Raw genomic sequence first — 70,278 nt, 5'->3', positions numbered from 1 at the left:
CGCCGTGGAGGATGGGGAGGGGCCGCCGGAAGGGAACAATCCGAGCTAATCAGAGGCCCCCTGCTGAACTCGAGCCCCGGCGCGGTCCGAACCGGAAGAGGGGGAGGGCCGAAAAGGACGGGGTGTTACACATCGATAGCTTGCCAGCGCGTCGTGTTTTCTTCGACGGGGTGTGCGTAGGCAGGTCACCGCCTTGTTCTGTGGAGCAAGTCACACAATGATCATACCAGGCGGCTAATACGATCAAACATTTGCTGCCTAGTTCCAATGGGATAGCAGGCCATGCGCTGCTGCTGTCAAGTTGAGATCTTTATGACAGTGAGCAGACTAACTCATCTGCACCATCGACGGTGAACACACGTAACCAATGGTCATATTTTGTTATGCTATCTTTCATGTTTTGAGTGACACCAGTATTTTCGTTGCCAGTGACCATAGGGTGCGCTTCGTGCGGGCACTGCGACCTTATTGATAATGCTATATTGGTCCTCGACCCTGAACAGAGTCTTTGGTTCGAGCATGGTCACTGGGTCTCTGATTAAAGGCACACCTCATGTACACAATACTTGCTCTTCTGGCCACTTTGCAGCCCCTCTCCCGCTGGTTACGCACCGATTACGACGGGAAAAGCCCCCCCCCCTCCCACCTTGTTACGCTATTTTGAGGGTAGTGTCCCGAAAAGATAATATCCGTTTGGCACATACTTGAGTCAAAAATGCAAAAGAGAACGGGCGTGCCACACGTCAGAAGAAGCCATGAGCATTCCAGAAGGGAAAAAGCCAGAAGCAAGTGAGAAGCCAAAGCACAGAAGCCAAGAAGCATTCGGTTAAAGGAGCTGACAGGCTTGTTAGAGATTTTATCATGTTTGGAAACCACACCTCAGCATAACTGTTCAAGCCCCACACATGCTCCCTTCAACGATTTGTTTACGCGCATCACTCTGGCCCTCTATTTCGCGTAATTTATGGGCGGTTTCTATGCATGACGAAAGTACATGTATTAATCGTCATCACCTGGCTCTGCTGACAGATTTGCCTCTTACGTGCTAGATTGTTCCGGGTTATCAATAAAGTAGTTATGTACTGGCGGTTCGTTTTTGGGTAGACCTGCAGGGAGCTTAAGGTACGATCTTGTGCACTTTAAGCTGTCATAATTTTGCGATAGATGACATCATTTTCCCCGATTTTGCAAATGCCTCGCTCCGAAGCCTCTGTTTCGTTCCATAGGCCGTCTGTACCTGCTTCACTACGCCCCATGTGGCCAAACACTGGTCCATTGGTCCAAACACTGGCCCCACCGCGATGCAAGTCGGTGTACGCAACACGCAGCAGTTGTCAAAGGGAGCCCCATGCGAGGTCAAACCGGTTCACAATCGTGACGCTGGATTCCTGTTATTAACATGTTTTTGGTGAGCCTATGCTCTGTAGAAAAAAAAAAAAACGCCACTGCGGCTCCTTCTGCTGCAGACAGAGAAACGAGGCCTGAGCTGGAAAACACGAGCCGGCGGTCACACTTGCGAGCGAACGTGTCTCCGCGGTCTGCACGCAGCTGGTGGCCTCGGCGGCTCAGCTGCTGCAGCGGCCCGTCGGCATTTCCGCCTGGCCGTTCGGCAGGCTCGGCCCCATGTCTGCATGCGGTGCTCCTGAAGTCAGAGGATGTCATGCCGTCAGGGCTGAGCGTATCTGACCTTCGGCGAGGTCATGCCCCACATTTGAGAGGCGATCTGACGAGCTGTGCGTCTTCAGATGTCGATGGGCGGCCAGAGGTGTTCCTGGGCGTCCGATCAGCAGGCTAGAAAGTTTGTAGTCCGGTACTTGACAAGTGAACGAAGAGCGTTTGGCAAAGGTCTGACCGCTAATGCGATGTACATCTGTTTCCGGTCCACCAGCGGCCCGTTTTCCATCGACAAAATCTTCATTCTGTCAGCGAAACGCCACGTCACAGAAGCTATGTCACGCCTCAACGACCGTGAGTCCTACGCGCAGAACCTGCTGTGATGTAGATACCGGTGCCATCAGAAGCGATGCACTCAAGAGGGCATCGTGGAGAGCTGGTCTCAGACGCAGTACGCTTCGGAGAATGCCGCCCCATCGGACGTCGCGGAGCGTGTGGTCCGCGTGGCGAGTCCTGTGATAGAGGATCCTACCGGCTTGGTCGCTCCTGAGCTCTCACTTTGTGACGCACGACCGGTCTGCCTGTACAGGCGAGGGTCAAGGCAGCCTCCGCGTGCGGTACCGGCGATGATTGCTGCCGCTCCAATTACTGGTCACCAAATAATGGCGCCGGAATTAATGGAGGCGGGGCGCTGCGGGGCGCCACTGGCAATCCGTCACATTTTCCCGCTCCACAAGTTGCGGGAGCCCACAACAGGCTTGGAACAAAGCCTACCATTCTGTTCAGTGGTGCGCTCTCTCTCCCTTCCTTACTCTATCCCTCTCTCTCCCTTCCACCCTCTCTCTCTCTCTCTCTCTCTCTCCCTCTCTCTCTCCCTCTTTCCTCTCTCCCTCTCCCTCTCTTCTCTCTCTTTCTTTATTTATTTATCTCTCGCACTCTCTCTCTCTCTCACTCTCTCTTTCCCTCGTACATTTATTCCTTCTCTGTCAATGGCATCCTCCTCTTTCGGTTATTATCGCCTGCACCGCCTATCTACGACTCTGTAATGTCGTATCTGATGCGATTAGATTGCGTATTAGTACAACGAATAAGCACACAATTATTTTACTTTTTGTCAGCCTGTCGTCTCTCCAGTCCCAGCGCACATCGGCCAGAAGATGAATGGAATCGAAGACGGCTGAGCAAGTCAGCTCCCTTCATTCTTCGGCATTGTGTCGGCTCTTTCCAATGATCTGCTGTCGCAGACCGCAATCAAAGTTATTAGAATGCCGATCGCCCAGGGAGACATACATCAAAATATGACGGCAAGATTTCCACGCGCAGCGTTCCCACGCATACGAGTAACACTTGTGCACTGATGGTTGATATCTTTCTAATGTTTCGAGACCGTCGGGAACGCGTAATGCTAGGCTAGGGACCTTTGATGGCACCGACAGCAAATTACGCCCGACGGCGCTTGCGTCCGAGTTAATTGCACCCTGAGCTCCGGGCTTAATAGCCCAAGCATCCGGTGATCTGGGCAGGGATGACCTACGACCTTATGTCATTGTCTGGAGACCCGAGAGGTTACTATATGGCGGTGGATTGCCCATCTCTCAGCACCAAGACTGGGTCAATCTCGCTATCTTGGGCGCGCCGTCCTCAACACATCCGCTTCGATAGGCGGCTTCGATTTCCGAGCAGAATAATGATGGCCGTGAGCGGGTAATAGGGGTCCTTTAGGGAGGCTGCGAACATGAAGCAATGCAACAGCCCAGATACAGCATGAGAAAACACAACTGCAGTGTGAAGGACGGGAAGGCAGGTGCTGTGCGAGGACGTATGCCGACTGATGTACATGAGGGACACATGAAAGGCAAACTGTTGCTTAGAGACGGACAGGACAAAAGTCGTTGGGGTGCAGCCGGGACTGCTGTTGCTCCAACGGCAAAGGAGGCCCTGTGTAAGGGAGGGTAGTGGACCGTTGCCGCGCCGCCGCCGCCGCCGCCGCCGCCCGTCAAGTGGCCGGTCGGCCTGCCGGGGCCGTTGTCGCTCTCCGCAGCCGTGTAACCCGGCGGTGTCGCCGCTCCCCGGACCCTCCATGGCGGAGGGGCTGTTTTTGTTTGATGTAATCCCCTGTTTATTGACTGAGTCCGTTGGCTCTGGCGGGCCGGGCCCTCTCGGTTCGCCTAGTCAAACCGTGCACCGGTGCAGGCAGGCACCGTCCCGTCACAAAGGGAGGGCGCCCACACAGTGACCCTCTCCCAGCGCGTGTGGAGCCACGTGGTGCAGCAAAACCATCGACTGTTCTCCACTGGGTACATCAATTACTGCAGTATGGATGGTACACCAGTCACCGCAATGTGGTACATCACCACAGCATGGTACACAATTACCGCAATGTGGTGCCCGTTATCCCAATGTGACGCCCTGGGAGGGGCGTCAACATTCACTTGCGCATCTTTACGGTGAGGCATCTGAAAGACGGCAGCGTGGTGCGAAGCGCGGTAGGCCGGGGCACACCAGCTGGCACCGACTTCGCATTCACAGAAGCCTTTTGGAGCTCTTCCCCCATTACAACCGTCAACGCTCGGCAGCCTGCTCACTTTCTCACGTGAAACTGCGGCGGACAGACCGAGTCGCGGGTAGTGACTCTGAAACTGCGGCGGACAGACCGATGTCGCGGGTAGTGACTCTGAAACTGCGGCGGACAGACCGATGGCGCGGGTAGTGACTCTGAAACTTCGGCGGACAGACCGATGGCGCGGGTAGTGACTCTGAAGCTGCGGCGGACAGACCGATGGCGGGGGTAGTGACTCTGAAACTGCGGCGGACAGACCGATGGCGGGGTAGTGACTCTGAAGCTGCGGCGGACAGACCGATGGCGCGGTAGGGTAGTGACTCTGAAACAGCGGCGGACAGACCGATGGCGCGGGTAGTGACTCTGAAGCTGCGGCGGACAGACCGATGGCGGGGTAGTGACTCTGAAGCTGCGGCGGACAGACCGATGGCGCGGGGTAGTGACTCTGAAACTGCGGCGGACAAACCGATGGCGCGGGTAGTGACTCTGAAACTGCGGCGGACAAACCGATGGCGGGTAGTGACTCTGAAAAGCGGCGGACAGACCGATGGCGGGTAGTGACTCTGAAGCTGCGGCGGACAGACCGATGGCGCGGTAGTGACTCTGAAACTGCGGCGGACAGACCGATGGCGCGGGTAGTGACTCTGAAACTGCGGCGGACAGACCGATGGCGCGGGTAGTGACTCTGAAGCCAAGTCACGTGACTCCCTGCCTGGAGGCTGCAGTCCATCGGTAAACCAAATTGTGCGCAATGAATTTATGACGGAAAGGCCCGTGACGGGGTCAAAGGTCAAGCGCAGGTCATGCCAGCACGAGACAGATGACAGTCGCCCGAGCACCTGCCGGCCCAAACACGCCCGAACGACAGCCATGTATGCACGGCGCCATTAGCGTAATTAGACACGATTACCTGTACCAAACACTAAAAGTCAAACATTTTGGTGACGACAGTCTTGCGATTAGGGGAGGGGAGGAGAGGGGTCAAGGACGGTGTGCATGTGTGTCGCGTTGTAGGAAACCGAGCACAGGCTCCCAAGCCACCGACTGACGGTTTGAATTGGAATAGCTTGGTAGCTCATGCCAGAACTGATGGTTATATGGGAACGGTTAGCTAGGATTCACCATTTCCATCATGCTCCACTTACACCAGCAGGTTTAAGAATATATCAATATTAAGGCATTCGAATTGCATGCCTTTTGAATAGCATTGCCCCATGCGTCATTGACTACCTAAGGAGAGTGTTCGACATTTATATGGGTTTTTTAAGTGAAGTAATCAATTTGAAGACTTGCTATGCTGTTTAACAACCCTGCCCTCCTTAAGACCTAAGCACCTTTAGCTTCTGAGCTAACACCCGCGAAAATGGGGATGTGATTTCGAGAGAGTATTTCAAAGTCATCTTGGCGTGCATGACGTCATAATAATGTTATTCAAATCCTGCCATTCCATAAGTCATGCGTCAGTCAAGCCCAAAAAACTATAGTTGTCAAGGCGTTTATATCTGGCGTTCGTGAGCACGATTTCCAGCTAAAACGGATGTCAATTGGCTCTCGATCAACGTTGTGCAGCGTACCATGACGCAATCAAGCCATCACACATTGAGGAGCATATTTGCTAAACAGAGAATTGTGCTGTCTAAAGCAGTCTTTCCACGTACAAAGTGTAGCAGCAGTTAAAAGTGAGTTTGTTTCATCATATATAATGCTTACTCCGATATCCTCAAAAGTGCAAACATTCCATTTAACTGAACACAAACAAGTTTCAACCCATCATTACTCGGTCAAAATCCCCAACAACGGGCTTGAGCGGCGACTGTTGCCTGCGCGACCGAGCATTGCTGGCAGACCCTGCCGCGGGCGGGCTGGGGCTGCCAGCCAGGCGACAGTCCTCGCGGCAGCAGCAGGAGCGGCCTCTGTAAGCGGGCGGATTGATCACTGCCCAGACCTCGACCGTGTGCCGACGGCGGGCCAGACCCGCGGCAGCAGCAGGAGCGGCCTCTGTAAGCGGGCGGATTGATCACCAGACCTCGACCGGCCGTGCCGACGGCGGGCCAGACCCGCGGCAGCAGCAGGAGCGGCCTCTGTAAGCGGGCGGATTGATCACTGCCCAGACCTCGACCGTGTGCCGACGGCGGGCCAGACCCGCGGCAGCAGCGGGAGCGGCCTCTGTAAGCGGGCGGATTGATCACCGCCCAGACCTCAACCGTCCTGCCGACGGCGGGCCAGACTCGCGGCAGCAGCGGGAGCGGCCTCTGTAAGCGGGCGGATTGATCACCGCCCAGACCTCGACCGTCTCGTGCCGACGGCGGGCCAGACTCGCGGCAGCAGCGGGCGGCCTCTGTAAGCGGGCGGATTGATCACCGCCCAGACCTCGACCGTCTCGTGCCGACGGCGGGCCAGACTCGCGGCAGCAGCGGGAGCGGCCTCTGTAAGCGGGCGGATTGATCACCGCCCAGACCTCGACCGTCTCGTGCCGATGGCGGGCCAGACTCGCGGCAGCAGCGGGAGCGGCCTCTGTAAGGGGCGGATTGACTGCCCCCCAGACCGACCGTCTCGTGCCGATGGCGGCCAGACTCGCTCAGCAGCGGGAGCGGCCTCTGTAAGTGGGCGGATTGATCACCGCCCAGACCTCAACCGTCTCGTGCCGATGGCGGGGCCTTAGCAGGGCTGAGCTCCTGACGGACGCCGCCGCTGTCCGGATGATCATCCGTGGCTGAGGAGGAGCTGTGGAGGTGCGGGAGCGCGTCCTGCCCGTCCGCAGCGGGTGCGACGTCTGCGCTCCGCGACGGCGCGCCGAGGCGTGCTAATGCCGTCCGCTGGGAGGGAGGGGCGCCGAGGCTTGCTCATGCCGTTCGCGGGGGGGGGGGGGCGCCGAAGTGTGCTCATGCCGTTCGCTGGGAGGGGGACGGGCGCCGAGGCGTGCCATGCCGCCTGCTGAGAGGGGGAGAGGCGCCGAGGCGTGCTCATGCCATCTGCTAGGTATTCGGGTCGAGAGCCAGCTGGCAGGGCCGTGAATCTCGGTTCAACGAGAACTAAATTCCGTGCCAGTTTGGAGCTGATCAGTGGGAGCCAGCCGCATGAAAGGAAATAATAGTAAGGAGCGCAAGACCACCTACCCATGGATACCTGATGGTGAAAAACTTCATTGGACGCATCACGCTCTACTTGGTCACGCAACCCGAAGCTCACCGCAAGTACGGAATTTCGATCGAGCGTCGATGCATTTGAAACGCAGCCATGAAAGGCACAAGTAATTGCAATAATTGCTTGCTTTGCGTCCAAGTCCCAAGTCCAAATCAGAAGGACCACGAATAGGGTTTCAGCAGCAAGGTGCACGCGTCATACGTACGTCCGCCGACCTAGTTGCTCATCGTGCGGAAAATATAACGGCGATGGATCGATGCTTCCATGGTGACTAGGAGAGGCAGGGAATATTCTGATAAGAACGGTTTCATACATTAGGTGCCTTACTGACTTGATGGAAGAGCCGAGCGCAGGTAGGTTTGATCAGTGCATGATATCAACTGACCCCGAACGCCCTGATATTTCCCACAGCTTTATGCACTCGCTGGAAGTACTTGATGTTCCGCGGCCCGATAATCTTGTATAATGATCCGCAAGGCTTTGAACAGAAAATTTCAGTTCTTCTGGTATTCACCGTATGCCGTTTTTATCATCTTAGACAAAAAACAACGCCTTTGGCACATGCTGTACCTTTCAGTGAATGACGTGGCATGTTGCATCTTATGGGGCAACTTAATCTAGTGCAGAAAACGAAAGTGATATGTGCGGATGTGTTTTCGGCCTGCACTGGCCGTATAATCTGTGTGTGGCATGCCTGTATCTTGCTAAAACAATTTCCTTCAGAGAAGTTTGTGCCAGTTTTTGCTTCCTTAGATGATTACCATTTTCCTGCAGCGCAAAGTACCCATCGTCCATTTCATCCATGAAAGTATTCTTGATTTGAAATCAACGCGATGGATTTAACAGCGACAACCATGGATTTATTGGAAGAATTTTCGTAGTTTTCATGTCGACGATTCTCTTTGGGTCAGTAGACGGAACTTCCGGATAAATTACTTGGTCTTGGTCTACCGAAGGAATATGTCGTTGCCATTTTTCTAACTTCAGGGATGTCTGTGTAAAACCGCTTTCACGACACTCATGCAGCAACATTTTAAGCATTTCTCACAATATTCTGCCTCGGAAATACTCGGCCGGGTGATTCGTCGCTCGCAGCACGGCATCTCCGACCAGCATCGGTGTCCAATGTCACATCGAACAGGTGGCATGGCAGTGACTCATATGCAGTTTACAGAAAGCATCTTCCCGTTGCATGCAATTGTATCGAACATGGCCTTGGTCACCACATTGGGCGCGTGGTTCCGTTAACACAACAGCAGCGGTCAAAAGCCTCATGACCCCACACCTAACGAGGCCTGCCTTCGGATGACAGGTTGGGTTGGCCAATTGTTTTCGCATCATGCGCCGGCATGGAAAGACCGCCGAGCATGTCAGGCACGCGGCACAACAGGCCAGAGAGCCTTGTTTTTCCGGCGCTAAAACGGCTCACCTTGAGTTCCCAGCTCCGAACGGACGTCTGCAGCCGGCCTGGTCCGTCTGACGGGCCCGCGCGGCGGTAGGCTGAGATGCGGGAGGGCGGGCGCTGCCGGCCGCCGTCGCGCGCCGCGCGCCGCGCAGTACGGCGCCCGCGCTCGCCGGCCGACAGCGGCTGTTAGCGCCAGCGAGCCAACCCGTCCAGCCGGCTGACGCCAGTGCATGCAGTGGTTGTGAAGTGCGCAGTGAGAGAACCGCGAGTGCACCCGGCGGGTGAGCGTACAGGCGTACGTCGAGGGGTGGCGCGGTGAGACGATCCGGGCGACCAGGCGGCCCTCCTCCAGGGCGGGGCGCGGGGCCGGCCGGTCCCTGGGTGACCCTCCTCCCAGGGTGAGGCGCGGGACGGCGGGTCCCTGCCCCCCCCCCCCCCCCGCCCTCCCAGGGCGGGGCGCGGGGCCGGCGGGCCCCTGGACGGCCCTCCTCCCAGGGTGGGGTGCGGGGCCGGCCCGGCCGCGACTCGGACGGACGCGGCCGGCGGCATCGCCAGGAGCACCATCGATCGCCAGCCGGGAGCGGCGGAGGTGACCGACCGGTGGTGACCCCGACTTTGCGGCGCGGGCCGTTCCCGCCTCCGCCGAAACACTGACGGCGACACTCCGCGGGTGTTCAGGCTGCTTGGACAGAGCTGTTGCCGAGTAGGCCGCGTTGTTTTTCCACTTCGTTTGCTCAGCTCGCTGTGAACTCACTGGAACCGTGATGACTTAAGCAATTGTGCGCGAGGCAATTTGCTGTCATGGTCCGGTCCCGCAACACGGGAATGTTGGCGTCTGGCAGCCTGGCACATCGATCATATCGCGCATCGTTTGTCTTCATAGTCAGTAGGCGTGAACGAGTATGATCACTACCACTACAAACTCATTTCCGGATTTTTTTTTATTTCTACGATGTCAAGCGCGACATCAAGCGAGTAAGCTCGGGAAGAAGCTTAGCGAACTCAAAACAACCGTCGTGTGCTCAGAAGACAGTGGCCACTGCTTTACTGAAAGTCAGTTAAAGTCAAGGATGTTTCCATCGTGGCGTGGCGTGCGCGGCCGCTCTGCGAGGTCGCGCTGCACTTCCGCGGCGTACTGCTGGCGGCGCGCTGCATCGCTAATTTCGGACACTCGACGTCGTTGAGCCAATGGCCGGCCAAGCGTCGGAAATGGTTCCACAGCCGTTCGGGCGCCTCAGCGGAGGCAAGCCATCGTCTGGTGCCGCTCAGTTGTCCTGCTGGGGCCCCAGTCCGCTGCTCAGCCGTCCTGCTGGGCCCCAGTCCGCTGCCCAGTCCTCCCGCTGGGCCCCAGCCCGCTGCTCAGTCGTCCTGCTGGGTCCCAGCCCGCTGCTCAGTTGTCCCGCTGGGCCCCAATCGACTGCTCAGTCTTCCCGCTGGGCCTGTTTGGCAGCCTTCCACAGGGCTTGGCTGACAGTCCTCCGCGTGACCAGGCCCCCCGCAGGGCCTGGCTGGCAGTCCTCCGCTGGGCTTGGCTGACAGCCGTCGAGCCTGTCTCAGCTTCGGCACACCATGGCCGCGTGCGGCCGGGAGGAAAGTGGGCCGCGTGCACGCCGTCTGGCCACCGGAGCCGCTGCTGTGGCCGGCTCTGGGCCGCGGGCGGCCCTACACGCCAACCGCTGCGTGCTCTTGCGTGTGTGGCCAAGCTGCCCGACGCGTCACGCTCAGAGCGTGACGTCACACGCTCTGAGCATGACGTCACGCGCAGAGCGCCCGCGTCAGAGAGGACGCTCGCCTGCAACCTGCGTCTCCCCCGTCCCTGACGGTGGTCAAACGCACGAGGTGGAAATTTATGTGGTGATGCTGGTGGAGTGGCAGAGTTGTCGGAGGATACAAGCTAAGGAGCATTTCGCTTCAACATGACGAACTGTGACACCTCCAGCATCGGCCAACTCGCTGCTGACTGGCCGCCGAAGGTCGGCAATACGTTGACTCTCAGCAGGGAAAGGAGCGGTCAAAGTCGTGGTCGCAAGCATAAGAGAGCAGTCAAAGCTGTCATCCTCAGCAGAAGGCAGCTGTCACAGCCACGCTCGCTGCTGGAGGCGGCCGGGCGGTGATGCGCGGCATCAGCGAGCTGCTCCGTGTTGGCTTCGATCGTTATGGGATCGTGTTCAGAGGTCACCGACACGCCCAACTGGCGCGCCCTGATTGGCCTAATCGAGTTCAGAACATCCAGCATCCAACATCCATCCGGGGGCAGACGGGAGCCAGCCAGGCGCGGACAGGTTACCGTTAATGGCGCGAGTGCGCAGGATACTTCCGGAAGAGAGCGGTCACACGAGTTCGTATTTGTAGTTCTCAGTAGATGACGTTTTCAAGTGCGCTGTTGTTCGAGTTTGCAGGCGCGGCTAGCGCGGTCGTGCCCTCTAATGTTACCGTTTGTCACGCTGAAGCGATCTGCGCGTGGGCAGGTGGCGCCGGCCTGGCAGGCGGAGCCGGCAGGCGCGCCGGGTCTCGCCGGGGGCGCGACTGACGGCCAGCCGGCGCCTGGCGATGCAGCCGCGCTGCACCAGATGATTGGCTCCGAGGGCAGGCCAGATCGACCCAGTCCCTCCCTCCCCGCGCCGCCGGCTCTCTCCCCACGCGCGGCGTAACCGGGCGTGCGACCCGCTCATGGGAGTAGTAGCACACCTGACAGAGCAGGGCAGGGCTCAGAGCGGCCACACTGGCAGGAGCAAGGCAGGGCTCAGAGCGGCACACCTGACAGAGCAGGGCAGAGCTCAGAGCGGCACACCTGACAGAGCAGGGCAGGGCTCAGAGCGGCACACCTGAAACAGCAGGATAGGGCTCAGAGCAGCACACCTGACAGAGCAGGGCAGGGCTCAGAGCAGCACACCTCACAGAGCAGGGCAGAGCTCAGAGCAGCACACCTGACAGAGCAGGGCAGAGATCAGAGCGGCACACCTGAAACAGCAGGATAGGGCTCAGAGCAGCACACCTGACAGAGCAGGGCAGAGCTCAGAGCAGCACACCTGACAGATCAGAGCAGAGCTCAGAGCAGCACGTCTGAAAGAGCAGAGCAGAGCTCAGAGCAGCACACCTGACAGAGCAGAGCAGAGCTCAGAGCAGCACGCCTGACAGATCCCGTGCGCGACAGCTTACTGGTGCGGGGTGAACGGCAGATGCTCATTCATGGCGCTATCTAGCTGATCACGGCTGCGTGCAGCCGAGGAGCGGCGCGCACAGGCACGCGGCAGCTGCGCCGCGACGGCCACAAAAAACGGCGCGGCTCGCTTTTTACGGAGAGCCAGAGCTGGATCGCGAGCGGGGCCATCCGTTCGTTAGCGCTCGGTTCGGTGGTGGCCAGCCAGGCGTCGGCCGGCCGGGGTGCCGAGAGTAGTTCCCCTCGACGGCCGCTGTCAGGACTGCCACGCGCCATTTGCCACCTTCTGTGCGGCGGCGGCTGCCTGTTTTGCGCAGCCGCGCCCCGCCGCGCCCCCGAGAGGTGCGCCCCGCCCCGCGCGCGCGGCGGCGGCGGCGGCGTTTGTGGATCACCGCATTCCGTGACTTCCGTGCCAGGAGGACCTGCTGTCAGCCCCGTTAGCCAGGCGTGCCGTGCCGTTCGCATCCAGGCCCGTCCCACTGCCCATCAAGTCCGCCTGTCGACCGCCCGAAAGCCGGCGGCGCGCTCTCTATTTTTACCAGACGCGGTCGTCGGTCTGGCGTGGCGGCCCTCATCGCGCGGCCTGAGCGCCGCCACAAAACGCGCCCGGTGAATGGACGCCGCGGCGGCGAGGCCCCGGGTCGGAGGCGGACGACCCCTGGCGCGAGGTCGGGCCGCGTCGTCCCGTCCGCCAGGCGGCGCCCAGCCTGCGCCCCGCCAGCCGGCCCCCGCGCGCTCCGCACGCCACCGACCAATGGAAGGCGGGTGAGCAAGGCCGGCTTGTTACGGATGGGGTGAGCGAGGGCACTGCAGACCGCCAGTCCTGTAGCGCTGATAACCAGCCCAGTTAGAAGCTTTGGGACATTCTCATGATCAGCGGCGTTGCGTGTCATAAAACCGGCTCTGCGAGAAGTGCTTAAATTTGGCGCAACGTCCTGGTTCCCGGCGGTCGGTGCTCCTCGTTGCGTTGGACTTGAATCCGCAAGGTTTGAAGCTGAAAGCAGCGTTCAGCAGTCAGATCCTCATGTGGTCACACGGCTGCAGCAAGAGCTGTAAATCTCTCACTGCAGTACACTTGTGGATCAGATGCAAGCATTTGGGGCTACGCGTTTAAATCGGCCGTCACCCCCCGTGGTTTGGTACAAAGCCAATCACCCGGATGCGAGTCTGGTTCAGGCCGCCGTGTTAAGCCGCTGCGCAGACCACACATCGCCGCTACCACAAGCCTTTGTCCTGCACCCTTCCCCTCCCCTCCGGCGGTTCCATCAGCCCCTCCCCACCGCCGGCTGCTGCGCCGACCGCGCGCGACTCGTCGACTCGCCGGCCGCGGGCTGGCGCTGTTTGGGCAGTGAGTCAGAGCCTTCTAGGAGGGCGCGGCGCCCTGACCTGATGGTCCCGCCCCTCCACGGGTGCGGGGTGCCGCCCGGGGTGCGGCCGGTGCGTCACGGCCAGGGGCCGGCCGCACCCCCCGCACTGAGGGTGCGCTGACCGCCAGCGATCCCGGCGCGGCTTGCCGCTCTCTGCCGCACCTGTGATTCCACACCCGCACCGAGCCGATGACTCCATTTCGTGGCAGCTGGCTCCGCCGCCCCCGGCGCGCTCGCCACCCCGTGCAGGCGGGCGCGTTCCCAGGCATCACATGACTCGGCACGAGCCGGGCCGGCGGCCCCGGCCGGCTCGAGGTCACGGCCCCCGTGACCCGTGACCCGGCCGGTGTCGTGTGTGTTTGCTGACGGCGCCACATTGCGCCGTGGCGCGCCTGGTATGCCGGTGCTGACTGGCCGAGGTCATCCCTTGATCATTAGAAGCAATGCAGTAGCTTCGGTCTCGCAGTCAGCCGGCTGCAGGGTGGATCCCGCACCAAAGTCAGTGGCGATCCCAGGGGACGCAACCCCACCGCAGGTTGAGGCTTTGACCAGAGATTGCTTCGGCGAACAGGAGCTGGGTCGGTACAAACGTCACGGACGGAAGAGCAACAACAGTGCCGGTTGCTTGCTGGTAGACAACCTTGGTCTGTTCGATGTCGATGTGCACGCAAGCTGAGAGAGAGAAGAGAGGGAGACAGAGAAGAGGGAAGAGAGAGAGGGAGAGCCCGAAGAGACGGAATGATGTCGAGAGAAACTGGACGAAGAGGAGAGGACGAGAGAGGGACGAGAGAGGATGTGAGAGAGATAATGAGAAGTTGAGAGAGAGAGCGAGAGAGGAGATGAGGAGAGAGAGAGAGTGAGAGGGCGGAGAGAGAGAGATGAGAGAGAGGAGAGAGAGAGAGAGGACATCGGCGGTTCCCGCGCGTCCATAAGCTAGGCTATGGCTAGGCTAGCTATCATCCCGTAGTCAAGCTAGCTTCAGAAGGCTAGGCTCTCGGAAATGCGCATGCTTGCACCCCGGGTGTACATTCGCCACGTGCATCTCAGTGTCGAGGCGGTGGACAAGCACGAAACCAAGTTGTTCAGCTCCATGAACTATGAGAATAGAAGGCATTGTAAAACACCCACAACATGATATGCGCCAATATTTACGGTGTACCTGCGGCGGATAAAAGCGTCTAACGCCAATCGAAGAGAGCACCAGCCCACCTTGTCACGGCTCCGCAGCTTGTTCAGCTTCTTTTTATAGCGGTCAAGTCCCCTGCAATTTCCATTTACAATACATGGGGTGCAGGTGTGCACGACGTACCCGTCCGGGCCAGCGATCACCACAGGAGGCCAGAACCAACATCGGCTGGGGCAAATGGCACGTGGCCCACACACGTGCCCCGAGCCTCTTCATTCCTCGTGCCGCATGGCCGGCCCCACGGAGCGGGTGGCGGGGAGGGGAGGGGGGGGGGGGGGGGCGCCTCCCGGCTCGAGGTCCATCTCTATGGGCCGCCTGGTCGCTCATGGTCTCAGTGGGGTGTCCCCAACAGCAGCGGCACGTCTACACGGACCACACGCCATCAGACCGGCAGCGGTCGCACCACAGCACAGCCAGCGAGGGCCGGCCCGGGCGTTACACGGCCTGTCGGAGCGTCTCACCGCCCGCCGTCACAACAACAGCCGCCACCGACTTGGCCAGCGCTTGCCCGCAGCGTGAGCAGCCAGCACTGCTGCGTACCGCCGCCGTCTCGAGCCGGCGCCAACCGCCAGCGGGCTGCGTGCCGCCACCCGGGCAGCGTCACGGCCGTGCCGGCGGCTCCCAGCGCGTCCGGCGTCGGTGGGCCGCGGTGCGTGGCGGCGCCAGGTGTGTGGGAACGGCGCGGCGGCGCGCGGCTGTGTCAGTGCCCGCCCGCCGCTGCCGCCGCCGCCGCCCGCCGTCCGCCGCCCGCCGCCGCCAGCCCGGCCCGCCAGCGGCACACGTGCGGCGCTCGCGGCCTGGTGCGGACGCGGCAGCGACGCTGCGGACGGCGCGTGGCGCGCGCTGGTGAACGGCCGCCGGCGGACTGGTGTGAGCGGTGGCTGAGGAGCGGCGACCTGACGCGCGAGTGACGTGTCGAGGGCAGCCCCATACGGATCTGTGACGTGACCTCTGCAGCGTGGCAGCGACGTACGAACGAGACCGTGCCTGTGCAGGGGACGTGGGCCTGCGAGTGTGACCACTGGGGTCAGAAGACAAATTGTGGGAGTGAGTGCGGATTGCCCCGCTGAAGTGAGACGGCATCGACAGGGTTCTTCCCCGTGTGAGAGGGTCCTCCGGGAGCGCCGCCTCGACTCGCATCGGTGACTCGCGCGTGTGAGCGTCGAAGAGGGACAGCGCCGCGGTGGTCCCGTCTGTCACCTCAGCGAGCGAACAACCAGCGCCAAACTGGGGAAGCTGCGCGCTGCCACGTTTGACCTGGTGGCCGGGAGTCATGGTGATGCTGGCGGCATGGACAAGAGCAAGCGGAACGACGACGTCGTCCTGTTGCTCTGTGAGTATGGACCACCTGGCGGAAGTCATAAGTACTTCGCCGGCAGGCAGAAGGCATTCAAACGTCATGATTGCAGACGGCAGTATTTACCACAGCGTTCGTCAGGAGGCGAACAGCTAACTGGTGTCGTCTTCGAGACAAAATGTACGTGCATTGTCGCGCACAATGCCATAGCAACGCAGAGCAAGCAAACGATGTTATGGTTCAATGTTTGAACCTTGGATCAAATCGCATGACCTTCGGCTCGGCTTTAGCGTAGTGTATATTTTTCCAAACCCTCGGGGCCAGTCAACAGGGAGATGTTGGGGTTGTGATTATCAACGTTCCTGCTATAGTCTTACTTGGTAGCCATTGCTAATCAAACGTCGAACACACAGGGTGGGCCGTTGCAGGCATACTCTGACTACGGATGACGATGTGCCGGTGGGAAGGGATCAGGGCGGGCGGTGGTGACGTGTTTCCGACCGGGGACAAGCCGACCGCCGGCTTCCCCGCACCTCCCCTTCTCTCCCCTCCCTGGTGTGGGCAGGGCCGGCTGTGCCCGCGTCATCGGCTTCATCACCGGTCGACCCGTGCACATCCGGCGGCAGTGGAGAGGGGAGGGGCATCCGGGGCACACCGCGGGGGATGGATCCTGTCCCAGCGCAGCGGAGGGACTTACGAGGGGGCTGCCGTGCGGCGGGTGATGGGTCCTGTCCCAGCGCAGCGGAGGGACGTACGAGGGGGCTGCCGTGCGGGGTGACGGGTCCTGTCCCAGTGCAGCGGAGGGACGTACGAGGGGGCTGCCGTGCGGGGGTGGACGGGTCCTGTTGGGCGGAGGGGCGTACGAGGGGGCTGCCGTGCGGAGGTGGACGGGTCCTGTCCCAGTGCAGCAGAGGGGCGTACGAGGGGGCTGCCGTGCGGAGGTGACGGGTCCTGTCCCAGTGCAGCGGAAGGGGCGTACGAGGGGGCTGCCGTGCGGGGGTGACGGGGTCCTGTCCCAGTGCAGCGGGAGGGGCGTACGAGGGGCTGCCGTGCGGAGGTGATGGGTCCTGTCCCAGTGCAGCGGAGGGGCGCACGAGGGGCTGCCGTGCGGAAGGTGACGGGTCCTGTCCCAGCGCAGAGGAGGGACGTACGAGGGGGGCTGCCGTGCGGGGGGTGACGGGTCCTGTCCCAGTGCAGCGGAGGGGCGTACGAGGGGGGCTGCCGTGCGGATGGTGACGGGTCCTGTCCCAGTGCAGCGGAGGGGCGAACGAAAGGTCTGCCGTGCGGAGGTGACGGGTCCTGCCCAAGTGCAGCGGAGGGGCGTACGAGGGGGCTGCCGTGCGGGAGTGACGGGGCCTGCCCCTGTACCGGAGTGACGGAGACCTGCCCCCGTGCAGGGGTGACGGGGGCCTGCCCCTGTACCGGAGTGACGGAGACCTGCCCCGTGCAGGGGTGACGGGGGCCTGCCTCTGCGCAAGGGCGACAGGGGGCTTTGTGCGGAAGTGACGGGTCCTGTCCCAGTGCAGCGGAGGGGCGCACGAGGGGCTGCCGTGCGGAGGTGACGGGTCCTGTCCCAGTGCAGCGGAGGGGCGCACGAGGCTGCCGTGCGGAGGTGACGGGTCCTGTCCCAGTGCAGCGGAGGGGCGCACGAGGGGGCTGCTGTGCGGGGTGACGGGTCCTGTCCCAGTGCAGCGAGGGCGCACGAGGGGGCTGCGTGCGGGGTGACGGGTCCGTCCAGTGCAGGAGTACGAGGGTGCGGGAGTGACGGGTCCTGTTGGGCGGAGGGGCGTGCGAGGGGCCTGCCGTGCGGGTGACGGGGACCTGACGGCAGCGAGAGCCAGCCTGAGAGCCTGACGGTGCCAGCCCGCCCGGCGCCAAGTGGTTCCGTCCGATGAAAACACGCGGTATGTAAACACAGGACTGCGGTCGGATGGATCGGTGGCCGTGCTGTGACAGCCAGACGACACGTCATCGGCATTAGTGGATCTGGGGTGCGGATCTGGACCAGCGGCGGGAATGTTACCGTCGGCCAGACAACCGTCGGCGCAACAGCAAGAACGCTGTTAGCTTTGGTCCGTTCGGATAGGCGATGATAGACAGTTGGCCGTTGTAGCCTCCGTTGAAACGGTCGTTCTGAAACTCCTTGCGTGATGCCCAAGGCGCCTTAACGAACAGGAAAAAAATACTTCGGCTCCAGTGACGTGAGCTCCCCGTAAAGACCAGCTCACGGCGTTCAGTTGCAGGTCCGTGGTAAAGCAGCATTATGGCGAGAGCTGCAAAAGCAGGCAGACCGTATTAAGCGTCTGCACGGCCGTGACACAACGTGGATGTGGAGACGCTACTTGTTCCTTACCGATGCGGCGTAGTTGGCGCGGAAGTTCTGACTCACGTTACCGTCTGTGGTGCTACCACTCCCGCAGGATGTGCTGTGTTCACGCTATCTGTTGTCCATCGCCGTGGCGTGCTGACGCTGAGTGGCGTGCACAGACTGCTGTTGCTTCGTCGAAATGGAAAAGAAAACAATAAAAGGAGCGTTTCAAATGCATTTCATTAAAGCAAGTCGTGGATGTATTGCTGGCAACATAACTTTTCTGACCTGGATTAAAGAGCGACCTCCCGATTCACTTGAAGCAATAGCCTTCCGTAAAAAGCTAGTTGTATTGCAAACACAGCCGTCTTTGGGCTTGAGCACCACTGGCAACCGCTTCGGAGAACGCCACAGACAAGCCACGTCCTTGCCTAATCAAAACACGCACCCGCAGCATCGCGAAACGCTGCTGCGTACAAGTTACCCAACTCGCGAAATGAAAGCTTCAGAAAACGTCACAACCCAGCGACGTCCTCACGTACTGCACGTGTCGTCGACGGCAGGCGGCGGTGCCGTGCGCCGGTGGGGCCGCAGCGCGCCCGGCTTCTCACGTCGCCTGCCTCTCGCTGTGAAACCGGCGCTATCCGCTCGACCCGGGCGCCGGGTCACAGCGACTCGCCTCTGTCGCAAGCGCGGGTCAGAGGTGTTACAACCCGCCGTCTCTGCGCAATGCTCTCAGCCCGTACGGAGCGCCCTGGCGCACGGCGCGTCGGGGCGCGGGGCGCGTGTGATCAGTGACTGGAAACGGGTGGCGCTGGCACAGATCTGTCGGAACGCATCATAGTACGTGCGCGATTCGCTGCCGGCTGCGGCCCGCTGCGGGGCCGCCGTCGGCTTCGACCACCCGTCTACCCGAGCGCATACCTCGCAGCAGCTGGTGCGGGGCCCGACAATAAACAGCCGGCCGTGGGCCGTGGGAAGGTCAGGGGTCGGCGTGGGGTGCCGCCTGGTGACCGCCCCCGGCCGACGCCGAGCCGATCCCAGCTGGCCGGCTGACCGCGGCGTCCGCAGCTGACGGCACCCCGGACGCCCGACGCAGGGCACCGGGCCAGTTCGCACGCTCCAGCCGCGGCGGCCCGTCTGGTACAACTCTGATGCGTGGCTGTGATGCGCACTTATTACGGCCTGTCTTTTACGGCCTAAGCTGCATGGCTTCTTTAACGAGTGTTCCCGGTGCGTCCTTTCATCGTTACATATCTTCCGTGATGCGACTGTTCTCCCATACGCCATTTGTTCCAACGCGTCCGATGTCTCTCTCCTATGCATTGGTCCACGTGACTACTGGCCAGTGGGGCTCGTGGTCGCGCTGAGGTCGAGCGAACAACGCGTCCAAGTGCCGCTCCCCCGTTCGCCCAGCAATGCTCCTGGTGAATGCCTTTGGTCACACTGTCACCAGTGAGCATTAAACGTGCCACGTGTCAGCTCTGATTATTTTTTATAGCGGGAAGCGAGTCACCACTGAGTCGTTTGCTCGCGCTGCCGCGGACGTGCCACGAAACAAATCTTCTTACACTGACTGACGTGCCACGTGACAGTCGCTTGCAGTGGACCACGTGAATGGTGATAAGCCTGGTGCGGTCTCAGGTCCTCGACGCGGCGCGATGCAGCTGCGGTGGCGATGGGCCACGTGACACGTGACGGCCTCGGTCACGCGGCGGCAGAAGTGCCGAGTGCAGCCTGCCCGCCCTGTCCCGACGGGCGGCATGAGTGACATATGTGGGTCTCGGCGCTGCAGCCCGGGTCACGTGACCGCCGTCCAGCTCAGGCCGGTGACGTCAGCAGTGTAAACGGACTCGGCTGTCCTGTGGTGCGCCATGGACGGCGCATGGCTGCCTGTCCGCGCTTTCTCCGCAGCTGTCCGCCGCTGTCAGGCCGCCACGTCCCGCCTCTAATGCCAAGTTATTTACACGGCCCGATGCGGCTGACTGGCACGCTTCACACGGCCTTCCGGAGGGCGCCGACAAGTAGGTGCCTCCGACGGCGGCCGGAGACAGCCCAAACACCGCAGCAAAGCCGACAGGACCAGCCGGCGCGGCTATAGCCGCCGTTAGTCGGCCAGCGCTGTCGACCGAGGACGGACCGTTCGTCGGCCAGTGCCACGCTGACCAGCGCCGACACGGAGCGTGTCCAGAGCCAGCCTGCCGCCGCCGGCGACATCGGAACAATGGGCGGCCGCGCGCCGGGCGCGGAGCGGTCCGCCGGCGGCGCCCGGCCGTGTGAGCGGGCTGACCTCATCGCTGACCTCTGACACGCTCCCCTCGCATCGTGTCAGTCGCAGACCCCTCGTAACGGTGATCACGACGTGGGCTCACACTGGGCTCACACTCACCGGAGGAGGGCGTGACTCGCCAAACAAATTGCTCTGGATGTTACCGGGATCATATTTAGAGCCAGCTGGCGTGTACTATGGATTGCGCGATACTGTCTCGTTGACGGGTGCTTCGACCTATCCTTGAACCCATCTAGTGCAACGCATGTGTAATGAGGAATTCCCTTCCCACATTAGCATAGCTAATGGCAGGCTTGTTGCGAGCTTCTATAAATGACTTTGATGCAGCTAAATTGCGCAGCAGAAAGTCGGTTGGAACAAGGCGAAGGCTGTTTTTTATACTAGATGACTCTGTCGCTCCCAATTGGTTAAAGTTCGGTGGATCGCACCTTAAAACAGCCATTCACGATTTTAAATTATCCCATATGACGCGGATTCACTCATGACCAACAAATATTCATGACTTCGTGTAAAAACATTGATGTTGTTGAAAGCTAAACCCGGTTCAGAACATTCGGCGTTATCAGCAAACACGCCAAGGCATGCACATCACGAGTAAGACAAATCCTGCGCCGCACCCATCCGGTGTAGGCCCTATAGCTGCCCATCATGCGATGAGTGCGGCTGCAGCGGGCGTGTCACTAATCTGTGCTGGAGCGACGCCTGAGGGCGCCCGGCGGACCACTGCAGCTACGGGACCAGCGTCTTGCAACGGTCCATGCGTGCGCGGTCCTGCCGCCCACGGGATGAGGCTGGCTGGACACGGGTGGCTTCAGGCTCGGGGCCGGGGAGGCGGTACGGTGTGACAAATACTGAGAAGAAGCTTATGTAACTCTGCATGCCGTGACTGCGGGCCCGGCTGTCGCATGTTCCCGGTCGCGGACTGGCATCTGATGGCGGCGGCGTGACATGCCCAGTCCGACCGCCGGCGGGCGCCCGGACGCCCCTGCGCCGGCCGCCACATCTGACGTCGGTGGTTTGTCTCTGCTGCAGATAAGAAGTCGCCGAGTGAGCCGAGCCAGCCGGCCGCCAGCTCCCCAGCCGCCAGGCCCGTCTACATGGTGTACGACGGCGCTGACCGGCAGCCGGACGGCCCGGCACCACCAGGTGAGCACCCGTGGCCCGACAGCCCTCCCCCGAGTGGGAGGTGGACGGTCCAGCACCAGCGCCGCCAGATTTTTTTATTTTAAAAGCCTGCGCCCGCCCCGCAGGAACATTTTGAAACCCGCCCCGCCCCGCAGGGCTATTTTTGAGAAAGAGCCCAAACAAGCCCACACTTACTGTTTTTTCTCAGTTTTTTTCCACAATATAAGACCCACAACTAAGAGTTGTAACAATTATACAAGGCTGTTTATTGTGTTTGTTCTGTATTTGCAATACTAGCATTAATAAATCTCAGTTTTCATTCCCGGCACAGAAGCTTGCAAATTACCTCAACATTTTATTTGACCTAAAAGAAGGACCTGTAAGAAGTATATACCGATATTGATGGCTTTAGCACTTGTTTTCAAAGCAACAATTAATGATGTGGTTATCACACTTCATTTACTTCAAGGTCTAAAAGTTTGGCTCATTGCAAGGAAACCTCAGGTTCTCAGAAGGGCCAAAAGACACAGTTGTCTTGTTCAAGGATATCAAATATGTTTTGTCCAGAATAACATCCTCATGACTGTTCAGAGGACACTTCAAAGTTAGGTAAAGGCTCATACCTTGAAAGTAAGAAAGTGTGACAACAGTGTTAGTGTGGAAAACATAACTTACCTTGTAGGTACTTAAGTTACTTATTTGCTTGATTCTCATTTTTGCACTTGTTCATGTGGGTCCCCTTATGCCCTGCATGATATGCATATCCATGTATTTTGTAAAGACAGAATCGGACATCCACAGCTCCAAGGTGACTGGTATTTGAAACCATACAAGTGTCATTTTCACCAAGAAAAAATTTCGTATGCACTGCAAAACGAACACCTTTACAAATTCAGACGTATTACCGACATTATAGGACTAAAACACTGCCGAAGTGCAAAAACGCACTTCAATAACAACCTGCCCCATTCTTCATTGCATAGACATTAGTGCCTGGTGACTGGCTAAGCTTGCTCACGTACAGTAGCGAGGCTTTAAATCTTACTGAGAAGCTGTATCCAAAGCTGGATTCATTTCATACTCGAAATCAATTTCTCGCGAGTCAACTGTAATGCCATCAAATCCCAAAGGCTGTAACGCTCCAAGCCTCATTGCTAGTGAAACGCGATCCGGTGCGCCATAAATGACTTCACGCTTAACGTTTGATCTGTGAATGGCTACTTAAACACGATAATTGGCTAGCAAATGCGACCTCGTTTGTAAGCCGCGTAAACGTCGTTGTTAAATGGCACCGAGTCGCAAGTAACGGAGTCTTTTGCAGTTGGAGAGTTTAAACAACGTACGCACCTTACGCGTGCTAATACAGTGAAGGCTTATTTTAACTTCAGCCAAGTTAGAGGATGCTTTCACTTAACCTGAGCTAATCATGACGTCCGGGCCATCCATTGCTTCGTTGCGCCGGTCACCCATGATTACGTCAAAAGATTTATCACCAAAACAGCCGATTTCACAGTGCTATCGTTTTACGTGTCAACCATGTCCAAATTTGCTTGGTTATCAACTCAGAACGTACCTGACGTTTATAAAATACTGCAATTTCGCATGCAGAAGTGTTTCCATGCAGCTGTTTCACGAGGACAATGCACGATAAAATTTCACCTATGCCTTGCATCGATGTAGGTTACATTGAAGTTTAAACGCGTACCAATGTCCGCCAAATAAAAGAACCTGATCACCAAACCAGTCTTTTGTCCAGCGGAACCAAACCAGCTTGACCAAACTTGAGCATCGATGCATCGGTGCTTGAACATTTGAACACATCGATGCAGTGTCCAAACTTCGTAAACGGCGAAAAATGTCGATCAGCCTTGGTCGTGCTCTTGGCTATGCCGAGGCCGCGCGATGTGCGCCGTAATCGTCTTTCGATGCCGCGGCATGGTGGCTGTTGTTCTGGTGGTTAAACAAACCGCGGGCGGAACTCCAAGACTTGGCATGAATTCAGCAGACATTGTTGCTTTATCCACGTTACAAAGTCTGCAGATCAGTTCTGGGTTACGAAACACTGGCTTGCTGGCAGGGTGTTCGGGATTTGGCGGGCAATGGTATGCGCTTTACTTCCAATGCCAGGCCCTTGCTTCCATTTCATCCAAGCAGGGGCTGTTGGGTACCGTTTGTTGTTTGAACATGACGTGAACATTTGAACCTTTCAGCTTTGCCAGGTATTCTGTTCTCATGATGCGTTTTTATTTTCATGGATGGTATTGAGTCTAACGGTTCCTGCTCTGTCGTTATCTGTGGGGATTTCAACCACTCACTTTTTTGCATAGCTAAATCTTATGCAATAGTAGTGCTGAAACCATGCTCTTCTACTGATAAAGATATTTAATGTGCCTTGGCAGATTTGTTTATGAAGTAGCATGCTTGGCATCTGGAAAACCTCAACACTAGATATGCTGCTTTGTTATTGTCACGCATTTTGCAAATATTCTCTTTTCACGAGAGGTTATTGTGCATAACAAATAAGTAATTTATTGTGTGTATGTGTTACAAACACACAATCTAAAATAATTTGTTTTTTGAAAGCCCACCCTTACCCGCAACTTTGTCGGAAGTACCCGCCAAATCGTCGCGGCCTTTTAAAGTCCAATTGTTACGGACCTATGCTTTAAAGTGGCAGCTCCGTCCAGTACCCACAGGTGAGCATCCGTGGCCGTGCACCTCTCCTCCGACCGGCAGGCGGATGGGTTAGTTCCTGGCAGGTGGGCTGTATGACCGCTCCTCTGCCCCAGCGGGAGACAGCAGGCCGACATCCCACAGAGCCCCCGTGACCCCCCCCCCCCCCTCCCCCTTCTCGGCCAGCGGGAGGCGGAGACCGGCCGGACACCCTCTTGAGTGCCCCCTCCCCCCCCCCCCCCGACCCGGGCGTCCGGCTTGCTGCCCGCCCTGACTCCCACGCCGGGGCGGAAACCAGCTGTCGGCTCGTGGGCGTCGGAATGGAGAGCGGCACAGTCGCAGAGGGAAGCGCGTGCCTGTAGGGACTGTCCCCGGCAGTGAGCTGCACACCTGAGCATAGCAGGTCACAGCCTGAGCAGCCTGAGCATGGCAGGTCACAGCCTGAGCAGCCTGAGCATAGCAGGTCACAGCCTGAGCAGCCTGAGCATAGCAGGTCACAGCCTGAGCAGCCTGAGCATAGCAGGTCACATCGAAACGAGACCAAAAGGCCTGAAAGCAGGCTGAGAAGAGCGCGACTTAAACTGGGGAATTAAAAACGGTTATTTTGCCTTGATTAGAATATGTCTGCCGCTGGTGTTTTTAGGGCGGGCCCTCTGCTGTTGTCATTTTGCAGGCATAAAACCCTGGAGTGGGCTTGAAAAACTAAATACGGACAACATCTTCAGGACCTTCGCGATTACCAAAAGAAGTCACGCAGCGAAAACGTAAGGATGACTTTAAAAATGACCAAAGCACTTCAAGGGCACAAGAGATGGAGGCAAAAAAGGGGCAGGAGTTGACTTGGGCTCCGAGAACGCAAAAAAGTCGTAAATATGCATTCAATCGCACAAGATGACTGGACTAAAATGTTTATGAATTCATGAGCCCAATGTGTCAGCAGACACGAATAATGCGCTTTTAGCTGAGATGACAGAGCCGTTATAATACGTTGAATGAATACGTTTTGTGACAGCATTTTCCGAGTCCTGGTTGAAACCTCCGCCTTGAGAAAAGGCAACAGCTCAACAAATATTTTCCGTTTAGAACCATAGTAAATTCTTGCGCAAAGAAATCTGTAAATTGCGGTACACGTGAGGTGGGCACCTTGATTCATGGCTTGTTCTAGTTTCATTAACATTTGTGATCCGGAAAACTGCCACTTACGGCGGTCAGCTGTAGTGTGAGATCCGCGTTACCATTGATGGAGCGATATGGCTCTTATCCCGGATACTGCAATGTGAGAAACCGCAGCAGCTGATCGGAATTACTGATTGTCGGCAGCTCAAGGCAGCTTGGCCAGCTGGGCGTTTTGGCGCTAAGTGACCTGCCTTTCACCGAGCCGGCGGCCATTACACGCGACGGCTGCCGGCCGGCGTCGTTGAGCCGGGATCTGACCTGACCTAAGGTCGGCACGGACCCAGCAATTAACCCCTGCCCCATCCAGCCCCTTCTCCCTTCGGGCGTGAGCAGATCTCGGCATGGCTGACGAGGAGCGTAAAGCGCCCGCCGGAGCGTCACTGCTGATTCTAAAGGTCATCCCCAGATGGCAGTGGCGTCGACGCGTTACGCTCAGACCCACTGGGGACTCCGTCCCCGCCAGAGTAAGTGGTATTTCGCGACGGGTGGCGCTTGGTTACTGGTGACTTCGGCGAGCCATTTATTACAACTTGCACCAGAAAGGTCAGTTCCTGCCCGTTAATCAACTTCACCAGCTATTTGTATATGTAGGTTTCGTAGAATGCGAGGATCCGCTGTAACGGACTGAGCGAGTTCGCGGAACGGCGGCTCATCTGTTCAATTACAGCATGTTTTGCTGAGTATGTAGCCTCCACCACTGATTTTCCATTACATTCCAAGTAATCAGAAATGAAACTTCATGCGTCAAACTCTCCTTGCTGTTAAGCTCAGAAGTCCCTACAGTGCCCGTCTGAGGGCGGTCCGGCGCCGAAGGTCGGCGACAGGCCGCGCCACCGTCGCCGCCGCTAGTGGCCGACCTCTGGCCGGCTTTCCCTGCGAACACGTGGCCAGACAGGCCGGCGGCCCTCTCTCTCCCTCTCCCGCCCTCGGTGGCGCCGCGTCTGGCTCGCCTAGCGGCTCCCCATCCGCGCGAGGATCATTGTGCAACTGTTGGTGGGGCAGGCGCGATCGGAGACGCTTTTCGCCATTGTACGCTGTCGTTAGCCGGTGGAGGCGGCACAATTGGCGGATCACGGCGAAACATACGGTACGCGCCGTAGAGCTGGGGCGCCCGGGGCCACCCGGCTTGGCGGAGTTTAATCTTTGCGTGCGTTGCCAGGGGGCGTGTGCCTGCCCGCGGTGGTCGGGGCGCCCGTGGCGTCCGGCGCACGCGCACTGCGTGCAACGGCCGCGTCGATCACGTGACTTCCGGCCACACCAGGCGGAGCCGGCGCGAAAACAAAACCGGGGGCCGCCCGTCGCCGGTAGAGCCGGTTTTCGGGCGGCGGCGGCCGGTGCGCTGGCCCTTAGCGGCCGACTGGGCGTGCGCTGGCCAGGTACGGCGATACGAACCGGGCGCGCTCGGCGACAGGCGAGGCGCGGTGGCGCTGGCGCCGCGCTCCAGTCGCTCGCAGGCCCGGCCGCCGGTGGAGCGGCTGCGTTTCTACCGAGCCTCAGCCAGTGCAGCGCCGCGCCGTGCCGTGTCATAATGAGTGCTGCCAGATGGGGCCCGACGGCGGCCACGGTCGGGTAGTGCCGCGTGTCCCGCGGTGAAGTGAGGGGCGCCGCGTCGCCTCCGGCGTGAATCGACGGGTGTCTGCGCCGACGCCGACGCCAGCCACGTCGCCGCAGCGCCGGACGTCGCGGCGCCGATGACGTCATCATGGCGAACAACGACGTCATCCTGCGGCAGGGCGGCGCGGCACGCAACAGGTGTGATCGGCGCTCGCTGGCCGGTGCCGAGAATAAGTTCGTGTGGGTGGCGGTCGAGGCGCTGCCTTGCTCCGAGAGCGTGCAGGTGCTCCGCGGCGACTCCTGCCCGCCCGAAGCCCGCGGGTCACCGCTGCTCGCCGACGCAGCCGGGGGACCGCCCGCCGCCGACAGGTCGGTCGGTGGGCCCGGTCAGTCGGCCCAGCCGGTTCAGCCGGACGCCCCGGCGGCGGTCGTCGCCAGCGACGCCGCCACCTACGCCAGCCCGCGGTCCGCCCCGGTCTCCGACGCGGTCTACGCCGTGCCGGCGGCGGCGCCGGACACGGAGGGGTGCGAGGGCCGGGTCACGTCGGACGCGTCACGTGCCGAGCCGCTAGAGAGCGGCGGCGGCCGACCGGCGGCGGCGGCGGCGGCGGCGGCGGCGGCGGGCGGCGCCAGCTGTGGCGAGGTCAGCCGGCCGGCTCTGGACCGCTCCGCGCCCCTCCCCGCCGCCGGCGCCGCCAGCTCGGACGACGAGGACGAGGCAGCGGACGCCGCGTCGCCGTTGCCCGGCCCCTGCCGCCAGGCGGTCGACCGCTATTCCAACTGTTTCGAGGAACACCTGGCGCTGCTGGACGCGGCTGGCTACGACTCGCTGGACGGACTGCAGCTGCAGGCCGGCACCGAGCCCGAGTACGCGGTACCACATCGGGGTACGCCGCGCCGCCGTGACCCGACCCAGGGTCAGGCCGGATCGGACGGCGGGCAGACGCCACCACCGCCGCCGCCACCGCCACCTGCTTCACCCCCGCCGCCGACGCCGCCCCCACCGCCACCGCCTCCTCCTTCGATCTCGCCGCCCCCTCCTTCGTCTGCACCACCGCCACCGCCGCCGCCGCCGCCGCCACCGCCGCCGCCAGCGCTACCGCGAGGTCCGGCAAGGCATCCTATCTATGAGGATATCGAGCCAACTCCCGCGGAACGGGTGCGCTCTCTCGGAGAAGAAATATACGATGCCATTAGCGGTGAGTGGCCTGCTGTCATGTGAATGACAGGCCTGCTTCTCCACTCGGTTGGGTGCGATTCTGTACCCGTCTCTGTTCAGAAACCAATGCAGTGACTGACTTGGCTGAGGCATTGTTTAGAGGGGCTTTGTGGCGTCTTACCTCACACACGTCTGGACCAATCAGGGAAGGGTAGCATCAGTGTCTTCACCCGACCGGACTACTGACGTCGGTGGTGCGTGATGACCGCAGTGGTCATATCTGAGACAGGCCCGACGGAAGGACCAATCGTGTTCGGATGCTGGACGTTTCTAAACGTTAAGGATCTCCGCGGATAGGCCCATGTCTGGTTCCGTGCTGCCACCTATCGGTGTTTTCGGGGTCATATTTGCTAGAATATGACCCCGCAAATAGACGGCTTAAGACATGTCCAGTTAACTCCGGAAGCGAATTTTGCCTTATCCCACTTTGTCGTAACCGAACGACGTATTTCTGGAGGCCCCGCCGCTCCCTCCTCACTAGGGTTTGTCTAGGGAGGCCAGGCTCATTTGTTCGGGAGGATGCCGAGACAGGTGTGGCGGGGCAGCGCATGCCGGACGCTCCACACATACCCGGGGCGTAGCACCGACTCATCGACGTGCCTGCCCCGCAAACAACGGCGGCCCCCATCGTCCGGCCCCACTTGGGCGTCACCGGCAGTTGGGCTGCTCTAGACAGTCGAGACGGGGCAGACTGTCCCTGTGTACGTGCCGAAGGGTCATTTGTCTTTCAAAACCGTCAGCGAAGCGATGATGCTGTTTGCCATGTTCTTCGTCCAGTGCCAACGGAGGGCTGACGAGGCTAATGCGCGGGGCTGAGTGAGTGCCTCAACAATGAACGCGCGCGGATGATGACGAGACGGGCCTTGGTGAGACCGCGACACGCTTCAGAGCAAGTGAGAGTGGAACCGTGGAAGAAGGCTTCGGACCACCTGACCGCGCTGGTTGGGATGTTGTGGAGACTGGGATCCCAGACTGAAAGCGGGGACCGTGGCGGCAAGCTTTCGGACCACCCCCGTTGCCGTGACCGTTACGTCTGGTTGTGGTTTCCAGGCGGTTTTTTTTGGGGGGGGGGACAAGGGGGCCACCAGCCCTTAAGCCTTGAGAAGGAAGTGAGACAAGTTCAGGTAAAACGCGCTTGCGTATTTGGTGGGTAGGTATATTAATTTTCCCTTGTTCAGCTCTCCCCTAACTTATTTTGACACACTACACTCCTGTTGGACACATCAAACGAGGGAATGGCGTTGTACGGAGCGGAATGAGGAGAATGGGGGAAGTGCTCTCTCCAGTGTGTCTGTGGACCCCGGGCGGACACCCTGTCAGGAACGGCCGACCAGGCCAGTTCTGGACAGACTGCCGGCTGGTGGCAGTCTGCTGGAGACGGCTGTGGACTCCGGGCGGACTGGACTCTGTCAGGGATTCCGACCAGGCCCAGCTCTGGGCAGACTGCCAGCTGGTGGCAGCCTGCTGGAGACGGCTGTGGACCCCGGGCGGACACCCTGTCAGGGACGGCCGACCAGGCCCAGTTCTGGGCAGACTGCCAGCTGGTGGCAGCCTGCTGGAGACGGCTGTGGACCCCGGGCGGACACCCTGTCAGGAACGGCCGACCAGGCCCAGCTCTGGGCAGACTGCCAGCTGGTGGCAGTCTGCTGGAGACGGCTGTGGACCCCGGGCGGACTGGACTCTGTCAGGGACTCTGACCAGGCCCAGCTCTGGGCAGACTGCCAGCTGGTGGCAGCCTGCTGGAGACGGCTGTGGACCCCGGGCGGACACCCTGTCAGGAACGGCCGACCAGGCCCAGTTCTGGGCAGACTGCCAGCTGGTGGCAGTCTGCTGGAGACGGCTGTGGACCCCTGGCGGACTGGACTCTGTCAGGGACTCCGACCAGGCCCAGCTTTGGGTAGACTGCCGGCTGGTGGTAGTCAGCTGCAGACGGACATGGTGTGTGCGGACCTGCAGTGCTATTGGGAGAAAGTGATTGGATGACGAACTCGGATAGGAAAAAACTGTAGAGAGCTTGGCCACAAACGTCTGTGCTGTAGACCGATGACGAGTTAATTACGTGACGCAGGCAATGTGACGCAACACGATGGGCAACAAGACAATTGACATTGGCATTCCACTGAAATGGTGCTGTCACGTCTGTGTATCTTGGAAGGCGTGGACAAATGGCATAGATGGGCAGTGAGTTTCATTAGCACTCTTGTCCGATCTTCGGCGCGCACAACGCTAACGTCCACGGCATCCAGTGTGGGAGGCCTGTCAGTAACCCCCATATGCTAGATGTGCCGATAGACCGTTTGGCCATTTCGTGATAACCGTAAGGAAAATGTGAAAGACATTATGCTTGCGGAGTTTCCTACGCGTCGATGATAGACATTTAGACACATGGACATACACATAAACATTATTACATTATTAATTATTACATATATTAAACACATAGACATTATCAGACGCATGATGAAGTCGATGATAGACATTTCCGAGCTTTTAAGTTGGCGATCCGGATCTCTGCGATGCGATTTCCTGCCGGGTCTTCCGTGAATCAGCTGGAGGCGGGAAACGCCTCATGCACTGCCAACATCACAGGACGCCCCAGGCGTGGCGGTTCTCCTTACTTATTAAATGCCTGACATGCGACGCCAATACCATTAGAGGCTAGTCAATATCACGAGCCAGTATCATCAATGCCACTAGCCAATATCATGGCGCAATCTTCGCGTTGCCGGCAGCTGCGGTATTCATAAGGCCTTATTGTCGTGCCGGCACGCGTGATATGTGCAGCCCGGCAATGGCTGCCTGACCTGCGTCGGACGCGCTAGATACGCGTCCAGGGGATTTCCGCGGTGCCCGACGAGTGGGGTGTGCCAGTTCTGAAGGGAACTGGCCGGCCGGCGTGTGACGTCATAGGACCCGTTGCTTTCCGAGCGCGCCGCTCCGTCCATACGTGCCGGCAGCGGGGTGCGGTGGTGAAAGCGGGCGGCCGGCTCTGCTTACATGCGCGCTGGGTCCGCGGGCGCGGGGCGTCAATAATCATGCCAGCGGTGGCGGGCTCAACTGACTCAGTGCAGGCATTTTCGTGACGGCGCGGGTCACCCAAAAATCGCTGTATTTGGAGGCGCAGCAGAAGCGCGATATCTTGGGGATATGACGGGCGGGACCTCTCCATGCAGTTTGCTCTAGCAGGCTCCGAAAAGCTGTCCTAACCGTGGGCGGGACGTTTGCAAAGCTTTGGACCGTCTTGTACTGTAAGTAGCGTGTGTGTTGAGATGATTATTAAGGTGAGAGTTTTTCAATTATTGGGAGAGGCACCAAGCTCCCCACAAGCCCCCCGGTTCCCACAGACATGCCTGTCCTGTTCTCAGGGCGCAGTAAATAATCAGTGAGATCATAAACAATGCGTATCATAATGACCCAATTTTCCCAGCACCGCTCAATACACCATTGAGACTGCCGTTTTCCGTATTGTCGGCCAACTTCAGCCACTCGGCGGCTGGCACCTCGTTCAGCAGGGCTCGGCGCCAGGCCGTCAGTGTTTGGTGAGTGATACGAACTGGAGACTGGTGCTTCAACAACGTGATGGATGGCAAAGGGCCAGTGACAGTCGGAAAGCTTGGAGGCACAGCAGTGGACTCTGGCACCCGTGGCTCGGCGGTGAACTCGGACGACCGGGCGAGTGGTAAACATGTAAGGCCTAAGGCATCTCGGGAACTACTGGGGCCATTCTGAAAAACCGAACGGCGTTCGACTTCTCTGGACGAGATCAACATCCCTGAAAAACATAATACAAAAATTGACGTTGGGGCAACATGGACGACCCCAGTGTAGGAGCAGTTATTTACTATTAGAGACAAAGTATGTAAGGCATTTTTGGTCTTTCACAGTTGTGACGTTAATGAACAGATTTCGATATGACCAACAATGATGGATAGCTTATGATTTCAAAATGCGTATGCTGTGGCGGCCATCGCAATGAAGCGTAATGCAACCTTTCGCGTAACCCGCATGACCCTGCACGAGAGCCTGATAGAATGCAGCAACGCATTTATGTAACGGATTTTCCATCTCTTCAAGAAATTCATGCATATTCGAGGCAGAAAGGGACTTGATAGTGGCGAGCACCGCCACCTTAAAGGTCAAGGGTTAGTTTCAGATGATCCTTGACTTCTCTTCACGGAAGCGTGCTGTGGCTGATTTCACATAGGCGAGGCTTTGGCTGCCCTCCAAGGCACGGGAACTCGCTCCACTGATACTCGATTTCCTCGGATCGCGGATGTAACGGTGCTACGAAATTGAGGCGTTCGATGCCAACCAATGTTTCCAGACAAGTCAAGCTCCATTGGTAGCCAAAAGCGCGCTCAACGAGTAGCTTGGCATCGACTAAAACGCATGAAAGAAGGACGTCTCATTTCGTGATGGTCAGTATCACACATTTAAATGTAGCGTTGGGAGACACCGGGAAATATTTGTGGGCCGTCTTGGGTGACGCTCCTGCTGGTTCCTAAACGGGTCGCTGGGGAGGGCGTCTATCAAGCTCACGAGACCTGGCCCCTTTCTCCTTAGGGCCGTGCGCGCGCGCCTGCTTGCAGTTCGGTGCTGTCCCGTGGCTCGGCGGGAGGCGTCACGTTCCACACACGGCACGTGCCACACGTCTCACACCCGCCCCTCCGCTCTCCGCATGGTCGCCGGCCCCAGCTCGATGTCAGCCGTCGTCCCCGGAGCCCGTTCTTCGCAGCCGGGGCGAGTCACATCTGGGCTCGCTCGCTGCGGCCGGCTGGGCAGCGGGTACCTTGAGCCGGTCGCTGGGGCGGGCGGGCGGCTGCCGGGAGCAGGCGGCGCGCCGGCGCCGACCGGCCGCCGCCGCCGCTGCCTCCGCCGCCGCAGCCGGCTCAGTCCGCGACCGGCCGACCGCGCGGCAGGTCCGCCGTGTCCGCGCGCTGTGTCCGCCGTGTCCGCGCGCTGTGTCCGCCGTGTCCGCTGTGTCCGCCGTGTCCGCCGTGTCCGCGGCCGATGCGCTCCCACCTGCCCGTGCGGCGAACGCTGAGCGCGCCAGAGGGCGTTCATCGCGCCTACCTGTCTCTGAGAGGGCGGCACGCGATGAAGCAGACCGCAGGTACGGGCGGTCCTCTGCGGTCGACGATGTCCACTGTTTTGTCCACATCTGTCTGGATGTGTCCACATGTGCTCGTATGTGTCCAGCTGTGTTCATATGTAACCCTCGATATCCGTCTGTCCTGTCCTGTGTTGTCCTGTTTTTGCATCTCACTGCATTCACATGTGCCGATGTTGATCATCCTATGTATCCCAACGTGCTCGTCAGCATCCGCCGATGTCCAACCGTATCCAGTCGCATCCCACTGCGCCCATATGGATCCGCCTGCGTCCGCTTGTGTCCACCCGTGTTCAGCCGTATCCTTAGTGTGCGTCTCGGTCCACCTGTACCCGAACGCATTTCTCTGTTCGCCTTCGTCTTTATACCACGTTGCTTGCATGTACCCGCCATCGCTGTAAATGTTCCGCTGCTTCAACAGTGTCTCAATGTATGTCGTCTGTGTTCTCCTGTGTCCACTTGCATCCGGTTGTACCTGGCGCGTCCGTCGGTGTACGTCGTTGTCCGCCTGTGTCCTCCCGTATCTGTGTGTGGTCAGCCATGTTCGTCTCTGTCCCGTCGCTGTCGTCCTTATTCCGCTGCATTCGTCCGTGTCACACCGTAATCCTCCTTGTCAGCCTGTGTGACGGCGTCAAACCGGGGCTTGTCGTATGTATCCCCCTGTGTCCGTGTGGGTGACGTCTGTGTCCGCTTGCATCCAACTGTGTCTTGCTATGCCCTGTCGGTGCACGGCTGTATAACGCTCTCTGCCTGTGTCCGCCCGTATGCATGCTTGGCTCTCTGAGTCCGCATGTGTCCGTCTGTATCACACCGTGTCTGTCTGTGTCCGTCTATCTCTCGTTGTCCATGTGGATCGCACTTTGACGCTCGCATCCTATTGTGCCGCTGCGGTCTCAGATCTGGTCAATCCCCGAGTAGTGGCTGAGATTTCCGGCCATGGCAGCACTGCAGCTCCTGCCCTCCGGGTGACCTCGCGTCGCCCTGTCTGCCCCGCTGGACTCCCGCCCCGCTTCACTATCGGCCAGGGAGTCCCCAGCTAATGCGCCTCGGCGGCTGCACGCCAACGTTGCTTCGGTTAACTGCTTAGGCGTAAACTGCCGACCAGCGAGCGGCGCCGAACCACGAGATTGGTGGAGCGCCGCGTTACGTGCGCAGTACATTTTGGTCCGCACTGGGGTGTGGCGTGACCCAGTGGTGAGTGTTGAAAGGCCGTGTGTTCCGTATGTTCAGCATGGGTTAACATAGTCACGCTTATGGTGAGCACAGCCATCAGCACGAAGGACACGACCTTTCGTTCTCAGTAAGTAATTAAGATACCAAAAAGCAGCTACAGTCGGTATGCGGGTGCCTACGTTGCTTCTTTGGTGACCTTCCAGTTGCATCATGCTACGGTTTATCCATCCTGACTGGGCTGAGACCGGTTATATGTGCGTTCTCGCTGTTCGTACTCTGTGTATCTCCGGACATTATGCATGATATGCTCATTGGGTATGCTGGGAATGGCTTGGCTGTGACGGTGGCTCGGCGGCAGCTGACGCACCGGGCGACGGTCGTGGCGCCGGGGCCCGCCCCGCCGGCGCCGGTCCAGCTTTGTGGAGGCGTCCCGGACCGGAGCCGGAGCCGGAGCCGCAGCCGTCGGCCTGTCCGACCGGTCGCCGCCACCGTTATCTCTCGCCGTCTGTGGGCGCAACAGAGATGCCCAAAGGCCAGCTGGCGTCACCCCGGGCCGGGGACCAGCCCCGAGGTGGAGATCGTGGGTGGCGCGACTCCCGGGGAGCGCGCGAACTCGCGGCACGTGGCTTTGATCCACGGTATCGGGGGGTGTATCACAGCGCGGCCCGTGACCCCTGACAGCGGGGCTGTTCCCGAACCACGTGGCGTAGGGCATCCCGGCGCGAGTGCATCCCCGGCACTTGTCACCCGGTCCTCCCCGGCTGAGTCAATTCACGACTTGTCCGCGTGACTCCGAGCAGAGTCTATGTGACTGTCAGCACTGACAGCAGCGCGGCTGACTCAGGCGCTGCGGGGCCCTCCTGGCCTCAGGCGGGCCTCCCTCGCGCGCTGTGACCCCTCAAAATCCGCTGCGCATCGCCACGTGCTCGCCGACGTGCCGCAGCGGCGGCAGCGGCGGCACGTGTTGTGACGGCCGGCGCCCATATCGACCAGCTGGCTCTGACGTCAGGCGTCTCCGGTCGCGTCTGTGGCGCTCGGCGTCTGTGGCGCTCGGCGCGGCCGAGCCGCTCAATTGGTGTGCGACACACAAGGGCGGCGTGGCCGACGCCGTTGCGTCACGGCCCGTCAGCGGGCCGCCTGCAGCCCCGGTCCCCCACGCTCGCGCGCCGCCGCCACCTGCAACACGAGCCGGCCGCCGCTGCGCCAATTTGGCGGCCAGCTGCCGGCCGGCGGCGCCCCGACTGGCCGCCAGCGAGCGCTGGCTGCTCGGACGGGGTCACTGGAGTGCCACTGGCCTCTCGGACGGGGTTCACTGGAGTGCCGCTGGCTGCTCGGCAGGCCCCTGGAGTGCCTCTGGCCGTTTGCTTAGGCAACTGGAGTGCCGCTGGCTGCTCGGGCAAGTCACTGGAGTACCGCTTGCTGCTCGGGCAAGTCAATGGAGTGCCGATGGCTGCTCAGGCAGGTCACTGGAGTACAGCTGGCCGCTCTGTCAAGGAGTGGCTGTGGTCGCTTTGTCAGGTTACCGGAGTGGCTCGGTTCGCTGTCAGGCCGCTGAAGGGTCGCTGTCCTGTGCCTGGGGTGACGCCGTCTGCCATCCCTATGGACACTGTTTGACTGATGTCAGGACTGTACCCAGCTCTCCCGGCTAGGTCGGGGACCCGAAGCCGGACCGGAGCCGGACCGGAGCCGGACCGGAGCCGGACCAGAGCCGGCCGAATCGATTTGTGAATCCGGCGCCGAGCGGACGCTGTATAACTGATAGCATAACTAATATAACTAATATAGCATAGTATAACTAATGCCCCTGGCGTGCGGGAGGTCAGATCAGCGCACCGGTATTGGCGCCTCCTGTACTTTGAGAGGGATGGGGGCGGTGCCGAACTCTACTCAGAACACTTCAGCACCGACGGGTTACCCTAGTCATGACGCCGGTACCACTGGTTCTTACTCGCCGAGGGGACCGCGGCGCTAAAGCGCCGCGCAATTTTTCGCGATGCGGTGCAACTGTGACTGGCCCAGTCTCAGACGAAGATGTTGTCCGAATTTGCGCGTGAAGCGAACTTTTTCTAAGCATGAGGGCCCTCCGTCGTTGAAAGCACGCGTGTTGCTGACGGAGATTTCTCGAGGGCTGTGTGTGCATGGTTGTGAAGGCTTCACTGCGGGCAATACGTTGAGCCCGAGGGCTGCGCGCTATGTTTGTGGATGACAAACACAGAAACCTTCACGAGTCAGTGCGCGATGGAACATTTGTATGGGTGTTTCTTTGTGTGCCAATCACCTCGAGCCAGGTCGTAGATGCTCTTGGAGTGATGGGTGCGCTAGGCCCCACTGTTTTTTTTTCTGTTGGGTGGGAGTGCGGACAAACCCTTCAGTCCCAGTCTGGTAAGGTCGCAAAGTGCGCCATCCCGCTGCCCCACTGGTATTTCTCTCGTGGCGTTTTTTAACGTGTTGTTGTGCCAGCTGTGTGGCTGGATTAATGTTCAGTTTGGCTGATGTTGATGAATGGGCCCACGGACTTTGACCACAGCCGCACATGGGTGAGTGGCAACCGCACAAGAGGCTGAGCCTGCTTTGCGGCGGGCATGCAGACGGGCGTGGGGGACGGGGGCGTACTGTTGTCCACCCCCAGACCAGACCAGGCCTCCGTTTCGTGACAAGACCATTCGCCTGGACTTTTATGCGGAGAACACCCCCAAAAAGGCCAGTTTTGTGGAAGGTTTGGCTGTTTGCCTTTCGTGCAGGTCCCTCGGTTGATTTAGCGCAATGATAACACAGCGGTACCCGGCCGGCCATGCAGGAGCCAGCCATCTTTTCAAAGTTCACTGGCTTTGATCTGCTAGCTTCACCAACAACACTGAATTTGGGTTTCATTTTTTTCTGTATTAAGTATAAGGCCTGTTGTGTAAAACCACATATGACTTTGTCGGGCGTGTTTGTTGCCAGAATTTTATTTGACTTCTGTGCGCTTCCCTAGTGCGGTATGCTTGCATGTCATGTACCCACTCAAACGTTGAATGCACATGCCTTTGTCACTTCACTCCCTCCTTAAGATTTCGTCTGTTTCGTGTGAAAAAGATAGTGATAACAGGTGCGATGCTGTGCCACTTCACATGATTCCAAAATAGACCTGGTTATCCGGGTCAAGGAACAGCAATGTTTAGACGATCTCGAGACATTAAAACTCTTGTCTTTGTGTGACTCATCGTTCAGCACCGAATTACCTCATATTTAGGAACGAAGCAGCCCGGCAGGATCAGTGCCCGTCTCGCCAAGAGCTGGCAGGCACGTCGGCCTCCGATCTGGAGATCGCCCCCAGGAGTGCATGAGTGCTTCGAACCACTACACTGCAGCTTCTCACAAGGAATGCCACACTTGCCAAACTCCAAGGCCCGCTTGCAGGAAATTTGCCACGATGTCCACACGGCGGATGCTCCCACACTTGTTCGCGATCCAGTGCCGCGCCGCCGAGCGTCAACCGGCAGCGGCCCCTGACCTGACCTGACCTGATCTGATCTGACCTGACCTGACCTGATCCGACCCGATCTGACCCGTCTCGCCGGCTCTTGCAGACGCGGTGCGCCCCGTCCCTGGCGCGTGGGACGACGCCACCATCTACGAGGACATAGACGAGGTGGGCGACGACGGCACGCCATTCAGCTCCGACCGGCTGGAAGTGCGCCGCCAGCTCAGCTCCGACAGCTCATGGAGCGAGGAGTTCGAGTCAATGTCGGAGCCGGATGAGCCGCCGGCGCCCGCCGACAAGTGAGTACCCCAGCCTGTCGGCGCGCCCGCCGGCAAGTGAGCACCCCAGCCTGTCGGCGCGCCCGTTGGACGCTTCGCAACACGCCGCCGGGATTTTTGGTGGCTTCGTAGAGCTCACGAGGATATATCGGTGGCTAATAAGCTCACGCCTTACGCTGTTTCTTCTAAGCCTCATTGTTGGCGAGCCGGACGGCGGTCAGCTGGTAACAGCACCCGGCCGGTGGTTCGCTGTGGTGCTGACGTCACCCGGTGGTCAGGCCGACACTCCAACGGCGCCCGTCCCAGGGCACCGCTCAGGGCATCTTGCTCCGCCGGAATTGGACGGAGCACTCGGAATGTAAATTGAATGCTATAGCGACCAAATGTGACATTGACACATCGCCAAGCCGCGCTCGAATCCTCCTGCGGGCTTATGACGTCACCTGTGATGTCAGAAGTACTTAAGCTCGTAAAGCTCTTAAGTCGACATGCTCCGTGCGCCTTCGTGTTATCGGTACCTGTTACTGGCGGAGGAGAATTTCTAGGAAAACCACACAGCATAGCCCGATATGGATGAACCCGTGCTGATTTGGCTCTTGGGGCATGTCAGCACTGAGGATCTGTGGGTCGCTTAGTTGTTCTCGTTGCTGCAGTCTCGGTTTAATGTAATATCAAGTATGTTAATGCCCAACCATTTGCACGAAGTGTGAATGTAATCCCCCATTTACACTCATGGCTTCGCCTTACGGCATTCGGGCTCCGTCATGGAGCACAATACAGCTAAAATACAGTCATGGGGCAGCCGTGACCTTTCCCCGCGGTGTTGACAAATCGTCCTAGCAGAAGGTAGGCCTTTAAGAAAACGGGTCACGTCTAGATGGCTGCTTTCAGGTATATCAGTATATCATGAATTGCCGGGAGATAAAGCTGTCAGCTGGTGCGCGTCGCTGCTGGGAACTCGTACGGCATTTATTTGGCGCACTTTCGTGGCCACATACTTGCCCAGAGGGCCCTGCTGCCCCCCCCCCCCCCCCCCCCCCCCCCCCCCCAGTGTGCAGTATGACGCTCGTTAGGATTCGTTCGTCCTTGCTTGGTTTCGCTGTTGATATGAAGCATATGGTTTGGTGTTTTCCTGAATTAAAAGACAAAGCGCAAAGAAAACGCAACATCTGCCTGACATTTCCGCGCAGCGAAACTACCATATAGGTCTAGGAAAATCACACGGGGATTTTTGTCTGCATAAGTTGCATGGATTGGATGCTTCCTAAGCCTGGATGGCATCCTTCAACTTTGTGTGATTGTTTGCATCGTTAGCAAATCAATAGAATCAAGTTGTGCTTTCCTCGCAAACCAGATCCTTTCCATGCTTGACGGATGTATTGCAGGTCGACAAGGTCTCTATTAAAAAGTTTGATTCACGCACAGGTGCTCCTCGGAAGCTGTGTTCCAAACCCATGGCATGCTTTGCACACAACATTCGGTGTGTTCAGTCCTTGTTTCCTCATTAAAGGGAATTATAAAACTAGCCGGCAAACATGGAATAATTATGACAAACTAGCCGTGCAGAATGGCCAGCGCGGCGGACGGGCTGCGGACGGGACCCACTTGTAGTATTCCAACTTGTCGATAGGTGTGCTTATGGGTACGTTGTTTGCATAACCTAATGCTCACGTGGTTGTGCCCTTTCTCGTGGTATTTTTACATATTTGTCCGTGATTTTGCGTTGTTTACTTGCATTCACATATTTCGTCGTCCTAATGCGTACCACTGTCTAAATTCCTGTATTATGCAGCACAAAACGTGATTCGTGTTCGAAACACGCGCTGAACGCGTTGCAGTGGTCAACAGCCTACTGAGGTACGTTGGCGCCAGCAGTTGTGCAAACGCACGCCAAACACAAAGAACTGGATGGTCATATTTTTCTTGGCCTTGGGCTTCACATGGCCAATGGGGTGACAGTGTTTGTGTGACACTTCTGTCACGTCATGCACGCCTGGCTGATCTTGAAATAGGTGGCGCGAAACAGCTTATAAGTTCGCGGGCGTTAAGCTCAGAAACCAGAAAGTTTTATCTCTTAGAAATGACAGGGCTGTGAACTGCACTGATTCTCCAAAATGGGTATATCATTTGAAAACCTCATGCAAATATGAAATACTGCCATCAATACCCAATACTATGTCAGCAGGAAAGCACTTTCTGAGGACGATATTACTGCTTGTAGCAGGAAATCGTCTGGGTGCTTTGCCTGAATGTATGGTGGTGACACCATACCGGGAAAAGCGCGTGTAGCTGTTATTGCCCGCGTTCTGTAACAAACACCCGAGCGCTGGGTTATTTTGGCGCCCTCTATGCCCACCGGAGGCGGCAGGACGCACGGAGACACTCTCTCGAGGTGGTGATGAAAAGACGAAGGTATGCAGATGAAGGACAAAGAAAGGCGTGAATGGAATCAAAATGGACCTCCCTATTCTTGGAGCCATCTAGACCATGTGTGTCACAGACTATGTGAACGTGCGCACTTAGTGATGGTAGAGGGGTCGCCGCCTCCCCAACAACTATCTCAAAGATCTGCCCTCTTCAACCAAGTGATTCCAAGGAGGCATACGCTGTCATACCCCTTTAAGGTGCGCCTTTGATAAAAGCTGCCGCCAGTGGTGGGTGGAGATATCTTGCATGCAAAATGTCCTTCAGAAGGAGTCGCATGACCTGACGGCCAATAAATCGATGCTGCTCCGCTGCCAGAGCCCAGCCCATCCAGGTGAAAACCTCTGAAAGGTCACGGGCTGCGCCTCGTTGCGTCCCGACGCGCCGAGTTTGAATGTTCGAGTCGCCTCTCGCGCCGAGGCTGGATTCCGTTCTGCGCGCCGCGGAGTGCGGCTTCCGCTGAGCCGGCGCTACGTCTCTCTTTCCCTCCTCTGACATCACCGGCGCAGGCATGCACATACCTACATCGCGGACGGGGCATGCAGAACTGTGACGGACGCCGGTCGGCCTTGGGGCATGGTTTTGCTCGTGCCGTGGCACGGCAGCGCTGTGGTCGCCGCCAGGTCCGCGGCGTGGACGCGCTCCGCACACTGGCGCCGGCTGCAGACCTCCGACGGTTTACAGCCCCGACAATGGCGTGGCCCGCCAGCGGATCGTCTTGCTGGTTTTTGCCCCGTGTTTTCAGCGTGGGTTCGGAATGTGCCTTCACTTAACTTGCAAACGCAAACTGGAAAGAGAGGCTTTGACTGAAAACCATTCGGCAAGCTGACGCCTACGCGTCTGACCTGTATCGCCGTACAAGTGCGGCGTCGTGTCAAGCGTGCGTCCGTTTTCCAGATGGTGAGCAGCGTTACGTGAGTGAGCGGTGCACGTTCAAAGCCCATTCAGTTGCTTCTGCGGTAGCCACGGTGCATCTACGGAGAAGCCGAGTTCCAAGTTGCCACCGGTTTCCGCAAAGGCCTGTTTTCACAGTTGAGATCTTGAAAACCCACCGTCCGTTGCAGTACTGAGAGCATGACATCCGTTTTGCCGTTGTGGTTTGAGAGGCGCTCTCACGTGGGCGTGTAGCGAGGGTCATAACGAGGCGCACAACGGGAGCCCCTCCCACTGGGGCGCAAAAGCAACGAAGCCGTTGGCGGTGCGGGGTAAAATTTCTGCCCAGCAGGCGTCCGCTTATTATTTTTGTACTGCCCGGGCGTGGCGAGAGGCGGCAGTGGAGTGGAGGACCAGAGAAGACTACCATCTAAGCGGTCACTGGGGCAGACTGCCGCCCAGCCGGACCAGAGCGGCTGGCTGAGCAGACCACCGCTTGAGCCCGTCCGCCTGACCAGAGCGACTGGCAGAGCAGACCACCGTATGAGCGGTTACCTGCGCAGACTGCCGTTCAGCCTGACCAGAGCGGCTGGCTGAGCAGACCACCGCCTGAGCCCGTCCTCCTGACCAGAGCAGCTGACTGAGCAGACCACCGTCTGAGCGGTTACCTGGGCAGACTGCCGCCCGCCTAACCAGAGCGGCTGGCAGAGCAGACCACCGCCTGAGCGGTTACCGGGGCAGACTGCCGTCCGCCCGACCAGAGCGGCTGGCAGAGCAGACCACCGCCTGGTTGGTATCGACCGACCGGCAGCTCGCAGCTGCTGCAGCGTCAGCCGCTGTGACCGACCTGACTGTGGGTCGGGGAGAGGGGGGCGGGGGCGGCTGTGGTCCGCGCTGGAACGTCGCGTCCGGGTGCTGTCGGGATGTTCGTGCTCCCACTCCCTTGACACGGTGGGCCGACGTGCGCTGGTGACCGGGGTGCGCCGGTGATGGCGGAAGACGAGCCGTGCCGGACGTGTCGGCGGGACGGCGACCGTGCGGTGTGCGGTGCGCGGGGTGCGGTGTGCGGTGTGCGGGGTGCGGGGTGCGGGGGCCTGCAGGTGACGGGCGAGCGCCGCCCGCCGCGCGGCCCTGACCGGCGCGGCTGTCCGCCCGGATCGGTTGGTCCAGACGCAGGGCGCCGGCGCGACGGACCGGCTCATCGGCCGTAAGACCGGGCCGTGGCCTCCGCCCGTCGCAGCTGGGATTGCAGGACGTTTGACAGCTGCCCTTGTCGGGATTCTAATTTGAAGACGCCTTGTATGCTGTGAAAAATGGTCGAGTCCGTCATGTTTGGAATGGTTGTCGTACTGTGTGCGTGTTAGACGCCGGAAGAACACTGCTACTTGTTTTGGAGAGATGTACCATTTGTCTCCCCCGCTTTGAAATTATTCGTCGGCTTAGAAGAAATGCATCACATTGAATCGTCTTTATTCATTACGGTACAGGCTGTCTCAGCAACTTGGTTCTCGAAATATACGGTGTTTATCAACATTGCCTCCCGTTAATCCAAGTCTGATGCTGTATTATCTGTTTTGGAGTGCGCTTTTAGAACCGTGGTTGTATTCAGGCGCTGCTACATACGCATTCTGCGTACTGCCTCCCCTGTCGCTTCAAGGTATCACACGTCAGTGAAATCGAATGTCGTGGAAGCTACAAGTTTACTTTACAACTTCCTTGAACACCTGGAGCCACCCACTGCTCGCCGCTGGAATCCTGATTTCTTCCCGTTATGTCGAGTGGTGATGATGCAAGTTGGGTAAATATCTCCATCGTCAGCCATTGTAGAGCATATTAGCAACGATTATTCATCAGCAGCTTGGAATGTATCACGCTACACATAATCTGTCATGACGGCGGGCTCAGACAGCCATGATCCCCCTCCTCCCCCCCCCCCCCCCCCCTCCCGCCTCATTCACCCTCCTCCTACGGCACGGCCAATAAGTCACTCTGCACGGCCGGTCCCCTGCCAGCGCCGCCTGAAGTACAATACCGTTCCAGGTACGCAGCGCCGCCCGGCCGGCCCGCCGCGTCGGTGTCCCGAAGCCCGTAAATGTGGGCCTGGCCGCCGGGCGGCGCTGCGGGCGGCCCGCCGAGCCGGCCCGGGCCAGCCTACGTCAGAGGGCCTCGAGCCGGAGCCGGCCGTACCGGGAACCTCCCACACGGCGACCGCAGAGGGCGGCGCGCCAGGTGACGCGGCGGCCGCCCGCTCAGCGCCGGGTGCTCGGGAGCGCACGCTGCCCACAGCTGTGACCCGCGGCGCGGTCACCAGCGGCCCGGCGGCGCGGTCACGTCCAGTGACCCGCGGCGTGGTCACCTCCTGTGACCCGCGGCACGGTCACCTTGCGTGACCCGCAGCACGGTCGCCTGATGTGGCCCGCGGCTCGGTCACCTCTTGTGACCTGCAGCGCGGTTACCTCCTGTGACCCGCAGCGCGGTCACTTCCAGTGACCTACGGCACGGTCACATGTGGCCCGGCGGTGCGGTCACCGGGAGCCCTGGAAGGACAAGCAGCGGCAGTGCAGTTTTTGTAAACACCAGTTTTGGACGTTGGGATTCAGGGGGGTGTTTCCGCGCGTGTGTGTTGGGTCCTGCTGAAGCTCACTGCTGTCTCAACTTTGCCTAGTTTGGATTTCCCCAAAAAGCATCGACGTTCATGCGTGTATATGACGCGTGCCTACGGCCTAACACGAGCACCGCCCGCGCCATGTGAGATCCAGAGCTCAGACAGGTGTCGTCACCTGGCCTCCTATCAAGTGTTGGACATATACACATTCGGTGGATACACTGGCGCTTATGCATACGTGAGGTGTTGATTATAAACATTTAAAATCACATTTCGCTCATCCATCTCACACTAGTCTACCAGCGGCGATGTACAAAGTCAGCCTCTTGCTTGTAAACGGCGACAAAGTGGCGCAATCCTGTTTACCTTGGGTGGTGCAGTGGGGCGGGGAGGGGAGACAGGACCACGTCGCGCGCGTCAGCTGAGCGAGCGCCTAGCTGGAAAGGACTCGCAGCGGTGTGGGACGACCGGGAGGGTGCAGGCTCCCCTCGCCCACTCCACACCCGCCCAGTCGGCGCCGCCGCTGGTCTGCGTCGGTGGCGACGGGGCTCGTGTCCCCCCCCCCCCCACACGCACACACGCACCGCCGCCGCCGCCGCCGAGACCCTGACCCGGTTCCGCGGGGACCCTGACCGTAACGCCCCGGCGTGCCGCGGCGGCGCGGCCGGGCGCCGGCTGGCGTCCGCCCGCTCGACAATCGCCACCGGCTTCTCCGAACTGGTCGCTGACGGACGTCTGAATGAAAGAGAGCTTTCTCCGCATCTGTCGCCGCCCCGCGCGGCCACGGGACGTTAGCTCTCCGCTCACGCATGGGCCCGCCGTCCGTGGCATGTCCGCGGAATGTTGCCGAGCGTGCCGGCCGTGACAGCCGTATGTAAGTCCGGCCCCGCCTGCCGGCCGGTAGCGGTCTCCCTCATGAGGGACGCCGCGCGACGTCCAGGCGGCCCGCCGGCGCTGCGTGCCGCCGCGGCGCCTGGTGCGGCGAGCTTTGACCCTGCGGTCGGCGGGCGCCGCCCGAAGCCGTCAGCGTGCTGGACGTTTGGCTGACGGGCTTTTTCAGGTCACGGCTAGCTCTGACAGCATCGGGCGCGGAAGCCTGCCGGGGAAGCCACGTCCCTTCTGCCCCTGTCAGGCCTGATGACAAACGTCATGCGCCGCCGCCGGTGCCATATATGGCGTGCTGCAAGCGTTGAGGACTACAGACCACCTGCGACAGATATGCCGGCTCATTTCCGTTACTTTCCTTCCCGGTTTTATGTAGATACAACAGTCTGAGCTTCAGTTTCATGGCCATGAAATGCAATTAAATTTTGTCATTTGTAATGCGGATACGAAACGTTTTTCCTTGTCAACTATTTTTTATGAGCAGTAGCATATCTACGAGCTTCAGCATCGACAGTATGAGCATGCTTGGCCCAGTAGATCTTTTGAAAACATCGGTCTTGTGGTGGCCGCGGGACATCCCTCTCGCGGCCCACGCCAGCGTATGTCGTCTGACCTGACCTCGTGGCAGCCCCCCCCCCCCGGCACACTCCGCCACTGCCGCGTCTTCGCGAGCGTCCTGCGACGCCACTGCTGGCCGTCCGTGCGTTGCGGCACACCCCTCTGTCAGAGCCTAGCAGTGGTGAGCGGCACCCGGGACAGGCAGGCCGATCTGAGGGGACCGCAGCGCTGCCGTGGTCCTAGTTCAGTGTTCTCCCCGGCGCGGGCGGCCTCTGAGGTGGACCACAGCGCTGCCGCGGTCCTAGTTCGGTGTTCTCCCCGGCGCGGGCTGTCTCTGAGGGAGACCGCAGCGCTGCCGTGGTCCTAGTTCGGTGCTCTCCCCGGCGCGGGCGGCCTCTGAGGGGGACCACAGCGCTGCCGTGGTCCTAGTTCGGTGTTCTCCCCGGCACGGGCGGTCTCTGAGGGGGACCACAGCGCTGCCGTGGTCCTAGTTCGGTGCTCTCCTCGGCACGGGCGGTCTCTGAGGGAGACCACAGCGCTGCCGTGGTCCTAGTTCGGTGCTCTCCCCGGCGCGGGCTGTCTCTGAGGGAGACCGTAGCGCTGCCGTGGTCCCAGCTCAGTGCTCTCTCCGGCACGGGCGGTCTCTGAGGGGGACCACAGCGCTGCCGTGGTCCCAGCTCAGTGCTCTCCCCGGCGCGGGTGGCCTCTGAGGGGGACCGCAGCGCTGCCGTGGTCCCAGTTCGATGCTCTCCCCGGCGCGAGCGGCCACCGGCACCCGGACTTGGTCGCCTGTGTGGCGCCATGGCATCGATCCATGCGCAATGAGCACCCGTGCTGTGCCCGCAAGAGAGGCCTCCGCCGGCGGCCGCCGACTGAAGCCGGTCAAGCTCGTACCGGGGCACGGGTCCGAATGAGAATTGGATCCATGGGGAAGACTCTTGGTCTCAATGAATGGGACCCGGCCGCGGCGGAACTGCGCTGCTTATTGGATTACGCTGGCAGTGGATGTCCTGTAACTGATGGAAAGGCTGCATATTGCAACATTGGGGTTTTAACCTTTTGCGTCGGAGTCCGGTTCTACTGTAGGCTTATATGCTTGCATAGCGAATCACAAGTTGAAGAAGGAAGTTTCGAAGCGAAAGACTATTTAATTCACTGCTTTTTCGAATGATATGTAACAATCAGCATGCAGCGGAATCTCCGCGTTTGGCCGTCGTTTGTTTGGCCGTGCTTTCCGTTGAGATGAACCATCAAGAAAACAGTTGCCAAACAAACTATGCGAACGAATCTTTCATCACGATGCGTGCGCACCATTTATACCAGTTCTTTCAGGGCTCCCTTGATAAGCATGTTAGATGTCACTGTCTGTTAAGGAGCACAGATACATCTTTCCTTCTTCCCCGGAGGCCGTCGTCCTGACTACTTGCACGTCTGTGTTATACCATCGCCACCAGCGCTGACAGCCCAGGCATCTCGATGACCGAGCGAACAACGGCAACATCTATCATCCTTGCATGTGTTCGCTCCGAGCTCAGGAAGCGGCCCCAATCCATCTTCCCCCGCTGGTGACTGCCACTGATGCCGTCTTCCGAGCCGGCGATATATGTGGCCGCAGCCTCTCCCCAGCGACCCCGTAAGTCCGTTTCTTGAAACACACGGTGCGGACTAACCGCGCTTGCCATGGGGAGGGAGAGCCGTGGCATTCCTGTCCTCACGGCCGTGCAGTGCGGCAGCTGCTTCTGCTGATCGGAGCGGGTGTTCCACTGAGTAGCCGCCGGCGCCGCTGGCAGCCGTGGGACGCTGGCACCGGCGCCTGTTTGCTCTGGCTGCCGGCTGTGACCTGCGGGCATGCCGCGGACGAAACGCTCGCGTGTCGCCGCCCAGGACGTGGGACGGCCGGCCAAACTTGGACCGATCTGGCAGACGTGGACGGCGCCGAGTCGCGCTCCGGAACCGTGGGACTGGCGCCGGGGCGTCGGACGGCCGCGGCCGCGCCCTGTGTGGGGCACGTGTGGGGATGGGGGAGGAGCCGGGCTGGCGGCGGCGGCAGCACGCGGCGTGGGGCCACCGACGGGGCAGCCGCGGTGTCAGCTGGCGTCAGTTGACATCGGCTGACGCGCTTCGCTCTGGACGTGCCGACTGTTAACTGGTGTTAAGGCCGACCCCGAGCTTTGTCCTGGCTTCCCGTCGGCCCGCTGCTGGGCCGGCCACCTGAGCTAGCAGCTGGGCTGGGCCCTCGCCCGTCAGCTAGGCTGGCCTTCGGCCCTCGCTACGGGGCTGCTGTGCCGGCCCTCGGCCTTCAGGTGGGCCGATCCTCAGCCCTCGCTGCTGGGCTGGCCTCCGGCCGCCAGCTGGGCCGACCCTGAGCTGTCAGTTGCGCCGAAGCGGTGCCGACCGCGTGCTCTCAGCCCTCGCTGCTGGGCTGCTGGGTCGGCCCCCGGCCGCCAGCTGGGCCGACCCTGAGCTGTCAGTTGCGCCGAAGCGGTGCCGACCGCGTGCTCTCAGCCCCCGCTGCTGGGCTGCTGGGTCGGCCTCTGCCCGTCAGCTGGGCCGGCCCTGAGCTGTCAGTTGCGCCGAAGCGGTGCCGACCGCGAGGTCTCGGCCCGAGTGGAGGGCAGCCAGGGCTCTGTCAGCCGGGGCCGACGCTGCGGTGTCTTTGAACTGGGGCTGGCAGCGCGCCGCCGCTCTGGGGACCGCCCACTGACCAGTCGCGTGTCGCCAGCACTCGGCACACGCACAGCCAGCCGCGGAGCGCTGTCAGCCGGGTCAGCCAGCGCACGCGCGAGACAGGCCAGACGCACACGCCGATAAGGTAGTCGCTAAGCACAGACGGCACGCTGCAGCTGATCTGTCAGCACCAGGAAGTTCAGCATTCCTCGTGTTTTGCTGGTGGGAAAGCAGTCCTAAGCGTGGACTGGCACCACAATGACACCACAATGCAGTGCTGTTATGTTATTGAGAACGGAACTTGAACGACAGCGTGACCCTCCAACGTTTACGTTGAGTTCCTCCATGGACTCAGCCGTAGAAAGGAGAGTCGGAGGGACAAGTCCGCCTTACTTTTCCAAATTGAGTGTTATGCCTTTGACATTGAATGGAACGGAACGGCCTAAACGGTATGTTAGAAAGTGGTGTTAGCGACTTTGTGACGGAGCCACGTAGGTGTTTGCTCCCTTTGCAGAAGGGTAATGTCGACACGTGATTTTAGCTCATTTTTGACAGAGTTCCGGGATGTCCTCAGCCTCGCTTCAACCCCTTCTCCTTTTCGACGCGATGTAGCTTCAGTCCGATTATATAGCTCAGCTTCAGTCCTCCCCAGCCCATACCAAGCCTGGCTCCAGCTGAACCACAATACGACTTAAGCTCGGCTTTAGCACAATTCCAGCTCAGTTACAACCTAGCTCCAGCCCAGCTCCAGCCCAGCTCCAGCCCATCTCTAGCCAGGATCCATCCCAGCCCCAACTCAGTCCCAACACAGCTCCAGCCCAGCTCCAACTCAGTTCCAGCCCAGCTTCAACCCAGCTCCGACTCAGCTCCATCCCAGCTCCAACTCCAGTGCCTGACTCCAGTGCCTGCCCCGACTCCAGACTGCCCTGATTCCAGCCTGCCCGAACTGCAGCTGTTTTGAGCCGCCCTGCATGTTCCAGCCTGGCATACCCCTGCTCAGTATGTATGGAGCCACGGTACAGGCAGCGGCCGCGCCTGCCCTTCTCCGCTTTAGTTCCTTGCCGTCGGCCGCCGTGGCGGGGTCGGGGCCCCACCGTCCTCCGCTTTAGTGCCTTGTCGGCCGCTGCGCCGGGCTCGGAGCCAGCCGGTGGACCAGCTGGTCGGTGACGATTGGGCCACATCGGGCGGACGGGAGCGGATTTTGGAAAGCAGCCGACATGTCTGAAGCTGTAGTTCTCATAGCTGTGTTTGAGCCACGCATTGCCTCCTTAGCCACCAGTGATCTTCCCACTCATTTCCGCGCATGGTTCTTCGTGATAGATCTATTCTTAATCCGCCTTTTGAACTGAACGTGTTCCTCACCAGAGCTAGAACTCGTTCGCTAAGCGGATGTCATGTTTACGTTTCCCGTCATCGTGGCCCGTCTGAGGTGGTCAAGTGCCATCAGCAGGCCCTTCAAAGTCTCGATGTTTCACCGCGTCACTGTCTCAACGCGTGCCTATCCGGCCTCTGATCGATGCACATCGTTGAGAGCCAAACGCGCCGCGCGCCATTCATCGGGCGGATCTAATAAGGGCGCCACAAACGCCCACCTGGCGCAGTCTGACGTCATGCCCTGACGTCAGCGGTAGAATGGCTGGCTGGCCGCGCCTCGGTGATTCCGGAGGTGTCCGGGTCTGGACGGTTGCTGCTGCACGGTCTTCAGGATCTCGGAGCTTGAAGCACGCCGGACTGAACCCGCCGCGATACGGACTAGGCTACAGACTAGTCTGTATAGACTAGACATAGACATCTGCATAGACTAGACATAGAAATCTGCATAGACTAGACAGACTAGTCTGTTGACGTTATGGGGTTCGGGCGTGGGCGAATGGTGCTAGGGTTGGTTTCATTCGTCGTCAAGCATGTCATGCGGTATATGCATACAAGAGATGATGGCTAGACGTAGAGCCTTATCGGTGAATCTATCAATCTAAAGTTCGGTTTTCATCGTGACGGTCGCCTAGAGCCTATGATATATGCCGCCGCGGTATGACCAATTCTTAGGAATTGCTGACCATGAGTGCAATGCGAAGCCTGGCGGTATTTTACGCCGCATTGAACTCTTAAGCTCATTAGCGGCAAGCAAATCAGAGGGACAAATAAGTCGGCAGGAAAGGCATCTGAGCCCCGGAATGTGAAATGCTTCGTAAACGGCATGCTTGCCTCACCGAAACAGGTGTGGCCCTAGGTCGGTCGCTGTACACATAGGGGTAACGTATGTTCTCCCGAGTTGGGGGAGGAGCCATGTTTAAGTATTTCTTTTCAGTCAAAATGGTCTTTGATTAATTGTTTAAGACCATGGTACGAGTTTTTAGATCAGACCGATATGTGGGATCAGCTCCCACGTGGAGCTGTGATGTTGGCGTGAGCCGTGACTGCGCCATCCGATGGTGGAAAGTCGGGCCAGCGGCAGAAGTTTGCGGCGAAAGCGCCGCAATGTTTGGTGCGAATCGTCCTGCCGTCCTGCCCTCTTGCGTCATCAAACATTTTAGCGATAAAATTGGGGGCGGTCAGTCCGCCCCCCCCCCCCCCCCCCCCCCCCACTCCACTCCGCGTTACCGCAGCTTCTAGGCTCAGGAAGCATGAGGTCAGAGAACAGCAGTTTTCTTAGCTGCGTAATGAACAGCGCAGAGACGCGCCCGGTGCGCAAATTTGCGCTCCTGGCCAGTGCTTTAGTAAGGCGCTACGCAGTGATTTCGCCGCGTTGAATAACCGCGATTGCCGACGTTGAATAAGGGAAACCTTGCAAAAACGTCCTCGACAGGGCCCAGTTGAACATCTCTCTAATGTACAGCGGGGGGCAGGACATATCGTCTCTGGCACATGACATCACAGCCATTGTTGAAAGTTTCTGCATTTTGGGGTTGCAGATGGCGCCCGGCCTGGTGCCTCCATTTCAGGATTGGATACATTGTATGGTGCCTATAAATAGCAGCAATATGTCGAAGCTTAACTCTGAACCTCAAATCTTAATGTGCCGTGGCGGTTTCAGGGAGTTCATGTCAGGTGAAATTGCGATTTGACGGTAGTAATAGTCTTTCTCGGAGAAACTCCCCGGAGAAATTCCTCGGAGTCAAAGCAGAATGGAAATATAGTTGGGTTGGGTATAACTTCTACCACTGTTTCGACAGACATGTTCCCGAAATGTCAACCTAACCACATCTCCACTCTATTGTCTGTTTTGGGGAATAAGGCTATTACTACTGTGATAGCTGTAATAGCTGTAATCTAGGTGAATAACGTTCCTCGCTAATGCACTGAACAACCTACGAAAATACGATTTAAATGACCGGCACATCCAGTTGACCTTGATCTTGTAAAGCCTGACCCTGGCGTTTGTCAGCTTCTGAGCGCGATCAACGAGAGGCCGAACACTTATCATTCAGTCCAATTTCCCCTCTGATCTCTGTGCCTAGCGAAGGGCGGCTGCCGCTCGACCTGCTGACGCGGTGCCGCCATCTTGTTTCAGCTTCGGCGCAATCAAACACCTTCTGCGGCGGAAGCGGAGTTCGCAGAAGCCGAAGAAGAATGGGACGGCCCACTCGGAGCCGGCGGCGGCGGCCGTCGAGCGCAAGAGCTCGCTGGAGAAGCGCCCCTCCTCGCGGCGCGACTCGGACGAGGGCGAAGGACGCCTGAGCCGCTGGTTCTCGCTCAGGAAGTCTAGCCACTACGACATCTCAGAGAGGACGCGCTCACTCACCAAAATGTCCTCGGTGAGCGCCTCCCAGCTGATCCTTGTGAGCTTGTTCTGATGTCCTTACGCTGACATCGGAGGGAGATCGCGCGGGCAGTGCCTTTGCAACTGCACATCTGGGATGCGCATATTGGATCTGAGCTACAGCCCCGGCACCAGATATATCAAACGTGTTTGGTCGCACCCACATCAAATAGTCACAGCCAGCCATCCGATATGTTCACTATGTTTTGACGCAACCTTATCCCGCAAAATTTTGAACACGATACCTGTCGGTGTCTGTGTATGTGGCATGATACAGACGGACCCGTACGGACGGACCCAGTGTAATGCACCACGGTTCGGTAGAATGTAATAACGTACACAGTTATTTCTGCACAGAGCGGATATCAGGATGCAAGGACGTGAACTCGCGCGGTTTTCACGCGCCGTACGAGTATTGCTTTGTGGCGAGCCCTAGGCATCGTTGACTGCTGCCCTATCCCTCCTTGCAATGTCACGGGGTGAAGGCTCTAACAAGGGGTTTTAATCATAGCAATATTTCCATCACTGCGAGGGCCACGCAAGAAGCTACCGCTCAGTGATGCGTTATTAACAGACCAGCAAACAAGCCAATTTGTCTCTTTTCCACACGGACGACAGAGCCCCATGCCTAGCAAGCGCATGCTTTTACGTCCTTGGGCACGAACTGTTAATAATTGAATCATGTGGCCGGTCCGGTGCGCTGGATCATCAGTGGGGCAGCAAAATACCACGCTGACACGCTGACTTGACCTCAGGTAAACGAGGACGTCGAAGCTGCTGAGCTGCTGTTCCACCGGCGCCACCAGCCTCCGTCGTTGCCGCCAGCGCCCGCGGGGCTGACCTCCGAGCAGGTCAAGCGGCGCCACATCGTGCAGAGCGTCGTACACAGCGAGAACAACTATGTCGCCTCATTGCAAAGTCTAGTCAATGTGAGTGCTCTCAGGTGACGTGGGAAGGGCTTATATGGTGATAATGTAGTGAAATATAGTGAAATAGGGACTGGTTAATGAAAGGAGGTGGCTGCTGTCACTGACGTAAGTCGCACATCCGGCTAGGCTGGCTCCAGTGTAATGCACCATGGTTCGGTAGATTTGCGAGCTGCTTCGTAATTATGTTACGGGAATGTAATAACACTCCGTCGCGTACACTCAATAGCGCCAGAGCTGAGCGACGCACGAGCAGGCGGCTGGAGCTCCCTGTATTTTTAGCCAACTTTAGACCTCCCCTGCCTCGGAGAGACGATTGCAGAGCGCGTCTCGTTTACGAAACACCCCACATTCCGGAGCACGGCTGCCCTTCCTCTCTGACTTAGCCACACCGCCGTTGCCAGGATTACAAGAAGGTGATGGAGGAGGCGCACCCGCCGGTGCTGAACTCTGCCAAGATATCTGTCATCTTCAAACGCGTGCCCGAGATCCTGCAGTGCCACACGCTGTTCCGGATCGCTCTGGCCGAGGCTGTCCGCCAGTGGGACGCCGAAGAGCGCATCGGCGACGTGTTTGTCGCGTCCTTCTCCAAGGCCATCGTGCTGGACATCTACTCTGATTTCATCAACAACTTCTCCGTCTCCATGGAGACCATCAAGCACGAAGCGAAACGGAAGAGCGCGTTCGCCGACTTCTTGAAGATGCGGCAGATCAGCTCACTGGACCGGCTGTCGCTGTTCGGCCTGATGGTGAAGCCGGTGCAGAGGTTTCCGCAGTTCATTCTGCTTCTGCAGGTAGGTGCCGTCCAGGAGCTGTCCTGTCAGTCTGCCTTGGCTTGGAAGCGTCGTGCCCTCGTGGTCGTGGTGGCGTTCATTTCAACATTTTTTTATTTCTCGGCGGCATTATTTTCGTTCGAACGCACCACCTGCGTCTGACGCTTGAGGTCAGACGCCGGGTGCGAACAGCAGCTGCTCACCGACCACCTGGCCTGTGCTCATCCGAAAAGACGCGGCGATCCCACGCGCCACCTCAGCTCGGCGCGTGTGCTGACTAACGCGGTGCCTGTTTGTTCTGCTCAGGATCTGCTGAAGCACACTCCTCAGGGTCACCACGACAGGATGTCGCTGCAGCTGGCGCTGACGCAGCTCGAGTCGCTGGCAGAGATGCTCAACGAGAGGAAGCGCGAATCGGAACAGTTCAAGGTGTGTCCGCGAGACTGATGCGCGCTGTTTGCTTATGTGTGAGGTGTGTTCATCTCATGGGTCTCACCTCTGGCTCTCACTCTTTTACGCCCTTTGTAGTTGTGTTGTCCCTTGCATGGACGGTGCAATCCCTGGCTGATGGCCAGGGATTTGATCTGATGGCCAGGCCAGGCCAGGCCAGGGATGGGCAGGGATTCTGGTGATAGTAAATGGTGACGAGGTTTTTGCGTAAGTATTTGTGGGCTTTGTTTTCAGACCCTGTCATTCAACACATCTCATTCAGGTGTGTCGTGTGTGCGTCCCTGATGTGCAACACCAAGTATTGAGATATTCAACGGTTTTCTCTTCCGTTGTCCAATAGGTTTTCGTATTTCACCCTGACCCGAGAGACGCTAAATGAGATTTCATTATGAGTATTAGGGGACGTGGCTCCCAAACGTGATTTTTACGTAGAGGACAAGGCATGTGATCGGCGCCCCCCCCCCCCCTGGCAGGCCTTCCGCGAGACGCTTCGACGTCTGAACGGCAAGTTCTCGATGCGCTCTCTGGCCGACACGAACCGCTACCTGCTGCGCGAGGACAACGCCACGCGGCTCGAGTTCGGCACCAACGGCTCCATCAGCAAGTCCAAGAGCCGGCGCCTCTTCCTGCTCAACGACCTGGTGGTGTGCGTCAGCGTGGCGGGAAAGCCGGCCGACGAGACGGCCGCCGCCGAGCGACTCACGCTCAAGTGGTCGGTGCCGGTGACGGACGTCGAGATCCAGGAGGCCAGCACCTCGCTGACGCTGAGCCACGTGATCACGGCTACGACGCGGCCGCCGGGCGGCGCGCGCCCCGCCGACGAGGCTGCTGCCGGCGCGCTCACCAACGTCGGCCAGCTCTGCCACAAGATGAGCAACCTGATGCACGATTACGAAGTGGTGTCGCGCATCGGCTCGCTTGTCGACACGCTCAAGGGCGAGTACCCGGTGAGCAGCGCGGAGTGGGCGAGCATCTGGTGAATAAGCCGCCGTTTCACCGATCGGCACTCCAAGGCCGAGTTTTCGCCGAGTACCGTTACAGGCTCACTCGCTTTCACGTTGTCACATTGTCTCTCAGCTGTTGGTCGTGCCGTGCTGCCGCTGCGCCTCGGCGCCGGGCCGTTACCCTGCGCCCCCGCCGTCGAGGCGCGCTGCCTCTGACGCCGGTGCGTCTGAACGCCGGTGACGCTCACCTCTGGCGGCAGGGCCTGACGACGGCGCTGACGGCGCAGATAGCCGCCTCCATCCAGCGCTCGATCCGGCAGAAGGACGAGGAGATCGCCTGGCTGGACGCCTGCTGTCTGCAGCTGGCGGTGCGGCGGGCCGGCCGCGAGGAGCACTTCACCTTCCAGCTCGAGTCGCCCGCCAAGAAGCGCGAGTGGACCACCGACTTCCGGCTGGCCCAGCTCGCTCTCGACGGTGGGTGCCGGGTCACTGACAGCCACCGTGGCTGTCTGGTTGCTGGCTGCGGGCTGCAGCCGCCCGTCCCTTGTGTCTCAAGTCGTTATGGTAAACAGGCTTGTGGTTTCCCGTTTGCGGTTTTTCTTCAGGAAGTTTTCGTAAAGTGTGTTCCGGCTGTTGCTCCACTGCTACGCATCTCACGATCTCGGCCAGAGTGTCGTGCCGGGACACTGCTCGGCGCGGAGTGACCACTTGACCTCTGACCTCGCCCCTCGCCCTCGCGACCCTTCAGAGAACAACTCTCGGGCCTGGGACGTGCCGGAGCGGGAGCAGCGGCCCATCACCAGGGTGCCGCTCTTCGTCAAGACGATGCCGGTGGTTTCGCCAGTGCCCGCTGGCACCGACACTGAGGTACAGTGCGGCTGCTTCTACAGCGTCACCATCGTCAAGCCCACCCAGCGCACGCGCGAGCAGAGCTACCTCTGGATCTGCACCACCGATGGTGTCAACAGCTTCGTCATCATCTACGCCATGCAGCAGGTGGGTTGAAGGCCAGTTTACGCTGCCGGCGGCGGTGAGAAAGATTGCTGTTTGAAAGCACGGAGTTTTGTTTTGACCGTCGGGCGTAAATATTCGGTGCGGCTGGAATCTGCAGGAATTCCGACAGTTCAAGCCGTCTGCCGTGCAGGGTGGCCCATTTCCTGATCACCTGCTGTTAGCCGCGTTTATTCAGGAGTATACAAACAAGACTGTATGTTTGCGCAAAAGCCCGTCGAAGGTCACAACATTTTCGCCTGGCGTAGTCAAGCTCGCTCGCCCACTGGCGCCGTGTACGCCGGCCGATGCCCCTGCCACACCCGCTACAGCTCCCTGTCTCCCGCCGAGCGTGCCGCTGCCCCGTTCCCGATCACGCGCCTAACACCTGCTCCTCCGGCCGCTCTTCCGCCCGGCCTGTCGTTCGGCCGCGGCCTGGCCACCCGCGCCGACCGCTGACGGTGTTTCGCCTCCTCGCCGCCAGGTGGGCTTCCGAGATGTGCTGCGGTTCGAGCTGCCGGCCGAGCGGGTCACGGCCATGCAGTTTGTGCCGGGGGAGCCGACCGAGGCCGGCTGCCGCTCGGGTGCCGTCTGGCTCAGCACGACCGCCGGCAGGTACGTCCCGACCTGTAGTCGGTCGAGCCGGGCAGCCGCCGCGGCTGTGGACAGTGGGCAACACTCTTCGTCATTCGCTTAGATGTTTTTTCCTTACCGGGGTTGGGAAGCCTCCTTTTTGCAGGCATGGTCCCATCGTTCAACAAGATAATTAAGTTGAAAACCTGTTGGGAGGCCCAATCCGTTTAGCCCAGTCATTCACGCCAGTCCGCCCCGTAGCTCGATCCGTCAAAGAGTGCCTGCTGCCCGCCCTCCCCATAGGTGGGTATAGGTGGTGGGATAGGTGTGTTCAGGCCGCCTCGACGCTCTCTGTTTGACCCTGGCTGTGCTGGCCGGCGGTGGGTGACAGCGTACACTCAATGTCGGATGATGTCAGAGGGCGCGGTGCACCGTGCTAAGCATTGCGGCTCGCTAATCTTTCGCCATAAGTTTTGCTGTTGGACTGGCATTTTACGATCAGATGGTGGGGGCGGGGCTTACTCAGCAAGCACTGCTTAGCGTAAACTCAGGGACCAGAAAGCCATGCGATCAAAATGCTAGGACTAGTTTTATTTAAAGCAGCACTCATGAACATCGGGGTAGGGCCTCGTCACTGCCGACTGATGGGCTGCGGTGCATGATGAAGTGTTCACTGTGACATCAAAAATATTGCGGTACTACTGGACCAAAGCTAGTTGTTATATAATAACAGAGGCTCCACTGCGGTGATGTAATGATGCACAAATATGGTAGCTATGGGACATCGTTACATGTTTTAGCAACACTGACACGCTTATTCCTTCAGAAACCTGACGTGGGACAGTTTGTCAGTTTTAGTTGGGATACGTCGCCATGTTCTCGAACGCAGAATCACACCACACGCCAGGCCAGCCATACTCGCGTTCTTATGTTCTTGCAAATCTCGTACGTGCTGCTCGTATAACCAAAGCCACAAAGACATTTGTCTTATTGCAGTTTTTGCAGTAAGACTAGGATGATCTCTAACGACTTGCAGCGAAGTTAAACACGCTCCCGTGAGTTATGTCTGCGGTCCAAATATTAAGCCGATCTCAACCAAAAACTGAAAAACAAATCACTGATTCGTTCGTAGTCACAGCGTGTTTTCTTCGCATGATTTATGTGGTCCGCGTTCTGATCCCCTGGTGACCTTCATGGGGCCTCTAAAGCCCCTGGTTTTGTGGCCGCCGGACGCTGGCGTCCAGAATACCCGGCCATCTGTCGAACTATTGATCGCCCGTGCTGCGGCGGGCCCGTTCACCCCGTTACCTCCGTCGCATGCTAACTACGCCTGCCACGCACTTCGCCACATGGGCTTTCGTCGGCGGGACGGTCACTGCTGCGGGACTGCACTGCCCCGGCAGTCTGCTGATGTGTCCGATGTCTCGTCATTCGGGCAGTCACTGACGGTCACTGCTCCGGCAGTCTGCTGACGTGCGCGATGACTCGTCATTCGGGCAGTCACTGACGGTCACTGCTCCGGCAGTCTGCTGACATGCGCGATGACTCGTCATTCGGGCAGTCACTGACGGTCACTGCTCCAGCAGTCTGCTGACGTGCGCGATGACTCGTCATTCCGGTAGTCACTGACAGTCACTGCTCCGACAGTCTGCTGACGTGTTCGATGTCTCTTCATTTGGGCGGTCACTGGCGGTCACTGCCCCGACAGTGTGCTGACGTGTTCGATGCCTCTTTATTCCGGCAGAGTGCTGCTGTACTCGGCGCAGGAGCCGGAGCGATGTCAGCAGACGGGCGCCGCGCCGCTACCGTCGCCGGCGCGCCGGCTGGTGGCGCTCGGCGGCGCCGTGTTCGCCGCGCTCGAGAACGGCGCCGTGGCCGTGCTGGAGCACGGTGCGGACGGCGGCTGGCAGCCTGGGCCGCCATCCCTGCTGCCGCTCGGCGAGCGGCCCGTCTCCTGCCTGCTGCCCATCGGCGGCGCCGTGTACGCCGGCTGCGGCCGCCGCGTGTCCGTCATCGATGCCGTCACGCGTGACGTCACGGTACGTCACCGGCCGAGGCGCCAGAGCCGTCCGACCGACGAAAAGAGGCGGGACTAGAAGGGGGACGATGCCCGGGTAGGGGCTGCGTGATGTCTGACGCCTGGTGCTGACAGCGTCTCTGTCTGTTTCCCGGTTATAGGGTTGATCTTTCTGTTGCGTGTATTTTGCCCATTCCGTCAGAGAGTGCTGCAAATGGGAGCGATCTGTTCTCAAGCTGTGCTTAAATTATTGGGCATCACCGAAAGTATTTGGTTTTTCCTAACGGTGTTGTCTTTATCCACCTACCCTTATTTGAAGAGTATTAATTCGTTTGTTTTTCCTCCCACGCAACGGGTAAAGCTATCAGCACCACACCCGGTCGCGGTGACGTTGGCAAGGAAAAGCAACTGGTAATGGGTTTCGAACCCGTGACCTCGACGGTCATGTATTATGCACACCTTAGCTGCATGCTCACTGAGGCGGTCACGTATCCCTGTACACCTGAGCCGCGCTCCAGCGTGTGCGCGTCCAGTGTTAGGGTGCCACTCATTAACGCGACGTTGATTTGCGACGTAATGTCTCTGTCCGGCAGAAGAGCTTCACGGTGCAGGAGCACGAGTCGTCCGGCGACGTGCACCTGCTGGCCCACAGCGGCATCGGCCTGTGGATCTCGCTGGCGCACAGCTCCACCATCTGTCTCTACCACACGGAGACCTTCCGCCACCTGCAGGACATCAACGTGGCGTCCAACATCTCGCGCGTCATGGGCGACGGCGTGCGCGGCTCTGTGGCCGTCACGGCGCTGGTGGCCGGCCGCGGCCTGCTCTGGGTCGGCACCAGCGTCGGCGTCACGCTTACCATCCCGCTGCCGCGGCTGGAGGGCGTGCCCATCATCTCGGGCCGCGGCAACATCTCGTACCACGCGCACTGCGGCGCCGTCACCTACCTGCAGGTGCTGAGCGCGCCGGCGGCGCGCGCGCTGGCGCCGGCCGCGCCGCGCGAGAGTGTCATCCACGAGGAGGCGCCCGCTGAGGCGGCTGGCCGCCTGGCCAAGCGGCGCTCCGACACCAGCCTGAGCGACTCCAAGAAGAGCGTGCGCATCCAGCCGCGTTTCAGCAGTCCGTCGCTGCTGCGCAAGCGCTCGCGCGACCGCGACAACATGACGCGTCGGCTTTCCAAGACGCTGCCGCGCGGCATGAGTCTCCTCTCGGCCAGCGGCAGCGTGTGCGACGACGTGTACGGCCTGTACGGCAACCTGCTGAACCTGCACGGCTTTGACGAGTCGCGCGAGCTGGGCGAGCTCAGCGAGCACGTGCGCCGCAGCGACCCGGAGCTGGCCGGCCTGCCGCACAAGATGGCCACGCTGGACCGGCGGCTGCAGCTGCGCGCCGGCCGGCCGCGCTCTCTGGACCTCTCCAGCTGGTCGGTGGACTCTCGCTCGTCGGTGCACACGACGAGCTCCTCGTCCGAGGGCGACCGCGCCCACTCGGCGCCGGCCTCGCGCGTGCACTCGTTCCGCAGCCCGGAGCCGACCGGCCGGCGCAAGGAGGAGCCGGCGCGCAGCGTGCTCACGGTCATGGCCGGCCGTGGCTACGTCAACTGGGGGCGGGCCGACCGCCGGAGCCCGGGCAGCCGGGCGGCCAACTCACACGACGCCCACCTGGTGCTGTGGGAGATGAAGTTATAGTGCACCGGGCCGCCACTAGGCGGAGGCCGCGTCTGGGACGGTGCCGAGGGCGGGGCGCTACCCAGGGGGCGGCCACGTGACGCGGCCCGGTAACCGTCCCGTGATGATCTGATAGTCACGTGTCGCTCGAATCTGTGTTGCGTGAAGCCGGCTCATATTCATGTGTGAGTTGGTCACCATTGCAAACGCAGATGTGTGCACGTGGCGCGCAACTTAACAGTGATCGTCAAGTATTCTTGAATTCTCGAGTCGCATTTGGGCGTTTGTGCGTGACATTGGTATCAGTGAGGGTGCTACGTTGCATCTCTTGCATGTCAATGCAATCATGTGATGACTATGTATCAAAATACGGTAAAACGTATGCTATTGTATCGTATAGATGACAATATACGCATCCCTGTGCTACGTGTCCAATATTTCCACACACATCTCCAGACTTGCAGATCGCAGATGAGACATTCAAGCCAACGTCTGCTGTTCGATGCCAGGTCTTTTCGGCTGGCACTACGATTCAGCGGTTTCCACGTGCTACGTCGTCATGGAAACGCCTCTTGATGGCATGCCATGTGGCTAAACTCGGTATATGCGCATGGATTTCAATGTCGGTGTACGCCTGGAACGGAGCAAGTTCATGTTGCAGTTTAGCCAGCATTGTTGGCACTTGGTTGACAGTGTCAGGAAAGCGCCCATGCCTGTAGGGAAGGAGCAAGAAGCAGTGTCCCAGCAACTACCCGCCACGCGCGCGGAACGACCATCGGATTGCCAGATTACGAGATCTAACAACATAACAACACCGTCACGTCCATAATATGACGCATGGTGTGATACCGCAATGGAGTGCATGCGTGGATAACTGGCGGGAGTGTCATCATCGACAGCTTAAGGTGCCGCGCCTTGCCGGTGAAGCGGTGTAAGGATAATCACCGGTGGACATCTCAAGCAGACATCTCCGGGTAACGGAACGAGACGGACGCCCCGGAGAATGTGCGAGTGACCGCCAATGAGTATGTGCGAATGACTGCCGGAGGAAAACGGTGGGGCCAATTCAGACACAGCATACCCGCGCACCGAAGCCTTGGCAGACAAGTGACGAGGTACAGAAACGACGCAATGCTGGAAGTGGTTCCGAAGCCGATGCGTTCGACCATATATTGTTCCCGGAAGCAAAACGACGGAAGCCTGATAATGTACACTCGGCCGTGACTACTGGGTCGCTCGGCATGCTCTTAGAGCAAGACACATTTAGGCAAAACTTGCTCGTTGCAGTTTCGCACATCCGTGAGATAGCATACACTGTGCGTTGCCAAGCCACCAATAACGCAAAACCAGACAGGAACCCTCGGAGCATGCACATGGCACATCAGATCAACGAAACCTAACGACGAGTGGCTCCGCTGGGTTAAAGGCGCGTTCATTCCGGTGCCAACACTGACATTCCTAACTTTACTTTTCAGACGAATCTCTATTTAATTTCTTACATAAAAAGCAAGAGTGCTTTCGCTGAGTTCTCGAGCAGGAGGAAGCGTCTTTGAGGACTCCGTCCTGCCCAACAGAAAAGTGGTTGTCACCTTTTCACTCGCAATATGCTTCGAACCACATCTATTTGTGCTCCAAAATACTTTATTCAGCTGTCTACGAGTGATCAGCTACACAAAATTGGATTCGGTCGGCTAGAATTCGTTCGCAGTTTTCGAGCGTCCTGTGCACCATCGTGCATCGGGTGCAATTTGAGGCTCCGCGGAGGCACTTGGCAGCTGAAGCATACTTGAAGCCATCGACTGCTTTAATCTGGCGCTCAGACAGGTCCTGTCACCGGGCTCGGCGAGAAGCCATCACCCTCAGCAGAGTCTGGGCGCTAGGTCACCAGCACTCAATCGTTACCATGACAATGACAACAGACGTCGATCCCGTGCAGACTGCCGGCTCTGTGAGCAGGTGGCAGGAGCATCGTCATCACGCTATCAAAGGAGCCTCAGCAGGGGCTTCTGTGTGGTCCAGCTCGCCCAAAACCGGCTCCACTATTGGCTGCTGACTCTGGGAGTAGCCCATCTCCAGCAGCGTCTTGCGTTGATTGTCACTGAAACAGATCAAAGTGTGCCTCACGCCGTGCAGGCGGTCGCGCACGACCCTTGGAGCCTTTAACCCGCTGCGAAGGTGTCGGTGGTGCGGAGAGTGGAGGTGTCTTATTCATCCAGCACATCAGGTGGACGTCATCCAGCTACATGTTTACAGCCAGTTTACATGAGTCGGTGAACTACAAGTGTAAACGATTCGAATCGTTCGCGAAAGCGACGATAATCCGACATGTTTACATCAGCCAGTCACAAAACTGAGCGTAAAGTTACGGTTAGCGCCCAGCGCGTTAGCCCGAAAACGCGCGATTTTTGCGTTATGCTTGCATTTCTAGCGCAAGTGCGACGAAAACGGCGTACTGAACCACAATTGAAAGCGAACACTTCGCGCTCAGGCAGCAGATAGCAGGCAGTAGCAGATACGAAGATGAATGGAGCGGCGGCATTGTAAGTGACTAAAGTCGCTCTTTAGATATGGTTGCGTGCCAAACATTTGTTGCAATATCAAAATGCTGTTTATCCCATCAGGGGCGGATGCAGGATTTTGTCAAGGGGGGAGGGCACGCAACAATGTGGAGCCCCCTGGATTTGGGGCCTCTCCAAAAAATTGTTGCATTTCGTTCTTTACATTCTAAGACAGGTATGTAATATTATGGATATGTATATATATACACATATGCATATATGCATATGTATGCAATTATATATATATATATATATATATATATATATATATATATATATATATATATATATATATGCATATGCATATGCATGCATGTATGCATTTACTTCTTTTCTTTAAAAAATATATTTAAAACCATGTCACTGTGCACAGCCCTATAAAGCATAGGCGTGCCACGCATGTACACACAAAAAGCTCACTAATTTTCTACAGATCATTTTAAAGGCTGTGATTTTGAGGATATGCGTTTCGGAACAACAGGCAAAATAGACTTGAGTTGGCTGCAAACAACATCAAAACCAAGCATGGGCTTGATTGCTAGCTTTTGTATTTACGGCTTGACGGCTGGGCGATGTAATCAGCAGATGGCTAATGACTAATGCATAATTGTTCCTTTGTTATAAACAAGTACAGCATATCCTAGCGTTCAAAACATCTTAAGAACATGATGCATGTGTATAACAAGTGTCGCACACTGAATAGTCAGTCGAAAGGACCTATACGACGTCGGCGGCATGTAAATTACGTTCGGCAATCGCGCGTAAAAATTCATCGACGCATATTCAACTGCTGCTCTAAGGCGAAGGCACCGAGGCCAATAGGGACCGAAACTGAGCGATCATGGGTGCCGCAGGAGGACAACAAAGTGGCTCTCGTCAACAAGTATAGGGTCCTCAGAGCATGCAAAAAGAAGCCAGGGCCAACGTGGCGTGCCCCTAAACGACCGGTGGTGCCCCGGCAGGCTGACATATAAGGCCCCGGCCATAGTACAGGACCCTCCGAGCAAAGGGGAATTATCTAAGACCATAAATTAATACCCATGTGTGATCAAGAGTCCAGGGGCAGGTTAACAACACGAGCCTCGATAGGAGTGAAGTCTTCCGCTAATGAGACCAAAGGGAAAGAGCCCTCAATCAAATTGATTAAAGTAAGCGGCCCCTGAGCATTCCATGTCTCCATGCATTACCTTATAAGAGCCCTAGCAACAGCACAAGGTCCTCCAAGCAAATTGAAATAACCCGAAACTTATATGGAGGGCCTCTGAGCAGCTGAGTGTACCCAGGTATATGGGGCCCCGGAAAAAATTGTGTAGAGGCTTTCAAGCAGATGAGAAAAATCCGTAGAGGAAAACCTGACCGATTAACAGTGCTCAGGCATGGAGGTAAATAGCGTCCCAACAGCACATTGGGCCCTACGAAAAAAAAAATGCAGAGATCAAGGGCAACGTGAAAAGCTCCTTAGCGATCAGATTGACCCGGCAAGTGAGGATGCAGGGTCAGGCAATCAATACGCGCCCGCGTGGCCGGCTAGATACCCTTCGCTCGGGTAGGGGTCAATTCGATCCCCCCCCCTGAGATCTCGGGAACTAAAAAAGCTAGAGACACCAAATTTGCACGATGTGTTAACCTGTACGTGAACTCACTTCGATCAAGTTTAAGGTTCCTAGATCAGGATCTTCAGGTCGAATAAGGTCAAACAAGGTCAATTCCAGGTTGGTCTCCAAAGTGCCCCCAGAATCTAGATAACTGGTTCTAAGCAAAAGGTCACAAGCTCATTTAAGGCCAGTGACGTTTTCAACCTTTTGAAGGTCATGGTGACCAAAATAATACGAGACTGCTCTGGGTTTTGCATCTGAATAAGCGACAAAGATTATAGTAGGCAGTATATTCCTAAAAACAAAATGTCGACCTGGGTCATTTTAGGTCGACGACCCATTCTGACCCCTGACAAGTCATTGGAAGATGTATAATGCGGTTCCTGCTATCAATAAATTCGAAATGAGCACCAGAAGCCATCCCATACAGAAATCCCTAGAGTAAAAAAACAGGTTGGTTTTGACCTTGGTCTGACCCTCATACCTGGGCTTTGGTCAACGTATTTGCTCATTCGATATTTGTGTTACCTCAGAAAGCATCTCATAGATGTAAAGCTGCGTTAAACACTCCGTTGTTCCGCCAGATTGAACGATTCCCTAGAAATTGTCTTCGCTGAAAACATGGTCCGACTTTAACCTGCCATAGGTGAGCGACCTTACAAGGTGCACCCAAATTTCGTATATGAAACGATCCGCTATTCAATTGTGTACAGGTATGCAAAATATGGCACGGCTATGCCACGCCGTTTGGGAACTGTTCTGGAAAAACCTTCCAAGGAGTCAATTTGACCCCCACCGGAGCGCGTGTTTTTTCCTTATGTTTATTTCCCCTTATATATATATATATATATATATATATATATATATATATATATAAGGGGAAATAATCTAAGTGTAAGGAAATAAACCATATATATATATATATATATATATATATATATATATATATATATATACATATATGTGAGGGGAAATGCGCTCAATAACAAATTTGCCATATGTAGCGTTTTTGGGGGGCCTTTTGTCAACCCTGTGCCCCCTTCCCCTTGTCAGGGCCCTGGCTGCTCCCATGAAACGGGGTAATTGACTACATACATTGAAACATGCAAGCCGATTGCGGTCATCGTTGGAGCTTTTTCAAGCTTCAAGCAAAATAAATGTGGTGCCCCGCCCCTGCAGCGCTACGATCTTAACAAGGAGGTTTCGACATTTTGCATGAACGAAAACCAAGCATCAAAAGTTACTGAGGGGCTGGCCAACGGTTCAATCTTCTTATGGTATTGAAAATGACGTTTGAAAGAACATAATCTGCGAATATCTCGAACTGGCAACAGCATATCTTAACGCTTCAATTATTTAAGTTGCTCAATCGTTTAGCTTCAACATTGGAGCAGGAGCCCAATCACCCCACGTATTCCAAACATGTCATTATATTAATGCCACAGACATTTTAAACCAGAATCACGCAAAACGGATTTGATGGCAACGTAGGAGTTATCCCAACAGACAGCCGCCGGTCGAGGCACTGCAGCCCACCCATATGGCTTCGTGGCCGCCATTCGGGGCTCCGCAGCGCCGCCAATGGCGTTCACCTGAAATGTTTGTGCGTCTTCTTGCCGCAGCAGCGGACGGCGCCACCGCAGGTCGCGACTCGCCGCCCGCAGCGAGCGAACAAGCTGCGCATGTCGTAACACCGGCAGCAGCAGTACAGCGCCTGTGCACACGACAACGGTCAGTGACATGTCGTAACACCGGCAACAGCAGTACAGCGCCTGTGCACACGACAACGGCCAGTGACATGTAACACCGGCAACAGCAGTACAGCGCCTGTGCACACGACAACGGTCAGTGACATGTCGTAACACCGGCAACAGCAGTACAGCGCCTGCGCACATGACAACGGTCAGTGACATGTCGTAACACCGGCAGCAGCAGTACAGCGCCTGTGCACACGACAACGGCCAGTGACATGTCGTAACACCGGCAGCAGCAGTACAGCGCCTGCGCACCCGACAACGGCCAGTGACACGCGGGCGACTCGCAGTGGCGGTTCAGGAAATGTGAGCTGGGCTTGTATTGCAACTTCAGAGTCGCAGTTTGCTGTTGATTATTCGAGCTATCACATGCGCGTGTGAGGGGGGTTGGGGGGGGGGGGGGCATGCTGCTTAGAGAGACGGATATAAATGTGCAACAGGTCATTCTCCTTCCCACTACGTTATTTTTGCTCTCTGAGGCTCTCGTTTCTTCCAAGACGAGATACACACGCTGATTGGCCGCCACGCACATGGGTGAGCGCGCTTCAGCAACAACCGGTACCACCGCCTCGCCTGCAGGCTTATTACCACAGAGAGGATGATGAGAGTACCGCCGAAGACGAACAGGTAGATGGGTGCTCCGGAAGTAATTCCTACGCCATAGTGGCCCACCAGTCTCACCGGCACTGTAAACAGCGCGGATGAACGTCAGTCGTCGACACCAGGAAGGGCGACACACTACCAACGAGCATCGCACGAGGAGTCATCGATCAACGTCAATAAATCAGACAGCTCGCCATTATCTTCTGCCAATCGAGGCGAAGGTTACGGAATTTGTGTGGATGTCGGGCAAACGCCATTTCGACCTCATTTCGATGCACGGACGTAGGTACAATACTGAATTTTGTCCGGGGCTTGGGGCAGCCGCCTCCTTGATCCCAGCCCGTAATCCGCCCCACCTGGCTCCAAGACGTTACCATTGCAATGTGTCCCGGTGAAGTGGTCTCGGCAGGAGCAGTGGTAGGAGGAGCCATCGTCCCAGCAGGTGCCGCCGTGGGCGCACGGCTGTGCCGCACAGAGAGGCAGAACCTGACGACAGAACGCACGGTTATTACATATATATATATATATATATATATATATATAACTTATTATATATATTATATAACACCGTATGCACACGGTCAGCAGAACGTCATCATACCATGGCTCACGGGATCACCACACAGAAGGACCACGCTGTAAAGCACGGCAGGTAACAAAATGGTTGATGAATATCCCCAACAGGGAGAAGCAAACCGACAGTTAGCATGTCTAGATACGGGAGCAGCGAACGCGCCAGGAGGAGGATCGGTACACAGGATCGTCACAGGGTAATCGGATCTTCTCCTAACTCTTAACAGATCCCTCAGACGCCGCGGATCTGTCGGACTCACGGTCTGAGTGACCTCAGTGACCTCAGTGACCTCAGTCACGACCTAGCGGGCTGGCGCACCGCCGGTGACCGTAACCGGTGGCCATTACGGCTGAGGTGAATACAAACTTCCCTTCAGCCGCGTACCATCGGTGACAATCATCATCATTTTCGCCAGGAATGTGGTGAGACAATCCAAAAATGGAGGCCAAGTACATTGCGAAGCACAGGCGGTCCAGACCAGGCTTTGCTGGCAGCCATGGTATGCCTAAATTCAAGGTTTCCCGTTTTGCTCCTGTCGCCTTATTAGTGACCGATCGTGGGCCGCGCCCAGCACCCGTCATTGGCGTGTTGGCGGTAGCTATGTCAGAATGCCTCGACCCTTGTGAGGACAGGAGCGACAGCGCAGGGTATTGCGAGGGAGCCTCCGTAACTGGCCGTGCGCCGAGTCGTGGGTTCGAACCTCCCTGCAGTCCCAGCTCTCATCGTCCGACGCCACAGAGGACGTAAATGACAGCCGTTCTGCACGACAAAAGGAGATACCCCACACCACTGCGGGCGCTGGAGCTTCATCAGAGACATGACTTAACTAATTCGTTCCAAACTTCCTGCTGTATGCTTGTAGGACATGGATTGCAGCGCCGCACATGGGGTGTGACGAGGACGTGGCGTGGCTGTTTGGGCTGGTTTGTGGCCATATTGTAGTCTCCGCCGTCTATATGAGATAATCAAGCGTGTTTGGATCGCACCAGGCCCTGTTTTTAGCAGACCGCGGTCGTTTTGGCTGATCGCAGGACTGTGTAAGTACCGACAGCGGCAGATTTGGCAGCGCCGCGGCCGGTTTAGTGCCGTAGCGAAACCAGACCAAATGTAAACGGCACGATGCTGCGGGCCCATCGTGAGTGCTCCTTGTGTCGCACGTGGGAGAGATGTTAGCGGAAATTGCTCCCGCAGCCTTTTCAAAGACTGTCTGGCAACATGGTCATTCCACGACAAATCGACCAAAGGATCATCCTTTAAATTTAAAGAACACACGTTTATGAGGCAATGAAATGGTCACAACACAAGCCTGCAAGTTTTAAAGCCTTTAGCCGATAAGGAACTAGGGGCAGATGAGAAAAACGCGATGACGTCACGAAGCCTATTTCTCAGCTTGTTCTAGCGAGAAGTTTGAGGAGCATAATGTTTTGTAAGGCTGCAGCGAAAGGTTAGATACCTTATTTTCTGAAACATAGGTCAATGTAAAATTCAATATCAATTAGGCGCATCTAGTGACCTAGTTTTGAACTTGACCTCCTTTACCGACAAACGCGATCCTTCAATTTTATTTAAACCTATGTGAAATTAGGGACCAACTTATTTTCGTTGAGAAAGAAAAAAATATCGATGTAATCTCTTCTAGATGGGTTGCCAATGGAATTTTAACATCGACGCATCACGCACAACGCCGAGCCGTGAATCCAACGGCCGGTATGCGGTGAAAGGTGTCATCTGCTCATTCTGTCGGGAATTGTGGCCGTGGCCTCGAAACTATTCACTCCAATCTTAACATTAATCACTCTGACATTCTTCTCGAACTTTAGAGCGGCGTTTGAGTGACGAGCGCGCTTTGATCGACCTTACGTACCTGTCGTCCCCCAGGAGTCGCGTAGATGGCATTGTCGTACGTTCTGAGTCCTCATAGCGCATCGATAACCTTTATTTAAATTTGAGCTGGAGCTCAATATGCGAAAAAAGACTAACAAATGGTCTGAATTACATTAGTTTTGTCCTAATCTGCCTCGAAGCCGGAGCAAAGTTGCCTTGTATGCTAGTCCAGCACGCCTGGAACCGGACACATGGAATTCGACACGGCACGCATCTAATTCGACGCGGGCTCCGAGTAAACCAGGCCGGGCTTAAGAGGGGTTCAGTGAGTGAACAACCTCATTGCCGGGAGCTTGGGGAAATAAGAGTGGGCAGTTTCGCTGCTTTCATCAAGTGTCTTCAAGGGATGCTCAATAAGAAGGATGGGTTGAAGTTAGTCGAAGAACATGAAGACTATTTACGTGACGCGGCGGTTCTACTGCGAGTGCGGTGCAAACCATTTGTCATTATCAAGAACAAGATTTGCCAACTTCTTAAGTCGTCACAAACATTCAGATTACCCGTACCAAACCTTAAGCATTTGCAGAGCCATATGACCTGAAGCTCAAGCAACGAACAGGAGTTGCGAAAAATCGCCAACAGTTATCATGAAAGTGACTTCTCTCTAAAGGGTGCGATAAAAATCGGGGAGTAATCGCATACGACTTGCTGGAAAAAGCAGTCATACGCCGCTTCAAATACTGATGCAGTTCCTTTAACGAGTGGGTTGGTCGGCGCCATCAAATCTAGGCACGCAAGTTTCGGACAAACGGCAGGCTGGAAAAGTGTACATTGGAACAACTGCACACAATAATTTCTACGGCTGGATAAATTTACGTCAGTTTATGTGAGAACAGCTTTATTTTTGTCCATGCAAATGCCCAACCGTGGGGGGGGGGGATGAGCGTGTTCGCTTAGCTCCGTCACATGCCTGCGTGTGTTAATGAGGCACAATGATAATAATGGTGGCATTTATGTGCAACACTTCGCACATAAAAATTCAGCACAATTCCTTAAAATATGCTCAGTTTGTTTGCCGGGTTGTCAACGGCACCGCTCTCGTGAATGTATTGTTCGCCGTTGCAGGGGACCGTTAGAGACACAACGGCTCAAAAAG

The 70,278-nt window shown here is 57.9% G+C and overlaps 2 protein-coding genes across 2 annotated transcripts; both read left to right on the top strand.

The window, feature by feature from the left end:
• Window positions 1-15,322: 15,322 nt before the first annotated feature.
• On the top strand, window positions 15,323-52,167 carry LOC119097208 (uncharacterized). The gene is made up of 4 exons (XM_037220262.1): window positions 15,323-15,769; window positions 21,364-21,477; window positions 37,931-38,123; window positions 51,626-52,167. The coding sequence occupies exons 1-4, from the start codon at window positions 15,727-15,729 to the stop codon at window positions 51,906-51,908; spliced, it is 633 nt and encodes a 210-aa protein (XP_037076157.1). The 5' UTR covers window positions 15,323-15,726; the 3' UTR covers window positions 51,909-52,167.
• Window positions 52,136-60,644, top strand: LOC119097206 (rho guanine nucleotide exchange factor 10). Its single transcript, XM_037220261.1, has 10 exons — window positions 52,136-52,159; window positions 52,630-52,803; window positions 53,205-53,594; window positions 53,880-54,002; window positions 54,497-54,970; window positions 55,228-55,441; window positions 55,716-55,963; window positions 56,442-56,572; window positions 58,275-58,569; window positions 59,141-60,644. The coding sequence occupies exons 1-10, from the start codon at window positions 52,136-52,138 to the stop codon at window positions 60,233-60,235; spliced, it is 3,168 nt and encodes a 1,055-aa protein (XP_037076156.1). The 3' UTR covers window positions 60,236-60,644.
• Window positions 60,645-70,278: the final 9,634 nt, after the last annotated feature.

Source organism: Pollicipes pollicipes, unplaced genomic scaffold (genome assembly GCF_011947565.3).
Source record: "Pollicipes pollicipes isolate AB1234 unplaced genomic scaffold, Ppol_2.1 Scaffold_4295;HRSCAF=5057_pilon_pilon_pilon, whole genome shotgun sequence".
NCBI lineage: Eukaryota > Metazoa > Arthropoda > Thecostraca > Pollicipedomorpha > Pollicipedidae > Pollicipes > Pollicipes pollicipes.
The sequence above is the reverse complement of the archived record's forward strand: the minus strand, read 5'-3'. Positions and strand labels throughout refer to the sequence as shown.

Bases quoted from the DNA above. Each gene is read 5' to 3' on its own strand.
- LOC119097208 (XM_037220262.1), top strand. From the start codon at position 15,727: ATGGACAAGAGCAAGCGGAACGACGACGTCGTCCTGTTGCTCT. The intron at 15,770-21,363 runs GTGAGTATGGAC...TCTCTGCTGCAG, and splicing joins CGACGTCGTCCTGTTGCTCT to ATAAGAAGTCGCCGAGTGAG. The intron at 38,124-51,625 runs GTGAGTACCCCA...ATCTTGTTTCAG, and splicing joins CCGCCGGCGCCCGCCGACAA to CTTCGGCGCAATCAAACACC.
- LOC119097206 (XM_037220261.1), top strand. From the start codon at position 52,136: ATGTGGCATGATACAGACGGACCC. The intron at 56,573-58,274 runs GTACGTCCCGAC...TTATTCCGGCAG, and splicing joins CTCAGCACGACCGCCGGCAG to AGTGCTGCTGTACTCGGCGC. The intron at 58,570-59,140 runs GTACGTCACCGG...TCTGTCCGGCAG, and splicing joins CCGTCACGCGTGACGTCACG to AAGAGCTTCACGGTGCAGGA.